Here is a 71,158-nt window from a genome sequence, read left to right as displayed (position 1 = left end):
CACATTAGATACCCACTGGATGCCCACACCGATAGACTCACACTCACATGTACACATACCAGGCACACACATACTCACACTCACACCCATGATACACACATCCACACACTCATATACACTCATATATTAGGCACACACTAGATGCACACTGGACACACACACACGCTGATACACACTCATACACAGAACACCACACTGGATGCACACAATCACACACATACACACTAGACACAGTAGAGGCACTCTCACACACTAGACACGTATTTATACATACACATGTTCACACATGGTACACACGTTCACACACACTAGACACACGTACTAGATACGCACTGGACGCACACACTCACGCACTCACACATGCGCACACACTCACGCTCCTCTCCACCAAGGCTGTGAGCTGAGGCTGAGGTTACCATCAGGTAAAGGCTGTTGATGAAAGTGAGAGACGCTGGGGGGGGCTCTGAGGGAGGGCTGGCCAGCCGGGGGGTCCTGGGCTCTCCACCCTTGGGGTCCTGGAATCCGCTGCTCAGGGCTCGGGGGCCCGGGGAAGCCTCCGCAAAGCGTCCATTCCCCCTCGCCCAGGATTTCCGACTTCACGTTCCCAGCGAGAGCCTTTCCAGCCCCGGGCGGGGCCGCCTCCGGAGCCTGCTGGCCGCTGACTGCGCAGGGGACTCCTGACGAATGCACCTCACCGCGCACTTGCTGAGGCTTCCTTCCCCTTTCCGTGGGCTGCCCCTGTCCCTCCGCTGCCCCTTCCCCACAGGGTTGAAAGCAGATGCTTTCAGGAAGCAGCCCCCTCCTTGAATTTGGTGAAAATCCAACCCAAGCAGAGCTGGGCTGCGTGCACAGGGAGAGGAGGGTCCTCTGGGGGTCCCGGGCAGAGGCCAGATGCCATGAATGTGCCACGATGATGCAAGAGGTTGTTGATGTGGGAGGAGTGGGGTGGGGGGGGGTGGGGGTATATGGGGAGCTCTTATAGTTTTTGAATGTAACATTTTTTTAAAAATAGAGAAAAAGAAAAGACAATAAAGAAATGGATCTGTCCTAGGTTCCTAAGTTAGCCTGAAATGTATACTTGTCTTCACTCCTATGTTACCTGTTGTCAATATTGCTTTCTTAATTCCACCACTAATTGCAACCACGAGCGAGACCGCTGCACTGACTCATGCGGTCCGTCCCCAGGCTGGACCCTCTGGCTGCCCAGAAGGAGCTCCTGAGTCATTTGCAGAGATTTCTGCATGTCCCCCCACCCCAGCTGCCTGCTGCTAGGGAGTCAGGCTCTGCAGACATGCGCTAACTGAAGATGCACTTGTCTATAAGCTTAAATGTGCATTTGCCCCTCTGAGGAAGTAGGGCAGGTGCACGGGAATTGAGGGAGCCACATTGTTCAGAAAGACGTCAGCCCTGTGCCAGGGGCAGGAGGGACGCGCTAGGGGCACCGACTCTCGCAGCTCGACTAAGCAGGAGGACAAGCCGCACGCACCTGGACCGAGCATCAGCCGTGCAGACTTGATCTGACCTTGGCTTTGGACCCTTCCACATGGATAAAGGCACACGCCCTTTGGCCTGCGTGCCTGCCGGAAACAGGATTCCACTCCAAGAGTTCAGGGGAAGAGTTGATTGAAGGGCCATCTTTCCAAGGGGTGGGGAGGGTGACGGGGCACAGCCAGGGAGGATGCGGAACCCAGGGGTGCAGGAGCAGGAAGCTGCGGAGATGCCGGATCATGCAGAGGGGCCACAGGGCAGGGGCTCTGTCCCCGGGCAGGGGACAAGGGGACTGTGCCACGTGGGCCCCTGTGTGCAGCCCCGCACCACAGAGCAAGCCGAGGAGGGGGCAGGGTGGGCAATGGGGACTGCAGAGTCAAGTTAGGTGGGGGGTCCTTGGGCCCCAGGGGTGGAGCTGGGGAGGGCAGGGGCCGGAGCTCTAGCTGAAGGCCACCGGCTGGGTGTGCCTGGCCGAGGTTGGAGAACAGCGGCCCCGGGGAGTGCCATTCCCAGCGCGTCCTCGCAGCCAGGGCTGGACTGGAGAGAAAGCCAGAGCTGGACTGGAGAGAAAGCCAGAGCAAGCCTGCAGCATCGGGGCGGCCGCCCCGTGCCCCTCAAGGCTCCGACGGGGTCCCCAGGCCACGCTCCGCGCCCCTTGAGCCCCGCGCAGCCCTCCCTGCTCCTCTTCACTGGCACAGCCCACCCGGCTCCCCCTTGAGCCCCTCTAGGCTCGCTGGGCACTCTTCCTTAGAACCCTGTCCCCCACGAGCCTGCGCCCACCCTGCACCCCACGTTCCCCGGCAGTGAGACTCCACGGACGTGTCTAGTTTGGGGGGGACCCCCAGCAGCCGCCATCCCCGCGTCCTGCCCGTGCCCCCAGCGCCCCCCACTGACGGCTGAGCTGGTGCCCAGCGCTCCACTGAAAGCATCAGGGGAAGTGGACTTGGCCCAAAGGATAGAGCGTCCGCCTACCACATGGGAGGTCCAAGGTTCAAACCCTGGGCCTCCTTGACCCATGTGGAGCTGGCCCATGCGCAATGCTGATGCGCACAAGGAGTGCCCTGCCACGCAGGGGTGTCCCCCGCGTAGGGGAGCCCCATGTGCAAGGAGTGCGCCCCATAAGGAGAGCCGCCCAGTGCAAAAAGGGCGCAGCCTGCCCAGGAGTAGCCCCGCACACACAGAGAGCTGAAGCAGCAAGATGATGCAACAAAAAGAGACACAGATTCCCAGACACACAGCAAATGGACACAGAGAGCAGACAACTGGGGGGAGGGGGCGGGGAAGGGGAGAGAAATAAAAAATAAATCTTTAAAAAAAAAAAAGAAGACATCAGGCAGGACTCCTCGGTGTGCAGCGCGGCCCCCGGGGCCGGCCCTCCCTGCTGCCTCTTTCTGCTCGCTGCCCGCCCAGGCCCCCCGTGCAGCGCCCTGGGGCTCTCCTCCCTCCCTCCCAGGAAGACCCCCCTGTACTCCCAACCAGCCTCGTGCCTGCGCCCTGTGAGGCTCCTTGACCAGCTCCCCCTCACCTGCAGGCTGCTCCTTGGGGCTCTGGGAGGCTCCGTCTCCTGCCCCTGCAGGGCCACGGAGATGCCCCCAGCCTGGGCTCTGGCCCAAAGCAGTGCTCAGCGCCCCGGAGCCGCTCCTGCCCACCCACTCCGCCCCATGAGGACCCCACGAGAGGGCTGGGGGGGAGTCTCCCCAAAGCACCCGGCCTGGCCCCTACCTGCCTCTGGGGACACGGGCGCTCCGGGAGGAGGGGGCTCTGTCGCGGTGTGCCGCTGCGCGACCACGCTGATCTCTGGTTCTTGGCTCCTTTCCCAACGGTCAAAGTCGACGTTTTGGAGAATCGAGTCCTAGATCCACAAGGGCTGCTGCCTTGGGAATGGCTCCTTGGCCACACGGAAAACCGAGTCAGGATTTACGCACCTCTCACTGTCTGGGAAGGCTCTTTATAGAAATGTCCCCGGGGCCTGAGCTGGCACCCGCAGGTTCTTTCCCAGGGCTGGCAGTCCTGCTGCCCTCGCCCGCAGCATGCAGGTCCTGATCTGCGGCCCCAGGTGAGGCGCCAGGTGAGGCATCAGGCGAGGCCCCAGGTGAGACCCCAGGTGAGGCACCAGGTGAGACCCCAGTGAGGCACCAGGCAAGGCATCAGGTGAGACCCCAGGTGAGGCACCAGGTGAGGCCCGAGGTGAGGCGCCAGGTGAGGCATCAGGTGAGGCGCCAGGTGAGGTGCCAGGTGAGGCATCAGGTGAGGCCCCAGGTGAGGCATCAGGTGAGGCGCCAGGTGAGGCGCCAGGGGCTGCAGGGGTGTGAGGAGGGGGGCCTGGGTGGTGGGCTCGGGGCCCCCCCTCCTGAGCAGGAGGAAGCTTGGGCACCCATTCCTGCCGCCGCGCCTTCTACACCCCAGAAAGAGCAGGATCCTGGGTTCCTGGCTGTGGCCCACTTCCAGGGCTGGGGAGTCTAACCGACTCCCTTCTCCCCCACCCTGACACGGGGAGCCCCAGGGGGGGGGCAGGAGCTGCATCTTGTGCTACTTCCTGCCTATTCTGTGGGCGCATCACCCCAGTCCATCCTCCCACCAACCTAGGAGAAGGGCGCCTGCCGCCCCTGCTTTATCTCCCCTTTTTTTGTTTTAAGATTTTTTATTTATTTCTCTCCCCTTCCCACCCCCCCCACCCCCCCGCCAGTTGTCTGCTCTCTGTGTCCATTCGCTGTATGTTCTTCTGTGTCTGCTTCTATCCTCGTCAGCGGCACCGGGAATCTGTATTTCTTTTTGTTGCGTCATCTTATGTCAGCTCTCCGTGTGTGCGGTGCCATTCTTGGGCAGGCTGTGCTTTCTTTCGCACTGGGTGGCTCTCCTTACGGGGTGCACTTCTTGCGCGTGGGGCTCCCCTACACAGGGGACACCCCTGCGTGGCAGGGCACTCCTTGCACGCATCAGCACTGCGCATGGGCCAGCTCCACATGGGTCAAGGAGGCCTGGGGTTTGAACCTGGACCACCTACATGATAGGCGGATGCTCTATCCGTTGAGCCAAATCCACTTTCCCTCTCTTCCCTTTTTCACAGAGGTGAGTGGCCCACCAAAGCCACACCACTCCTAAGTGACCAAGGGGCAACGGGGCCTGGCAGCCTGGGTCCAGGGCCCCTGTCCTAACCACGGGCCACCAGGTGGGGAAGGACGGTCAGCACGGCCGAGCGGGCAGTGGGTGGGGATCTGAAGAGGCAGGGTGAGGTGGGGGCTGCCCCCAGAAGCAACTCAGATGGTGGGTGAGGGCTGCAGCAGGCAAAGCAGCTGAGCGGCTGGACTTCCCATGCCGTGGCCATCGGTCCCTGGAGGGGGGCCGCCCGGGAGGGACGTGGCCATGAGCTCTGGGCTCTGAAGCCCAGGCCAGCTCTGGGCCAGCATGCCTTTTGCCAGAGGCACCGCAGGGTCCACCCCCTCTGCCCTTCTGCCCAGGGACCCTGGGGGCCTGGGAGGGGCTCTCTCAGGAGCCCTGGAGCATGGCTGGCCAGCTCCTGAGAAGGAAGGGCACAGGCCGGGCCCACTGCCCCTGAGGCCGCCCTGCAGCGAGCGGCTCTGCCCGTGCCTCCACCAGGCCCTTTCCTTACCTGGCACACCTGTCCCCAGGGAAGCAGGACCACGGGGCAGGACTCGAGGTGGGCTGTGGGCAGGGGGATGTTGAGGGTTGGGGGTGAATCTGGCTGGGCAGCGGGCTTGAGGATGTGGTCTTGGTGGAGGGCGAGGGCATGTGGGCAACAGGTGGCCAGGGCAACGACACCTCCAGGAGGTGCTGGCGCAGGTGGACAGGAGGGACTGGAGCTGAGTGGACACGGGGTTTGGGGAGCATCTGTGGTGACGCGGGGCAGACACCTGGCCTCGTCCTGGGCTCCTGGGTCCCTCCCCAGCCCTCCCCACCCCAACCACCCGCAGTGTTTACCGTGGGCTCCCCAGCGTCCACCCACCCCCTCCTGCACACCCACAGCCATTGTCGCTCTCTGCCCTCGCGGGTGGCCAGCGTGCCACCCCGGCACTGGATGAGCGGGGCCCCCGAGGCCTCATGTCTGCCTTAAAGGCACTGCCACGGCTCCGCAGGGCTCGGGGAACAGCCCAGTCCCCGCCCAGCCGGCCTTGAGCAGCGCCTGCGAGTCCCGGGCCCTCACCCTGCCCTCGGCCCCTCCGCCTGTCCTGCGGTCCCTTGCCCACCTGTCTTGGCCTCTGCTCTGTTTTCTGCCTCGGGTGGTCCCCCCAGGGCGGCCCAGATCAGCGTTCCAGGGGGTCCCCTGACTCTGCTGTCTTAGCTGCCCCGACCCCGGACTCTCAGGCTCCTGGCGGTGCAGCCAATGGGCAGTTCCGTTGAGTCCCAGCAGGGCAAGGGTTTTGTTGAATTTCGTTCACCCCTGGGCCTAGCTCCCAAGGGGGGTCCCATCTGCCCACGGCCTTCGGGTTGGGGAGTACCCGCCCCCCTTCTCTGGGCTCCCACTTTGTCTCTCAGCAGTCGGTCACCCTCACCCATGGGGGCCACCTGCTGCCCGCACCCGGGGCTGGATGACACAGGACAGCTCCACGCATGGCTGTTCCTTATGCCCGGGTGGCCTGGCACAGCAGCCGGCTGACCTGCGCTGGCCCGGCTCGCCTGGCAGGCACGGAGGACTTAGTCTCCCACCTCTGGGACACGACACGTAGACTCAGGCCACGCACAGTGGAGACGGGTCGTCCCACCGTCCTAGGCCTGGAGTCTGAAAGCCAGGTGAGCATAGGCTGGGGCCCGGGCTCAGGGGGGCCCGTGGCCTGCCTCTCCGGCCCCTGGTGGCCACTGGCAGCCCCGGGCTCGGTCCTTTGCACCCAGGGGCAGTCCCAACTCTCCCCTCCCCCCACCTCCAGTTTTCTGGTCTGGAATCACCTCCAGGACCAGTGCCCTAAGGTCAAAATCCCAGAATCAGGACAGCCTAGGGCCCCACTTCACTTGCTCCCCCATTATTCCAGGGAGAGAACCTGGTCTGAGGTTAGCGTGATGATCGCACATGTGACTGGGGGCTCCGGGTTCTGGGCTGGAGAAGCCTTGGGGAAAACCTCTCTGGCGCGGCCCAGAACCGCCCACCTTTCCCACCTGCAGGGCCGGGACGTGCCTTACAGGGTTGACCGTGGCAGGGACAGATGGCGTCGAGCTAGGCGCAGAGGCGGCAAATGGGAGCGGCCCCAAGAAAAAGGAACATCGAGGCTGCTTGTGTGTGGGAGGAAAAGGCCATGCATGTGGTGAGGGGCGGTGGTTCGTTCCTGCAGGGGCTTGAGCCCTCCACCTGGGACAGGGGAGGAGTAGCTGAGAGTGAGCACGACAGGGACAACGGAGCAGAGCTCGATTGCCCGGCTCTGGCTGGGCTGCCTCAGTGTGATGTCCAGTTCCGCTCAGGCTGTCACGTCCTGTTGACCCCAGAGAGGAGGGTCTGGGCAGGGTCTTGAGCCCTTGAGAAAAGGGTCTTCGCAGATGTGATTTTCAGTAGGCTCTTTTTAAAAAATAATTAATTAATTAATTTTTAAATTTTAATTTTTTCATTTGTTTTTTTTTTAAATGTTACATTACAAAAATCTGAGGTCTCCATATATATACCCCCCACCCCACCCCACCCCACTCCTCCCACATCAATGACCTCTTTCATCATTGTGGCACATTCATTGCATTTGGTGAATACATTTTGGAGCACTGCTGCACCACACTGATAGTGGTTTACATTTTAGTCTACACTCTCCCCCAGTCCACCCAGTGGGCCATGGCAGCACATACAATGTCCAGCATCTGTCCCTGCAGCACCACCCAGGACAACTCCAAGTCTTGAAAATGCCCCCATGTCATAAGGCTCTTGAGATGCTTATCCAGGTCAGCCCTAAATCCTAAGATAGATGGCCTTTGAAGAGAGAGGCAGAGGGAGATTCGACCCAGACGGAGCGGGCAGCAAAAGAGAAGGCCCCGTGGATGCGGAGACAGAGGGTGGAGAGAGGAGACAAGACACAGAGCACTGACAGCCACGGAAACTGGAGGAGCCCAGGAAGGCTCCTTCCCTGCAGACTTGATTTGGACTTCCGGCTTCCAGAGCTCTTAGATAATGAGTTGTTGTTCCGAGCCCCCAGTTTGTGGTAAACTGTTGTGGCAGCCCCCAGGGAGCAGGGCACTGGCCCTGGCGCCACAGCAGCCATGGCTGGACAGCTGGGTGAGGCAGGCCCCCGCTGCTACCGCAGCCTCCTCTGTGCTTGCAAATCAGGGTGGGGGAGGACCAGGGCAAAAGGGTGGGGCTTGTTTGGCTATCAGGGTTTTTTTCTTGCTCTGCAACGGATCACCACAAACACAGTAGGTCAAAACACCCGTTTGTCTCCGTGGGTCAGTGTCCAGGCATGGCTGGGTCCTTGCTCAGGGTCGCCCTGGCCGCAGCCTGGTGGCCGGTGGGACTGTGTCCCCGGCTGGAGCTGTGGAACGGTAGAGCTGCTTGCAGGTGGAGGCCTGAGGTCCCTGTTTCCTACTGGCTGTGGTAGGTTGAAATACGTACCTCAGAAAAACATGTTCTTCGTCTGGTGGTGGGAGCCCGTGGTAAACAGGGCGGCCTTCTGAAGATGACACCTCTAGTTAAGGTGCGGCTCATTGTGTGGGGGCGGGCTTTAATCTGCATTACAGAAGACCTTTAAAAGCAGAAGAAATTCAGAGAGAGAGAAAGAGAGAAAGCCACGGGAAGGGACCAGAAGCCTGAAGCCAGCGGAACCTGGAGGAGAAAGGAGAAGCGGCCACCACGGGCTTGGGGGTCAGGCCAGCTGCCCCGGCGCTTGGAAGGAGGGGGGCTGCGGCTCCCACCAGGCGGGGAGGTCAGGGTGTCCCCCCACAGGGGACGCTCGGACCTTGAAATCTGCTGCTGTTGGCCAGGCTGGGCGTTGCACGTGTTCGGGACCCAGGCCCCCCATCGTCCTTCCAGTCTCCCCCTTCTGGAAAGGAACCGTCGATCCATGCCTGTCCCTCCACTGTCCAGTGGAAGCAGGGACCTTGCTCTCTAGGTGTCACTGGCCACAGTCAGCGGCATCGTGCCCGGGAACAGGCCACACCTAGAACTGATTTTGATGAGACTTGTTTCTTAGCCTCGTTATTGGAATGCCTTAAGGATTTTGGGGAAATCAAGATGGAATGAATTGTATTTTGCATGTGGGAACATCAGGCCTTTTGGGGGTCCAGAGGGTGACTGTCATGTACTGAATTGAGGACCCCAGTAAAAGGCATGTGCTTACTTTTAAGCCTTTCCTGTGGGTGTGAAGCCCTTTCAAAAGACCTTTTGAGGACATTTTTTGTTAAGGGGTGGTCCAACTGAGTCAGGGCAGGTCTTAGTCTTATTACTGGAAGCCTCATGGTGGCGGCCAGAGGAGGAAGCCCAGGAGCGGCCAGGAGCTGGGAGTCGACGGAGCCTAGAGGAGAAAGGAGGAGGCGCTGCCCTGTGCATCGCCACGCGAGGGGAGAGCAAGGACCGGGGCTCTTGCAGCCAGCGCCGGGACACCGTGGCCTTCGGGAGAAGGCACTGCCTTGCTGCTGCCTTCACTTTGGACTTCTTCTGGCCTCAAAACCCTGAGGCGTTCCATTCCCCTTGTCTAGGCCAACCATTTCTCGGTATCTGTATTTGCGAGGAGACTAAGACTCTGGCGGTCAGCTCCGGGCGGGCCGTGCATTCCCCGCCAAGTGGCCCTCTCACAGGTCCTCTCGCCACGTGGCAGCTGACTTCTTCAAGGCCAAAAGGAGAGTCCCTCTCTTCAGGGAAGCCCTGGCCCTCTTCTACAGGGCTCGTCTGATTAGGCCAGGCCTGCCAGGACAATCACCCTTTTGGAAAAAATAATCCACTGATTAAGGGCCTCAGTCACATCTTCAAAACTCCTGTCACCTTTGCCACACGAGGGGACGTAATCCCAGGGGACACGGCACTGTCTTTTCTAGGTTCCGTTAGTCCACACCTACTCACGCAGGCAGACACAAGCTTTGTCCTTGGCTTGGGCTTCATCCCACGGGTCGGGGAGGAATGCTGAGCCACAGGCGAGCCGGGGGTTTGGCTGCCGTGAGGCTAGAAAACTCCTAGTGTGCCTTTCATCTTTGTACTTTAGAGGCAGGAGGAGCTGTCTCTTTAGGCCTCTCCCCAAGCGTCTACAGCCCAATCTAAGCCCTCAAAATGGCATAATCCCAGGGAAACTGTCAAGGAAAAAGGAGATGTTCTCACATAACAGCAACCGGGGCAGGTTTGAACCAACCACCCATCCACCCACCCACCCACCACCCATCTATGCACCCATCCACCCACCCATCCATCCACCCACCCATTCATCCATCCATTCCATCCCTCCCTTCCTTCCTTCCTCAGTTCTATCCACCCATCCACCCATCCACCCATCCACCACTCCTCTCTCCCTCCCTTCCTCCATCCCCTGCACCCACCTACTTTCTTTTTTTTTAAAGATTTATTTATTTATTTCCCCTTCCCCCTCTCCCCCGCCCCAGTTGTCTGTTCTCTGTGTATCTATTCTCTGCGTCTTCTTCTTTGTCCGCTTCGGCATGGGAATCTGTGTCTCTCTTTGTTGCGTCATCTTGCTGTGTCAGCTCTCCGTGTGTGCGGCGCCATTCCTGGGCAGGCTGCACTTTCTTTCGTGCTGGGCGGCTCTCCTTATGGGGCACACTTCTTGCGCATGGGGCTCCCCTACGCGGGGGACACCCCTGCGTGGCACGCCGCTCCTTGTGCGCATCAGCACTGCCCGTGGGCCAGCTCCACATGGGTCAAGGAGGCCCGGGGTTTGAACCGCGGACCTCCCATGTGGTAGACGGACGCCCTAACCACTGGGCCAAGTCCACTTCCCCCCACCTAATTTCTTACTGGCTTTTTCCATCCAAGCAAGACAGCCTTTTGTACTGCACCAGCTCTATGGCAGAAGACCCCAAAGTGGTGTGAATTCAAAAGGAAGGAGGAATCCCAAGTGACCAAATGAATGAACTAAACGGATTCCAGAGAAAGCTCTGTGGAAGTCCACACTTCTAGTCCATTTGCTCCTCATCCCCAAAACTCCACCCCAGAGTGACTTGGCCCCCAAAGAGATCCATTTATTCCTTGGCTGTTGTTAGTGCTTCCTGTGAGGGCTGGGAGCTTGAGAGCCGCATAGATTAGCTTCGGGCTAATACAGGATTGGCATTGTTTGTAAAGATGCTCTGAATGGAGTTCTGCAAGTGGTTCAGTGTGTTTTGTATGGCACTCCTGGGCATACTGACAATGGCCTTCGCTTATAGTTGTTACATCTAGATACTTACTAATGGCTCTAGTGGGTTCTAGTGAATAAAATCAGGTTTCAAATAGCTCTGTGTCCTCCATCTTTGGACTATATAATTATGTGCCCTAATACAGTTTAAGTGAATATATAGCCTATCCAACTGATAAAATAAGGTTTTCTTTATTTTTTTCTGGGGTACTTTTTAGTAGGTAAGAGAATAAATTTGCAATATATATATAATATATTCCAATATATAACTAATATATATATATATATATATATCAAAGAACTGGAATGGATAAAAGATGTAGTGCGCTAGTTGGTATAGAAGAATGTTTTCTAGCAGTATCTATCTATACATTTCATTTGTGTTCCAAGGTAGTGTCTATTTCTTAGATGTAGCGAAAGTGTGTGTACAGATATAGATCTATTTTATACATTTATGGCTGCATACCTGGAAGTGACAAGGCCCAATTCTGGTCCCAGCTTTACAACAAATTAGATGAGAACCCCTGTGATCTGCACTGAGCTTTCCAGGTTTTTAAATCATCCATCTGATAAATGGGGTCTCCAGGCCACCTTTATGCCATCTTTATGGCATCTCTATGACATCTATATGACAAGGTCATCCCTTGTCTTAAAGAATCTTTTCACTATTAGAAGTCTTTGAAATATGCTATGGAGAAATGAGTTTATATGGCTACGAGTCTCTAAAAAAGAGTCTGGAGGCTGTCAGAAGGATTGCCCTTATGCACAACTGAGCAAAATCTAAGAGACAGATAAAGTAGATACAACCCCAGGTATTGGTTCCTTTGAGGGCTAAAGAGACCCACGGGCTCTATGGTCATGGCAGATGGGGTTCACTGCCATGTCAGATGGCCCTTCTTTGGAGCTGGTGTTTCTGTGTGATGAAACTGACTCAGATGGAATCTCTTTTCATAAGACTTTCATGCTACTTTACTGGAATTGTAGTTGGTGTTGGGGTTTAAGATATATTTAGGGGATTTGAATCTCTGGACTGACAGTATGATAGCCAGGCCCTGAGCCTCAACAGACTTCAGCTCCTACAATCTGATTTATTGGACTCACCTCACTCAGCTAAGATGGAGTTGAAGAAGGACAACCACCACACCATGGAGCCTAGAGTGCCTACAACTGAAAGCAGGAGGATTGCATCCAGTATCCATGTGGAATCTGAGCCTCCTCTTGACATAGAGATGCCACGGACATAACCAATCCAAGGTCCACAGAGAAAAGGTGGCATTGGAGTGGAGTGGGAAAAGTGGACATGGTGGCTGATATGGGTATGGGGAATGGCAGGAAGAGATGAGATGTGGAGGCGCCTTTGGGACTTGGAGTTGCCCTGGATGGTGCTTCAGGGGCAATCACCGGGCATTGTAAATCCTCCCAGGGCCCACTGGATGGAATGTGGGGAGAGTATGGGCCATGATGTGGACCATTGACCATGAGGTGCAGCGATGCCCAGAGATGTACTTACCAAATGCAATGGATGTGTCATGATGATGGGAGTGAGTGTTGCTGGGGGCGGGGGGAGAGGTGGGGTGGGGGTGGTGGGGGTTCAATGGGACCTCATATTGTTTTTTTAATGTAATATTTTTACAAAATCAATAAAAAAAAAGATTTATTTTTATTTATTTCTCCCCACCTCCTCCTTGTTTGCATTTGCTGTGTCTGTTGTGTGCTGGTCTTCTTTTTAGGAAGCATGGGAACGGAACCCAGGACCTCCGATGTGGGAGGGAGGTGCCTAATTCTTTGAGCCACCTCTGCTCCCTGCTTTGTTGTGTCTCTCATTATATTTTCCTTATGTCTCTTCTGTGTCATCTTCTTGCATCAGCTCACTGTGCCTGCCCATCACGTCAGCTTGCTGTCTTGCTCGTCTTCTCTAGGAGGCACCGGGACCGAACCTGGGACCTCCTGCGTGGTAGGCGGGAGCTCAATCGCTTGAGCCACATCCGCTTCCCGAAATATGCTATTTTTAAAGTCCTCTATCTGACAGAAGTGAAAGTGTGTTTAAGCTCCGTGTCAAGAACTTCGTGTGGGGCAGGCTGAGCCAAATAAAATGGTGGAGTGATCTCCAAGGCCCTCAGCAGCTGCAAATGGTGGGAATAGAGCTGCTTTTGGTAAATGACAGCCTAGGGCTTGCTAAAATTTACCCTAGGATAGTAGCATGGGAAATAAAAAAAGCATGACTTCTTATTGCTTCCAATATTTGTTTCAGTTAATGAACCCAAAGGGTCTTGGAGATCACTTTCTGTTCCAGAAATTAAGATATTTAATGGAAAAGCAATGCCCTAAAATAGAGAAACTAGAGTATGTGGGAGGAAAATCCTGAAACAATGAGAATCAAGTGACATAAGCGAGGGCTGAGTGTGTGTGTGCATACCATACAATGCAAAATTGTCAGCATTAGCAAAAAAGGGCCTGAACTTTGGAAAATTGTAGCTAGAAATGTTGCAAGAAGATAGAGATTTACAAGGTGTTTTAGGATAGATTTAATGTTTTAGTGACATAGGAAAGCAACTGACGATGTTTAAGTAAAATCAAATTAGAAAAATCAAGTATGCTTTTAACCCCTGTTTCCTAGCTATAAACTCAGCATAGCGCTCCTTCTAAATTTACCTCTCAGCATTGCTAGGGAGATGAAATGAGACAATAATAGTTCCAAAGGACCTTTTAAGAACTTAAAAAACTTTGCGAATAGAGAAAAAGAATGAAAAAAGAGAACAGGTCCTTTATGGAAAAGTTGGAGCTGTTTAGAATTATTAGATGGGACTTACCCTTCAAAATTCTTTATTAGAAAATCTTTAATGACTTCAAAAAAAATCCTTTTAAAAAAATGTTTTAAGTTTTAAAAGAGAGTCATACTTTCAAAACATCCCTCTTTTCAGGCCCTGCTAGTTTTTTCCTGGCCAGTCCCTGCCTGGCCTTACGTTTGAAGGCTGGATAAAGTACTCGTGAGATATTTAAACTCTGCACTGGCAAACGATTTATGTATATGCTGCCTTCATATCTCTGCCGTTCCTCCGTGTTGTAATAAAAATAGCGTATTTCCAATATCATGTGGCGTTTGTTCTGGCGTGGAAATAGAACCCTTGAAGGTCAACACTTGGATGGCAAATGAGGAAGAGGTCAAGAGCAGGAATTTCACGTTGTTTTAACTGGCACAGAGATCACTACAAGAACTGCTAGCATCAGTGTCCAGGCCACCCAATTCTGTCAGGCTTTTTAGTTTTGCCGTAAAAAAGATGGACAGATTCAGAGACCAGTGAGGTCAACTCCCGGACACAGCTGAGGCTGGACCGGCCCGGCTCTGCACACACCCGTCTCCAGCACCCCAGGGGGACTGCAGAGCCAGTGCCCTTTGGCGGAAGAGCGGTGCTTTCACCCAGAGCAAAGGATGAAGTGCAGAGCCGGGACCTCGCACTACGAGCCTACTCAAGCTGGCAATCTGACTACCAAATCCATCTCATTGTTCTTTCAAAATAATTTATTGAGTGCTAGTTTCAAGCCCCACACTGGGCTGGGTGCATCCCATAAACTGCCTGTCTTCCTATAGCTGCCCTCAGTGGTAGATGTTAGCTTTTTAATTTTAGTTTAGGAAGCAAATGTCACACATGTAATAAGGAGCAGAGGGGGATTTGAGCCCAGGCCAACTGATTGCACAGCCTATGCCTGTACAATGCTGAAGTAGCCACATTTTCAGATTTTAAAAGAAAATGAGGGCTTGATCTGGAATATTGACAAGAGCCAAGAAAGTCTCCTGATAAACAATTTAAAATCAAAGCTTAACAACAACTTACATGCTACATTGTAAAGTCAGCTGAAATACCTTTTAAATAAATGGTGCTTAGGGTATGTGAAGATTGTCACTTTCCAGAAAACTCTGTTTTCCAAAGAAAAATCTCTGTAATTCAGTAGTTGCTGAGGTTGGAGTTTTGTGCTATGCACACAATTTCAATTATATTAAGAAACTTTATTGGGACTCTTTGGCAAACAAGTTTAGGAATATTGAGAATGCAAATGGCAGCTGAAGGAGAAACCTTCTAAATCACGCTACACTTAATTTGATTTGGATCAGTTACATTTCATTGATTTTTATAGAGAACAGCCGTGACATGCTTCAAACTTTCCATTTGGCAAACCACAAATAAGTTAAAGCACAGAAGATCAGAGGGCACCACACAACAAAAAGCCCTTCGCAATGGGCCAACGACGTTAATGCGTGTGGAGAAACCCAGCAACGACTGAACCTGGACGATGCAGGGATGTGACACATGTTCTGTGCAAAGACGTTTATCAGTTTAAAGTTTTGCTTTCCAGAATCATCATTTTCCCCATTCAGGCAGTGCCTCTAGATTATCTGACTCAGTCATTCACCCTCTTCGGATAGTATATTCTTTCCCATTTGTTTTATGGCATGTGCATTTTTTTCTCCCCTTTGGGCTCACAGAATAGGGTAGCTTTGAGAAGAGTATACACCGAAATCTGCACGTGAGTTGTGGTGATAGTCCGAGTGCTTACAGAAAACCCATGATAAGACACTTAGCATCCTACCGTCATAATGATGACTGTGTTTATAAAATAAAATCACATTGGGAGAGGGGAGTGGTGTAGCGCAGTGGTTTGAGCGGCTGCTTCCCCTTTATGAGGTCATGGTTCAATCTCTGGTACCTCTGTAAAAAAAGTCACATTTGGAGAGGTGAGCAGGGAAGAAACCCAGCACCTCAGGTTACAGCATGTTTCTATTTTAGCTCACTTCGTGTCATTGCCAGTGATTGCCCAATGTCTAGAGATGCAAAGTGACTGCGAGTCAACAAAGTAGAACAGTCACGTAGTTCTACAACATCCAGTTGGAGAAATGGGGACGTACCTCCTTGTTTTGCCTCTGCAAGAGAGACGGGTTAATAGGTGATAGGAAGCAGGTCAGGTATTGATTCCCTCACTGTAGACTGCTTCACCCACCCAAGAAGGGACATTGGTGCCCGGCCCTGCTCAGCCCCCCTTGCTCTTTGTCCAACTCTGGTACAATCTTGGAACAAGATCTTGCTTCCGCTTGGAGCTCTACTCTATTCCAATACTCTGCTTTGATTATTTCTGTTTGGCCAGTACACTTGGCCCTGGGTTTCTTTGGAACCAAGCTAAATTTGCTTATTGCCTTCCTGAATGTCAACAGTGTTTGCTTTGCCTTTCCATGTGGGTCAGACAGGCCCCAGAGTTGAATGATACTCAGCACTATGTGAACTGGAGGCTGTCAAAATTAGAAAGAGAAGATAAGAGACAGCATAAAGCTAAGGAATGGAACCTCATATTATTTTATTGTCCTTGGCAAAAAGAAAGGGCTGTGATGACATGGGCTGGGCTCCAAGCCCCTTTCTACAGCTTCCCAAGCAGTTGGGAGTGGAACTGCTACATCCTTTGCACCAAATCACTTTTGACATGTAAAGAATTAACTCTGGATGACTCATGGCCAGCTTGGAAGCTCTGTGGCGATCCTGACTCAAGTTCGGGTAAAAAGTGTGTGCTTGGATGTGGCCAGTGGTCTCACAGAAAGCATCCTGGGGACCAGGAAGCGCCAGCCAGATGGCAGGCTGGGATTCATTCCTTCAGTTCACTTCACACAACGTACTCAGCCTCTCGGGGGCCTTGGGTTCCTCCGCTCATGTGTGTGTCAAGTTTAGGCTTAGTGGCCTCCCAATTCCGTGGCTGTATCCTCACTACAGTTGGACAGCGCGCTCTGTCCCTCTAGAAAGCAAGGCCTCATAACAGTTTTGCGTAGTTGGGAGGATGTAGAAAAAGCGCTGCGTCTGAAGGAGCATTGCCATGCGTCGAGGGGCCTTCAATGCCACCTTAGGCACTGGGGTCGGATGCACCCTGCCTCCTGAGATCAGCTCTGTAGAGAGGGTCCCTGCAGCTGAGAAGTGGCGAGGAGCCATCCAGTTCTCTCCAGGGCCAGCGAGGACCCAGGCCGCACCCTCTCGGGTCCTCAGCCCCTCTCTAAACATTTCTGCCCCTGCCCTTCTTCCTCCCTTTGCCCAGTGCTAGCTTAAAGGTGACGGACACAATGAAACCTGCCCTGCTTAGGGGTCAGGAGACAGCTGGACTTGCACAGTGGCTCTAATCGAAGCAATGCAACGAGGCACTTAATTTTCTTCTGTCTGGTCTTACTTGCTGGTTCCTCAGTGTTATTCTCGTCTTGTGAGTTCTTCCAGTGAAAGAACTACGCTTTAAATGTCTGCATTCCAGAGAGCACAGAGGAGAACGCACAGTGGAGGAGGGATGGTCAGTAAATAGGGTTGATCTTTTGACGTATATCAGGGGATTGGGGACAGAAAGCAAGTCTATCATTACAAGGTAATTGTATTTTAACAATTGTAGTAGTTCATTCTCGACCATTATTGAAAGTGTGTTTTAATTGAAGCCTTTTGTTGTAATTTAAATTTCCTGATGCTGTAAAACACGAAGTGCATTCAACAACTCAAGCACTCCTCCCCACCCCGTCATTTTGGTCCATTCTCACATTGATCCAGGTAGTTTATACCTGAGGAAACTGCAGCTCACGTAGCTGAAGTGACCTGCCTGAGTCACATAGACAGACGGTCTTTGGTCTTTCAATCTTGTGTGTTTTCCCTCATCCACAGATTTTTTTTCTCAAAATATAATTTTTCATGGTGGTGTCAACTTGGAAGCTGAACAACTTTAGACCCGGGCCCCAGTTTTTCTGAGTTAATGGATTTTACAGATTGTGTGTCCTGGGAAGCAGATTTGGCCCAATGGATAGGGCGTCCGACTACCACATGGGAGGTCCACGGTTCAAACCCCAGGCCTCCTTGACCCGTGTGGAGCTGGCCCATGAGCAGTGCTGATGCGCGCAAGGAGTGCTGTGCCACGCAAGGGTGTCTCCCATGTAGGGGAGCCCCACGCGCAAGGAGTGCACTCCGTAAAGAGGGCCGCCCAGCGTGAAAGTGCAGCCTGCCCAGGAATGGCACTGCACACACGGAGAGCTGACACAACAAGATGATGCAACAAAAAGAAACACAGATTCCCGGTGCCACTGATAAGGATAGAAGCGGTCACAGAAGAACATACAGTGAATGGACACAGAGAGCAGACAGCTGGGGGAGGGGGTGAAGGGGAGAGAAATAAATGAAAAAATCTTAAAAAAAAAAAAAAGATTGTGTGCCCTCCTGAGAGAATGTGCATGTGTGTGGGTGTGACAGAGAGGTATTTGTGTTGCTGCCCAAGTAAAGCTTGCTAGACACCGGCATTCTGCCTTGCAGAAAGTTGGCTTGTCCAGCCACCTGCAGCTCTCATGGCCTGGAGATCAAAGGGCCAGGGGGCCCAGGAAAACCACAGGACGGGCAGGAACCTTGCACTGAGGGCGCACACAGAGGAGCCGGTGTTCTTGCTCTTCCTTTGGCTCTGAGGCCTCTGCTCTGGTTCATGTGGTGATGGCGGCGTGAGAGTCTGCTCCCGCTGTCCCAGTTTTCCCTCCTGCCTGCCTGAAGAGGGTTCGGGTTTCACAAGCGGGTTTCTCCTCGGCATGTGTGGAAACACGACCCATCCCCAGCCGTACTGGATCTGGAGAGAGCTTTTCTCACACAGAACCTACCTCAGAGGGGTGGCCTGAGGCTTGTGGCCAAGGTTTGGAGGGTCTGATGTGACAGCCGGGAGCTGACACACAGTGTCCTAAGGATGAGCCACCCCCGGGCCTCACCGCCTGACCGAGCACGGCCACGCTGGCCGACGTTGGCACGGAGAGCCAAAAGAGGAGCTCCCGTGTCGGGCTGAGTGTCGAAGCAGGAGTCGGAGTTTTGGCTCATCCTGCATTGCTTGAAGATGAAGCGTTCAGTTTAAGAAAAATAATGATATCTATTTTCAAGAAGAATAGATGTTAGATTTGATAATGCCCAATTTCTAACAGACCTGATGGAAGTGCCATGCAAAGAAGTCGCACTCAGGGTATAGAGAGATGTTGAAATGAAGCCGGATGTCCTTCCCCATCCCACCTCCACCTTGCTGCTGGCAATGACCTTGCCCACCCTTGGGTTCTAGTAAGCCTCTGGCTGCCCTGAAACACCTGCTGACGAGCCTTCCAGTCACCACTGAACAACACTGGCGTGCTTTGGAGTTATGTGTGTGCGGTTCCTAAAAGGACGTTGCTTTTTAGGTCAGAGGAGGAGAAAGTCTGGGAAGAAGGAAACTCAAGCACTTTTCCTAGGAAGACTTCTCTCTCCTAGCTCTCTCCACCATCTGGACAAACAGCTCCAGGGTCCAGAGACCCTCAGCTGAGTGTCGGGTTTCCAGGACGGAGCCTTCCACCGCAGACTGGATGAATGAGCAGTGTATGTTCACGGTCTTCGGCTTTCGTGACTATTATTGCTCCGTGGGAACAGTGAGCAGGGGTCAGCTACTCTCAACACCTTGTCACTTTGGCCCAACAGAGCCATGTAAGAAAATGTTCACAAATAAAAGCACCAGTTAAGAGTAGATTTGGTCAATTACTAAAAGTGCTGGGAGGAGCTGGCTCCCTGGACTTTAGTACAAACCTGTCTCCAGACTACCCAGAAGTGCCTGAAGAGTTTTATATATTCAGCCAAGAAGATTTCTTTTCCTTCCTAGCGGTTAAATATGACTGGCAAGATGCAAGCTTGACTGGATCAACCTTTTGAAGGCTTCCAGTTAGCTTCCAATTTTAATACACTGTGTGTTTACAAAGACTACGGGGTTCAAAGACTCATTTCCTGTACTTTGCCGAAGAACGTAGCCCCTGGTGTGCGCGCATTGTCTGTTTGATGTATTTGAAATATTTTTAAAAATTAAATAGGTTAAATATTTTAAATGAAGACTAGCTCACATTGACTGGATTCTTGAGGCAGTGAGTCAGGTATGCATGATTTTATTTAAAATGTGTCCAATAAGATTTTCCATTTGGAATGAACATTTTTACCTCTTTCCGCATATCATTATAAACAGCATTTTCTCATTCGGTGGAGTTTCTTAGGAAGTCCTAAGGAACTTAACAGAAGAGATAAAAGGAAATGGCGGAGAATTAAATAACAGGACATATATATCACAGCGGGATGCTCACACGTCCCAGCCTTGGGGCCACACAAGTGACTACTGGGTGAAGAAATAAATCCGCTCATGCAAATCGTCGTACGATCACTTGGTGTCCTTTGGAAGTTCTGGCATTCACTGTCACTAGCACAGATAAGAAAATGGGTCAGATGACGCCAGTGAATGGTGAATTGTCTTCTGCTTTTGGAGGCTGCTTGGCCAGCTGAGAGAAGACAGGAACACAAATGCACTATCCCAGGAGAATTTCGTAGCATTGGAAGAGACCGCTCCCACCTGCCCACCACTGCTCCACGTCCCAGGGAAGACGCCCCTGGCGTCCGTACTGGCCGGTGCATGGTGGCTGCAGCTTCCCCCATCTCTCACCCAATGGAGCTGGCTCATCTGTGGGCAACAGCACATCACAAAATCAGCAGAGGGAGCACGTTTCACCCAAAACGGGCAGCGGTGTTTTAAAATCACTGGAACCTGGCGATCGTAAATTTCTGTTTTCATGAGCCAGAGGTCATAGCACAAATGAGGTTGAAATGTCATCAGAGCAGACCACGGGGCCACAGAAAGACATGTCTTCATTATGTTGACCTGCCGGGAAGACAGACAGATACAGAGCACAGCTAACAGGTACCAGGGACGCACGTGTCCCTAGTAAATACGAACGGCGCCATTCACGTGGAAATCGATCGAGCAGGGCATCGAGTTTCCTGCCTGCTCATGGGAGCTGCTGTCATGGAAAGAAGCTAAGGACAACGTGGCCAGAGCGGGCGGGGGGGGGGGGGTGGGCTGGGAAATATCACCCTCTCAACATTTGTTCTAAAGTGACTTGAAGTTGATCATTCATTTATAATCGAAACATAATCCTGAACAGCGACTGCTCCTTCTTTCTCTCGGCAAATACATTTGTTCATAAATAACTTAAAACGCCCCCTTGACATTCGTGATACAGTCTTGGCTGGAGTAAAAAAGGGCGTGGGGTGTGCAGCACTGGGGAGGAGATGGGGGGAGTCTGTGTGTGTGGAGAGGCGGCTCAAGCGTCTAGTCGCGGCGTTGCCAGCATCAGCCATCGGATACCGGCGGGGTGACCCAACCGTACTTTTCATGCGTCTTCACCAAACTCTTAAAGGTCGCCTCGGCTTCCTTGCGACTGAAGGACTTTTTTGACTTGCCGGCTTTTCTGCAGATCCGTCCCTGCAGGAGATAAAAAGAAAAACCAAGTCAGCGCTTCGGGGGCAATTCTGTTTTGCCCCCATCTTTGTCAACAGCCCCCCAGGCCATGGGGATTTAGGATGCCGGAATTGGTGTTGGCTGAGCAGACATGGAACATTCAGGTTCTAAGGGACCAGCCAGGTACAAGCAGAGGCGCTCAGGGGCTGGCGAGACTTAGGGGAGGGAGAAGACAAGCGGTCTTCAGGAACTCCGCGTTGGCTTCATCTGAATTGGCTCATTCCGTGAAGCTGGGAGGCAACCTCTGCCCCTTCCCAAGACAGCACCGGGAAAGCCAGCTTTTTCCATGTGCATTGATTCAGACCGAACTGTTCTCCCTGAGGCAAAATATTGTTCTAACTTTCTTTCTCCTCCCTTGAAAGAATACCTTTAATTATATCTCATAACTCCTCTTTTTTTTTAAAATGTTACATTAAAAAAATGAGCAGTCCCCATATTCCCCCCTATTTGATAACAGTAAGAATTTTTCTCTCTCTAGATGTGGATATCTATATAGTCACACACATAAAACCTCTAGCTTCTGAAATTCAAGTTCAGGAGCGGTTAAAATGTCCTTTCCATTCATGTCACTTCTGCACTATTTCAGAGAAGGCAGCATGGTTTTCTGCAAAGAAGGAAGGCGGTCCCCGACTCCCTGCTTCATGGCATGCTCCCGGGGGGTGGACGGATGGGCCAGGGGGAGAGGCCACCTCTCCTCTCGACCACAGGATGGAGGACAAGAGGGTTTGCGTCATCTTAAGGTGGGCTTCAGAAGCTCTAGACCAGTTGGCAAGAAGCCAACTGGTGGCTGCTGCTGGACTTTGCCTCAGGACAGCGACTCACTCTCAGAGAGCCCTGAGGAAGGTGCTGTACCAGGCACCAAGGAGAACAAGCCGATTCCGGGTGACGCGGGGGCCCGCAGTAGACAGCATTGCTGCTTCTGTTATTTTAGCCTCATTTGGTCTTCACTGAAGCTCTCGATGGCAGATCAACCCAAACACCCCCTTCGCCTCTTGGACAGGCTCCCCCCAAGATTGGCTGGTTTTCCCACATGTCATGCACGGGCTTTGCAGATCGGCCAGAACCCCTGGCCAATCTCATCAAGCTGTGAGTGTACGTAGGCTATTACCAACTACCTCCTGTTCATGACCTTCACCGAGCACGGCTCACTCTGGATAGGGCCTCTGCAGCCCCATGTTTTAATATTTTTGCTGGAGCACAGCTGCAGGCCTGTGTGCACTAAGAGGACCTGAATGGGAACCAGGCTGCCCCACTGGCCGGCCTCACCATGTCCTGCTTGTGTGTCTGTTCTCCTGGACTGTCACTGAGTGCAGCGGTCACCCCCATTGGTGTGGTCATTGACAGACAAGTTCTGCCCCGTCTCAGCTCTCTGTTAACTCCCAGGTGACTCCTGGGGAAAGAGAGTTGCACCCACCTCTTTGGACAAACGATGTCCCATCACCAGAGATTGGGGATGGATGGCCTTTTATCTGTTTGGACTCAGAGCTTAGAGTTCCTTGGCAACGTTTGTGTTTTCACTAGTGGACGCTAAGACCAATCTCTGGTTGAGGAGTCAGAAATCCAGGATTTCGTTCTCTTTCCCCAATCATCTCTCTGGCTTTGCTTTTCCATCTACCAAACAAGAGCAGCCCCACCTTTCCTAATTTACTGCTTGGTTCACACCCAAAGGACTCTTAAAAGAGTGAAGGAAGACTGGAAGAGAAGACAGGAAGTGGTACTGTACTGACTGCTAGAAACTTCCCTACCCAGGATATAATTCCAATTTTTAATTTTCTTACTTCGTAATTAGCTTATGCCGTCGAGTTGCACTTGGTAAAAAGAGGCCACTAACAGCTGATGTATTTATAATCTTCATCTTCACGGGCGGCGTTCAAAGTCCAAAGTTATTTCATTAAACAGCTGCAAGTGTTGGCATCAATGTCTCCACCAAGGGGGAGCAAATATCCAGGGCGACGTTTTATGTATAAAATGCAGATTTAACCATCCCTGTTATTCTTTTTCCTATAGTACTGAAAATTTATGGTATGATCTGAGAATTCTGAACCCAGACAAACAGAGGCTCTCAATAATCCTGGAATAGTCTGTCCCTTTTGGCATAAACATATACTCTGCCTCTTCACTGTGAAAGTCCCAATTGTTGCAAACAACAACACACAGAGCCCCGGAAGAACAGACCACTCTCTGTGGCCTTTTCTTCCCGGGAAGAATCATGGACAGAAAGCCCCAGTGCTCCAGCTTTAGTCAATTCAGCAACTGGGGGCCAGAGTCTGTTATCAGCCGGACGGAGGCCTCACTGTGCTCACCACACTCTGCTGTCAGTGAGGAGCTCTGCTCTCTCCTGTGCGCAGCACCCAGCTCCCCAGGGACCAGGGACCTTCCCGGGCGAGGCCTGCGCCTCCTGGAGAGCCCGCTGGAGGTCACCAAGGCAAGGGCTGGGCTTGAAGTCCACCACTGCTCTTTGCTGGCTTGGCCGGGGTGCCCAGGCCGTTCGCACGGAAATGCCCTTGGGGTGTCCTCTACATCGAGTTGGGGAGGATGGCTCCACCACTGCCCAGGCCGCACGTGTGGGGCACTCCCGTTCTTTCTCCCAGGATACAGTCTGGGAGCTGGACTACCAGGGATTCTGCAGGCCAAGCTCCTCTGACCCCCTGTATCTTCTATAAAACAGCGAGTGGCCACTTCTCAGCATCATTACGAACGTCAGATAAGACACCGGATTTGAAAATCTGGCCTTTTCTGTTTCCATCTAGCTAATCCTCAAAGTGTCTAGGGTGAGATATTAAGAGATCGCATTGGATTTAATGCTAGAAGACCTGGTTGTGACAACCTAACCCGCTGGGATAGCACTGTGCTGTCATTAAGAGTTTGTGACAACGTCTTTGTTAAGCCAACACTCTCTCTCCTGAGTCACAAGTTGTAAATGTTTAGTCATGAGCAAACATGGGGTTTTACCATAACAACCTTAAAAATCTCACCATAATCACGACACGGCGCTCGCGGGAACACTGCTGTCCAGGGCTGCGTTGGCCGCACAAAACCATTAGCAAGTGCTTTGGTGCAACTTTTAAAGTTTCCCGATGGCTCTTGGGGGCCACACGCGATGGGTCCATGTGAACACATTTCGGCACATAACAGTGGCCCCCACTCCCGTCTTCAGTTCAGATCCCCGACCTTACCTGGTGCTCGTCACCCCAAGACAGACCTCGACCTTGAGCCTGGCTCTGGCCCACCCGCGCCTGCCTCGGCTGCCTTGGACTTCCCACTCGCTCGTTCATTCATTCACTCCTCCAGGCACGAGGCCCAGCGTGGGTTTAAAGGGGCACAGAAGGAGAGCAGCAGGGGCTCTTCCCGTGGCACGGCTGACACTTTGGGAAGGACGCTACCGTGTGGGGTGGGGCTGCCGTGTGCAGTGTAGGGCGGTTAGCAGCACCCCTGGCCTCTCCCCACTGAACTGTGACAACTACATCGTCTCCCCGGGGGTAACATCACCCCACTTGAGAAGCACGGATGGGGAGACGTGGCGTGGCTCAGGGCGAGCAGAGCCAACCCGCTCTGGACTCACGCAGCCGGCGTCTGCTGCCAGCCTTGTCCTCGCCGTCCACGGCACCTGCAGAGGCCCCTGAGGCAGAGGGAATTCTGGGTCTTGTGGAACCTGCAGCTCAGAGGGCAGACTGGGTGCTCCCTCGGGAAAGGGAGAAAGGAAGGAGGTGGGGCGAAGAACAGGCGAGCTGGCTGTCAGCGGTGGAGACAGGCCTCTGTGTTCAGTGATACGTGCGCCGAGCTTGGGAATCGGGGCGAGCAGGCGTCTACCAGGCTCTGGTGCCCCAAAGGTGGAGGCTTCCAACAGCCTGCTGTGCTCAGGGAACCACGAGGAGACGCCTGGCGGGCTGGGGCATGGAGTTGTACAAGGCGGCGTGTGCGCTGGCGAGCAGGCTGGGGAGAGGGATTGCAGAATTCAACAGACCTGGGTTCAAATCCCTGCTCCACCACTTCCTGGCTGTGTGGCCTGGGCGAGGTACTTAACCTTTCTGAATCTCAATTTCCTCATCTGTAAAATTATATTAGCATTATGTGACACCGGAGTTTTATAAGGATGTAATATGCTAAACCAGATACGATGCTTGGCATGGTGCCAGGCCCACGGCCGACACCGTAAATGGGGCTCCTTCCTTTTTGAACTGCTGTGGAGGGGCTTCTCCTTTGGCAAAACATAGTCTCACTCCGCCTGTTTTTGAAAAGCACACACAAGTGCTGTCCTTTCACAGGCATAGGATGACTTGATTTATTAGGTCACAAAAATGTGTTTGAGGCAAATCCGAGATGTTGCATTTGTATGACTAATTTAGCAGGCTTCTTAACTATGCCTCTTACAACAGTTATAACAGGTGGACAGTAACTGCGCATTTCTCACTTGATTAGATTTTTCTCTTTTGCTTGCAAATACACTTTGGTGTTTCGGGCATCATTTGCCTATGAATTGCAGGCTTATACTTCCTGAAGGAGAGCTAACCCTCCACACTCCTCCTGGAAAGCGTGGAGCTTCCTGAAATCATGCGCAGGGCTGCTACTTGATTCCAAAGTCTTTGAAAGCGTGATTGTTAGTCTAAAACCCCTCACATGTACTAGGTCCTCCGCCTTGGGTTTCAAGCACGGGTTGTGTTCGTGTTAGACTTCCTACACGAGGCCGCTATCTGCAGGCACGTTGCAAGCCCGCGAGGCTCTCTGCTTGAGGAAAACGAACGCTCACAGGTGCCTCAGAAAGAAGGTCCACATCCGAGGACTCCACCTTTCTTTTAAGGTTTAGCTTTCAAAGCAAACCCCAGAAAGATCAATCTGGAAGTTTCTCAAGGATGGACAAGACCACCACAATAAGATTCTGTTCCAAAGAAACGCATTCCCAAGTCAAAACCTTGGCGCCTGAGCCACTGACAAGCGAGGGACTTCAGCTGGAGCTGGTGGAGCTGACCCTCCAACAGAAGAGCGGGGCAGTGGCGCGCTCTGGTCGCCTCCTGACGCGGCTGTCGTGGGCTGAGCACGTGTGTGCACGAGTGCGTGTGCGCAGCGTGTGGCGGCGGAGGCTGTTAAAGCCTCTGCGGTGGGCACGGGGGTCCCCGCACGGGGACCACCAATCGCCCTGGAGGGCAGCCTCTTGGCAGAGCCAGGGAAGAAGCCCAAAGCGTGTGGTGCAGCGGGGAGGACGGTCCACACTGCCAGGGACCCCTCCCAGCACCACCCAGGGCAGGGAAGGGGCTGCCGAGGGGGGTGGGCGAGCAGAAAGAGGGAGGGGGACCATGGAGCCCGAAAAGGCAGGTTAGCGCCGTGGCAGGAATGCAGAACCAGACGGCGAGCTGGAAGCCGACAGCGGGCTCTTGTTGACATGACGCGCAGAGTGTCACCACCCAAACCTCCGTCCACCTGTACGACGGTGACGGCAACTGACCCAGCTGCAACTGGGCCTGCGGCTCAGCTGCCACAGGGCGGCCACGGCCACGCACACCACCTCTCTGAGCACACAGGCCGCTTCAGGGACACCTGCTGACCCGGGCGCGACAGGCCGCTGAGCTTCAACTCAAAGGCCACGGGGCGGGATTTGGGCCTCCGGGAAGGCTGCCACGCGATGGCCCGAGGGCGCCAGGAGGGGGCGCGAGACCAAGGCGACGTGGCCTTGCGGCCGTGCCTCGTGTGGGAAGGTTTTCCTCGTAAGGGCTGGAGGGAAACGTGGGCTCGGAGGGAGACCACCACGTGGCCACGATGTGCAAGCGAGCCCAACGCTCAGCCCTCCCCGCGGGCGCCGAGCACCCACGTGTCCATGTTTCCAGTTGGGTTTTCTTCAGGAGCCAACCCCCAACGTGACTTTGGTCTGTTTTTGTTATTTAGCTATCCTGTAACCAAGTTTCTTTTGCCCCAGAAACTTTTAACTTACTTTCCTAACTCTTGTTGCTAAAAACTCTTGTCAGGTGATTTTTGGAAAGCGTCGACTCAAAAAATCCACCTCAGAAACGATAAACCACGTCAATCTTTCTCTGAGGCACTCATTGAGGTTGTATGCCTGAGAGACCCCCACCTCGTGCCCAAGCCAAATACCCAAAGAAATGCTATTAGAAAAGCAAGTCGGGGGAAGTGGACTTGGCCCAGTGGTTAGGGCGTCCGTCTACCACATGGGAGGTCCACGGTTCAAACCCTGGGCCTCCTTGACCCGTGTGGAGCTGGCCCACATGCAGTGCTGATGTGCGCAAGGAGTGCCGTGCCACACAGGGGTGTCCCCTGCGTAGGGGAGCCCCACGCACAAGGAGTGTGCCCTGTAAGGAGAGCCGCCCAGCACGAAAGAAAGTGCAGCCTGCCCAGGAATGGTGCTGCCCGCACGGAGAGCTGACACAACAAGATGACGCAACAAAAGAAACACAGATTCCTGTGCCGCTGACAAGAATGTGAGTGGACACAGAAGAACACACAGCGAATGGACACAGAGAGCAGACAACTGCGGGGGGGGGAAGCGGGGAAGGGGAGAGAAAAAAAATTTAAAAAAAGAAAAGCAAGTCAGGGACACAGATGTCTGGAACGTTCCATGAGCGTGAGGACTCTGGCTGGTGGGCCGGGGGATGAGGTATGAGGGCCCCGTGGCCAGGTGGACCAGCGAGGGCTGCCCCTTGGGGTGGCTGCGGGTGGGAAAGGCTGTGATTCAAGGACCTGGGCTGGGGTTTCCTCTTGAGTCCATTTCTAAACAGTAATAATAAAAAATGTTTCTGCTGAAGAAGAGCCTTGACCAGCCACTGGAGCTTCTCCGTCTAACGGGAATGCCTGCTGTCCACAGGGAGCATCACCCCCACCGCGGGACGCAACGCTGCCCGCCGCACGTCCTCTCCAGCCTCACCTGAGCTCTGCCCCTTCCTGAAGACGAGCCGGGGCGCGTCCAAGGGGAGGACACCGGGGGAAACCGGCTACACACACGCTCGGTGCTTTGCATACTGACGAGACTTGCAATGCTATGCAAAACGCTGGCCCTGCCACCCACTGCTCGGCAAAGAGGCACCGGTGCTGGGTGCGGGGAAGGGCGCAGCAATGGATGACTCAGTTTCCCCGCTGGGAGCATGAGACCAGGTGCAGACGTCTAATATCTCCCTGGCAGGAGAGTTCTTGGATGACTTGGCACCATGACACTTGGGGCTGGATAATTCTCGGTTGTGGGGGGCTCGCTGTGTGCAGCACAGATACAGGGCACTATATATCCTGCCATGGCCCACTGACTGGACTGGGGGAGAGTGTGAACTACAATGTAAACTCTAATCCATGTGGTGCGGCAGTGCTCCAAAATGTATTCACCAAATGCAATGAATGTGCCATGATGATGAAAGAGGTTGGTGATGTGGTAGGAGTGGGAGGCGGTGGGGAATGGGGTATATGGGAACCTCATATTTTTAATGTAACATTTTGTGTCATCTATGTATCTTTAAAAAAGAAACCATCCAGCTGCCCACATGTGGGGTTCTGGAAAGGTCCATGTGAACACATCTGCCCGTTATGATGGATAGCTTTGCCAGATGGTCCAGCGGTCCATTCTCACTTAAGTAAACTCTGAAATCTCTTGGGTTTGGCTCCATTTAGAAGAACAGGGACGTGTTAGCTTTGTGAGCCTCAGCAAGCCCGCCTTCTTTTGAATGGCAGTGACCCTGGTTGAAGACAGCTCTGCATCTGCTCTAACTCAGTGAGCGACTCGCAAGAAACGTGGGTGTCTTCCAGTCCAAGCAGACCCCTTCCATCAGAATCCAGGTCCCTGTCCCACTCTCTTTCCTAGGCGAATGATCCTCCCGAGGGTCCCGCATCTTCCTTCTTCTTGGAACACATCTGGACAAGGAAGGGAGTCCAGGCTCCTTTGTTTCCTTGCCCACCCGCTCTGTGGTTTCATTCTCCCAGCAACCCTCTTGTTCCCAGGAGGCCAATACGAGGCCACCGCCCTTTGCACATCTGCCCACGATGCCATCAGCCACCGGCCTCGATTTAGGGATGGAGTGCCCAGGATGCGCTGCCTTCCCGCTGCGGCACAGGTCAAGGAAGGAAGGTGGACCCAAGGGGGCGGGCTTGGAGGAGAGGCTGGACCTTCCTGCTTCCAGGGAGGGCATGGTCCGAGCAGACTGTTGCTGGGGTGACTAGAGATGCTGGGAATTCACCACGCTCCACATTCCACACCCTCTCCCCCTCTCAGACAGAAAGCCTCCATGCCAGCGAGGACCACTCACCGGCGAAAACGCAGCTCCGAAGGCGTGGGGACCGCCTGCCTCTGCCCACCTGCCCTGCCCTACATCTGCAGCATTTTAAAAAAACGTTTATTTATTTATTTATTTCTCTCGCCTCTCGCCCCCCTGGTTGTCTGTTCTCTGTGTCTATTTGCTGCATGTACTTCTTTTGTCCGCTTCTGTTGTCAGCAGCACGGGAATCTGTGTTTCTTTTGTTGCGTCATCTTGTTGTGTCAGCTCTCTGTGTGTGTGGCGCCATTCCTGGGCAGGCTGCACTTTCTTTTGCACTGGGTGGCTCTCCTTACAGGGCGCACTCCTTGTGCGTGGGGCTCCCCTACGCGGGGGACACCCCTGCATAGCAGGGCACTCCTTGCGTGCATCAGCACTGCGCATGGGCCAGCTCCACACGGGTCAAGGAGGCCCGGGGCTTGAACCGTGGACCTCCCATGTGGTAGGCGGACGCCCTAACCACTGGGCCAAGTCCGCGTCCCCATCTGCTGCATTTTGATCTCCCGTCTTTGGTTCTTCGGAAGGCGTCATTACATACCCACTGCTTGGTGTTGCTGGGAAAACGGCTCTGTCTTAAAACAGTTAATGCTTAGGCGATGCTGTTGAAGGGGAAGTCTAAAGAAAGGGAGGAGACCAGGAGTGTCACTGGAAAACGTGACAGGCATCAGGCCTGGGAAATGACCTGTCACAGGAGAGGGCGGCCGCGCTCCTCTCCCTGCCCCTGCTCGCACGAGTTTGTGTGAGTAGGACAAAGTCATCCCAAACTCGATGCTGTGGAAAAATGACAGGGAGAGGCAATGTGAGCTTTTCCGAGGAGACACAGTGATGGTACCCATTACGCCTTCAGGAAGCATGTCTGTCTTTCCTAGTTAGACAGTTCCTAAGCTAGGTTATAGGTAACGAGAGAACAAGTCCACATCACGTAACGCAGGTAGCACGGGATGCTGAGAACGGAAAAGAAGTTTGGCCACATTAGACACATAAGGCTCATGAGGCTTTGGAATCATGGGAATTCTTGGAGGTACAATGTCTGGAAAAAATTAAAATGTGAAAACATTAAGATTTGGAGACACATGCTACAAAATGCATCTCACTTTTGTGAACAATCCGTGTTTGCTGTGAAAACCCAGCAATAACAAAAACCCTGCGTGGATTATTTCCTTCCTGATTTTTAAAGCATGTCCATAAAGGCAGGAAATGTCATTTCTGCCCACTAGAGACCTCCACATACATGCCAAATTGCCTTTTGCCTTGCTCTAGTAGGAGGATCTCTGGGGACAAGCAAGGCCTGTCTTAGCTCGGTGTCTCTCCTGTGGCAATGAATAAAGATGGCTCTCACATGTGATGGGTGGGCGAGGATGAAGCCCCTAAGGCAGCTCTGAAGCCTCAGTGTGTTTCCAGAGGACCACGCAGATGCGGTCAACAGTCCACTGGGTCTTTGGCTCCCATATGCCAAGGATGGAGACTCTAAATTCACGTCCTCGGTCTCCACCTCACTCCCAGGGGCCAGCTTTGTGTTTCCACATTCTGCTAGACACTTCCCCGAGCACAGCGGCTCCTGCCTCAGGGTGGGTATCTCAAAGATCAAACCCATCAACCTTCTGCCCACAGAGCTTCTCTTTTCTCCTCCCTATTTCAAACAAAGCACACTAACTCACTAGTCAACCATTTCTTGCAAGTTAGGAATTTCACCCAGAGCCCTTCTCTCTAGCCCATAAGCCGGCGGACAGGTCTGCTCTCTTGAGCTTTGGAGGTGCGGGTGGTGGTCAGCAGGGACCCCAGTTGCAAATGACAGGTGGGGAAGAAGTGGGGTTCCAGGCATCATCCCTATGGGAAATCTTCACAGGGCAGACCTCCAGTGAGGGGCTGGGTTCCAGGTGAGAGCCAAAACAGCAGTGAAGGCTGCTCTCTCTATGCCGTTCACAGTGGATTCCCACCATCAAGCCACAGTGGCTCTTCTCACCCAGCGGACATGCAGACATCCTGCGCTGTGTGTGGGAAGTCTTAGCTAACTTTCCTTTCAAGTTCTTGGCTTGGGACACGTAGTAGGTGCCAGCCATGAGCCCTTTCATTCGCTACCTTGCCCCATCTCAGCCTTGTCCAACACTGGCCATCTATAACCCTTTTGTGGGAATGGAAAGGATGAGGTTCAAGGGGCCAGTCCTGCCCCTGCAAATGGCCAGTCACTATCAGTCACAAATGACAGCCAGTGAAGATGATCGCAGCCTACTTTTATCTAAACAGCTTTTGCCTGCTGAGGACATATATAAAAATATCCAGGGGGTGTGCTAACACATTATGACCGAAGGTTACACTGAGTAGTTAAAGGACCAAATGGTACCGCCATGAACATGTTATGCATTCACAGCGCATTTTTGCCTTGCCCTGAGATTGCATGAATACTTGTTGTAAGTTGAAGAGCCAGTCAAGGCAACATGGGGAAGGCTCTTGACTTTTGCCTTCCTGGACCGTCCTCTGTAGTGAGTCAGGCCAGGGCTGCCCTGTGCACAGCTGCAGAAGCCCACGCCAACTCAGCAACTCTGCAGTGTGGAAGCCCACGTGACTCAGCATCTCAAAATGGTACATGTGTCCCCTTGTGGGTAAACGGGACCTTTATGCTCTTAAAAACTTTGAATAACCAGAGGAGTGTCTCATCCTGTACCTGAACCTGGCTTGTGTATTTGCCCCAGGACTTTGGACAGCTTTGTGCAGCAGCTGCCATACAGGCTGCAGATGCAGAAGGAAGCATCCCCTCTGCACAAAAATCACCACTCCCTCACCTCTGCTAGCAGAAGGAAGAGGAGCAGGGAAGCAGCTAACCTGGAGATTTCAGGACACCTCCCTGCCCGACTTTGGAGGACCCAAGCGTCTGCAGTTATTTCAGCGGGCGTGGCAACCTCATCCCAACAAGAGAGACCTGAATGCACTTTAAAAATTCGTTGACGGCATAAGCACATCTGCTGGCGGTCTCATGGGGGCGCGAGCACCCACTGAGCGGGGGCGGCCTTGGGGAGCGTGCATCTGGGCCCTCGCCAGCTACCCACCTCTCTCTAGCTGGTGAACCTCCAGCGAGAAGCCAGCCACTGGGAGCTTCCTTCCCTGACTCTGGTCCACCCCCTGCTCAGTTCCCCGGGGCTCCGATAGCAAAACACTGCACACTGGGTGGCTTAAGAAAACAACGGGAACTTGTGGCGGCACGGGGCAGGAGGGCAGGGGCTGAAATCAAGGGGCAGGCAGGGCATGCCCCCTCCAAGGCCATCCAGCAGTGCTGGCAATACCAGGCGATGGTGAAAGGTGACCCGCATTCCAGGGCTACACCACATCGGCACACCTTCCCAAACTTGCTGGCGATACCCCAGTGATGACAGTTCTGGTGTAAATCAAGCCCCACTTATACTTTTTCTGTTTGCACAAAACCTCAGGCCAAAGATGCTACATAAAACAGCAGAATCAGCAGTTGAGAAAGCTAGGGGAGGGGGTGGTCACTGTGGAAATGCGGGGTTTATTACCATAAAATACTCTTAAGATTGTTATCAAGAAAGGAAGTGGATTCTAAATTCACATTTCTAGTCTCTGGCTAAAAAGCTTAGAAAACGGAGTTACTGGCTTTGACTGCCCTTAATAAAAATGACAAAAGGATTTTCTATAAGCAACTGGGCTGGCGATGATTACTTTGATTCCACTACTTTCCGAGATAGCCTGACTTTAATTTGTTTGTATAAGGGTGTTGCCATTCAACCTTTGCTCTTCGTTTGAGGGAGAGTGCTAAGTAGATCAAAGGACTGGCTCAGGGATTTTTGCAAGTCTCACCATCCATACTTTAGAATAAACTTTGGTTTAAAGCTTGGTAATCATGGCCACATAGTCCAGCCACTGCCCTGAGGGACCTGCAGGTACAAAGGCATCCAGTCCGCACAAGGGAGGGACCTCCCTATTCTCCTGATGGTGAGGCAACTGGGGCTCGGAGTTCCAATTGCCCAAGGTCACACAGTGGCCAGGTGGCGCTGGGATCTGAGTCCTTGGACATAGCCACCCACTCCAGTGGAGAGGGCAGTGGAACTAGAAACCCAGGCGCAACCCAGGGCTCACTCTACAGGGTGGGGGCTTCCAAAGCAGGCTGGCACCGTCAAGCATTCTGAGGCTCATATTTAAATGCTAAATAGATTTTTTAAAGCAATATATCCCACAGTTCCAATCCTGTCTGAATAAAAGGTGACGTTATTTATATCATGTTATGCCCCTTCTCAAGCCCGGTGCTGCTCCCCACCACAAATGCCAACCAGGGTATATATTCTGTTATTTGCTGAGAGTGTATTTCTGATTTCTTGGATTGTGCTATTGATCCCCATCATCTCTGTTATCTTTTTGGGTATGATCACAATTTCTTCTGTATGCTCTCCAAGTGTTTTCTTAATATGCTTAATCTCTTCCTTCACTTCATTGAATTGGTCCATGATACACGTTTCGAGAGCTTTAATTACTTGTTCAATGTTCCACTTCTCTTCCTGGTTTTTAGTTTGTTCATTGGATTGGGCCATATTTTCCTGATTATTGGTATGGTCTGTAGTTTTCTGTTGCTGTCTGGTCTTCATTTTATCTTGTTGGATTGATTCTGTTGATTATCTTCTTTGTCTAGTCTTTTGGGGTTTAATTAGTTGTTTTTGTGTGCGTGTTACATCTTCTCTTTGTCACTTTGTTCTTCTTGTTCTATTTCCTTATTGTTGGCTATATTCCCTTGAAGGAATATATTAGGTCCAGAGAAAGCAAAAGGGGTAAGAAAAGAAAAATATAATAGTAGTAGCTTACATGAGTTCAATATCCAACCAGGGTATATTCAGACTCCCTTAACCATTTCCCTCAATTTTTATAAGCACCAAGTAAGGCTTCTCGGAGAAAACCTTATTCACTTAGCTTTCCCCTTTGTAGCAGGGAATTGAGATTTGGAGCCAGAGAAAGCGTTTCCCTTCCTCCAGTCCTCTCCTGGGATGACCTTGATTTCTGGGTGCTTCCACTCAGATGAGGAGGGAGATGTGCCTGTGGAAACTGCCCCTGGCCTGCGGGCGGGAGGGGTGGACTCTGAGTCAGCCTTGGAACAGCAGCTGCCGGGAGGACACAGCCTGTGCGAGCACCCTACCGCGCAAAGGGCTCTTAGCAAAGTGGAAGCTGAATTGCCAGGTTTACTTACGGAAAATGCTATGAAAAGGGAAAATACTTAAAAACTGTATCATAATGTGTGCAAAGCTCTCTGTGGGTTCTACAGCATTTTCCCAGGACCTTCCTTCTCATTGGGGGAGGGGGGGGGTCGACACACACACACACACACACACAGAGGAACCTATGTCTTCCCTGATAAAGGGTGGACACTGAAGCTGGGGAGTTAGGGACACGATCACCCAGCTAGGAAATGCTGGGGTCAGGACTTGGGATATCATCAGATTCCTAAACACTCCCTCCACATTATCTAAGGTACTAGGCACCAGCACCCCACATTCTACCAAACCCCATAGAATTTAGGAAATTCAGGAGTAGAACCAACATGGCATGCTAATTTATGAATTATTATCTATGCAATCTTGATATCAATACAGCAACTTGGGAGGTTCAATTATTTTAGTTATCTTTATTAAGGTCAAGTTGGGTAACTATTTGGGCAACGTAATTGTGAACCAATAATGATTAACATGGCTGAGAAAATGGATTTAGTCCCAGGAGACCAAATGGTGCCTCTATAAAGACACAGCTTGAAGGCAAAATGAATTCTAAAGGTATGCTTGCACACTGATGCAAATAAACAGCAGGCTTCCTTGATCAATGACTATTTAAATTATGAACTTGACATTAAGCCTAATAAACACGATTTCAACTTGAGCGCAAATACATTCTTAAGATTTCCGCAATTTAATAAAGATTAAATGAAGGCACAAAGCAATTTGCACAAACAAGACTTCTCCTGATCAAACACTATACACTGAAAAGTTCTAAGAATTCTTGGTTTTAAACTTTTGGGGAGGAATTAGAATGCCCAACTGGCTGCCAAGTCCTAGACTACAAGAAAGTTATACCCCGATTTTGGGTGCTTGCTTTTTTTTCTGCAGATCTACTCTTTCCAGCAAGTTCAAATCAGCTATGGCCATTGATTTTGTTCCAAAAACCACCTGTTTTCACGTCTGTGAACACAGGCACAAACACGAGGTTCCCATGACGTGCTGTATGGCAGCTTCAGTCTGTCACATGTCACTCGTTATCCTGAGTACCAAGTCCAGACTCCAAGCAGGCCCAGCACCTACCGGGTGCCAAGCATGTCTACTGAGAAGTGAATCACGAACCATGTAGAATTATAGTCACCGATCTGAAGAACCCTTTATATCCAGCTGGAAGTCAAGAGGAAAGCCATGCATGGCCTTGTGTAACGTGTTTCCCCCACAGTATTTTACACATTATCCCATTTTCATCTTCCTCCACGAGGTCGGCATATTCATTGTCATTTTACAAATGATCAAGTGGAGAATGAGGGGGCAAATTACTTGTCCAAGGTAGAGGTAGTAAATGGCAGTCTTTCTTAACAAGCCCATTCCTGGAATCAGAACTGGAACCCTGTGATGAAAAATTTTGGGCAATGAAGCATTCTGCATCTCTTGCTTGAATATTCATAAGAAACATTAGCATACTGTTGGCTCTAACAAGTCTTCAGCAATTCTGCCTTACCCAAGACTCCTCCACCTTATGTGACCACAAAATGCTCCACTTCCACCACACCACTCCCAGCCTGCGCTAGTCATCATAACTCCCTGTAGAAGCAGTGTGCCATGCTGGGTGGGGAGTCCACGTGAAGCCACAGACACTGAGGATGCCAAATCCAGGGCTGTACTCTCCCATTAGCTACCATGCGCATGGCTCAACACCATTTTAGCTCTAGTCATAAAACAAACCTCAACCAGCACTCATATTCTGACCATAATTTTCCAATAAGTATCTTCAACAAAGGTAAATATTTTCAGAAAACTGGAGTGGCAAAGGAAAAACTTTCATTTCCATGGAAAGCACCCTATGCCATGTGTTAGGTTTTCAGTGAATAATTTTGTGGAGGGTCTATGCTGGAGGTGCTAAAGTAAATGTCAAAGGGAGCTTAAGAGTAAATCATCAAAATAGTGCAGCCTTTATGGAGGACAGTTTGGCGGTTCCTCAGGAAGCTAAATATAGAACTGCCATATGATCTGGCAATCCTGCTACTAGGAACACATACAGAAGAACTGAAAGCAAGGACGCGACTGATGTTCATAGAGGCATTATTCACAATTGCTAAATGATGGAAACAACTCAAGTGCCCATCAACCAATTAATGGAAAAACAAAATGTAGTATTATGGAATAATATTCAACTATAAGAAGAAATGAAGTCAGGATGCTTATAACCACATGGATGAACTTTGAAGACATTCTGTTGAGTGAAATAAGTCAGACACCAAAAGGATAAATATTGTATGGTCTTGCTAATATGAACTAAATACGATGAGTAAACTCACAGATTTATACTATAGAACATAAATTACTAGCAGATAGAACATGGGTTGAGAAGGAGAGCTGATGCTGAGTGTATGTAGAATGTTTAATAAGGTGGATTATAATGCATGGAAATGGATAGAGTGGATGGTAACCCATTATAGTGAGTATAATCAACACTGCTGATTTATAAACATGAATGTGGCTGAAAAAGGTAGTCTAGGGAGGTTAATGTCAATTGAAAGAGAGCCAGAGGATAATCGAGAGACTGTATAATATAGTGATTACAGTAGTAGATGATGACTGTAGTTAATAGCACAAATACAATAACATGCCTCTTTTACAAGGTATTAAGAATATGTGGTACCTGGGAAAAATACGACCAATGTAATGTATAGACTATAGCTAACAGCAGTAGTATAATATTTTTACAGCAATGGCAGAGAAGATACTCTATCAGAGCTGAGGGCCAGTAATGGGGAGGGTAGAAGAGGGTATGGGATTTCTTCTTCTGGAGGAAGGAAAACATTCTGAGTTGGTCTGAGCTGACGACAGCACACCTCTATACAAAACTGAGAGCCACAGAGTGTATGCTTCAGCTGGATTGTACAAGGCATGGGGCTGTACAACCCAGTGAACCCCATGGTGAACGATGGACTGTGGTTACAGTACAACTACGAGAGCCTTCTCTCATGAACTACAACAAATATACAATACCAATACAAGGTGTTAATAATAGGGTGGTTTGTAGGAGAAAGACACCAGATATAAGCTATAGACTATAGATGGCAGTAATATTGTGACAATGTTTTTTTTCATCATTTGTAATGAATGTGTCGGGGGTGGGATGATGCATGAGAATCCTGCATGGTATGCATGATTATTCTTTAAAAAGTTGAAATTACATAAAAAAAGAGTAAATCATCAAAATTGCTCTTTCTTTAAGTAACAGAAAAGTTAATCCCCGGTATGTTTTGCAGTGACACTTAAAGTGACCTAAGAATAATTTTACAAATCAATTTTCATGGTTTTGTTACTGTGATATTTACATTGGCTTCTGTTAAGATTCAAATATAAAAAATCAAGCTTATTCAATCTTTGTATTTGAAGCAGCAAAAATAATTGTTTGGCTATGACTTTGTTTGCTTCTTCTCATGGTATCGAGAGTTTTTCTGAGCTGCTGGGATGTGATATTCTGTTCACCTTGTGTGATGGTTAAGTTCACGTGCCAACTTGGGGTTGTGGTGTCCAGTTGTTTGGCCTGACTGTTACTGTGAGGGTATTTAATGGATTTAAGTCATCAGCTGATTGCATCTACCACTGATTACATCTACAATCAACAAAGGAGATGCCTTTAGCAATAAGAGACTTCCCATCTAATCAGCTGAAGACCTCAAAGGGAGACATGACGATTCAGCCATCAGAAGAGAGAATTTCCAACTCTACTTCAATAGTCAGCCAGTTTTTCCTGGGGAATTCATCTAAAGCGTTGTCGGAGTCCCCAGCTTGTGGCCTGCCCTTCGGAACCTGGACTTGGCAGTCCCCATGGCTGTGTGAGCCAATTCTTAAAATACATCTCCAAATATTTACATATATTATATATGTATTACATATATTATATATGTCAGTTCTATTTTCCCAGAGAACTCGAATACACTTTCCTACGAGTTTCATTATTTATAGATGATAATCGTGCCAGTGCAGAAATCTTAAAAGCGCAGCTCTTTTTGAGGAACTTGATGCGGTAGGGACTGGGATTACCCAACAAGCGGCCACAGGCCCCCTGACATCTCCCGCCTCCCTTGCCACCAGATTGGGCCCTGTGCCAGCTCTGACCAGTGGACTGTACGTGGAAGTGAAGCACGTCTGACCTGGGTGGAGCCAGTTAAGAGCTGCTGGGCTTCCCCTTGTGTCCCTCATCGCTGTGAACTTGGAGCCCACGTGTTCAGATGGAGAAGCCACACGATGGAGGGGGCACACCACAGCTCAGACGACTTTGAGTTAGAAACACACTTTTGTTGTCTTAAGCCACTGAGATCTCAGCATCTGCTCTGTCATGGAAACCAAGTTCCTTACCACGGGGAAAATTCATGACGCTGAAAAATATTCACAGGACATTCAAGTTCTGCAAATTGCCAAGACAGTTTTGAGAGGGAAGAGCAAAGAGGGGTCTTTGCCCCACCAGTTTTTAGACACACTAGAAGGCCATGTTCCGAAAGTTGGTGTAATATTTGCACAAGGACAAGCAAACAGATGACTGGAACAGAAGAGAGAGCGCCACGTTTACATGGGGACTTGTTACAGGATAAAAATAGCCAGGTGGTCCAGTAGATGGGGTTGAAGAACCTGTTCACAATTTAGAGAAAAATGAAGCTGGATCTCTCTAGCAGGTGCAAGGGAAGACTCCAGGTGGGCTAAACCTAAGTGCAAAAGCTGAAGGCATAAGGTAACAGAAGAAACTCCAGGAGCCTACCTTGTGCTGTAAGGGCGAGGAAATGGGTCTTCACATCTAGGTTTTACGGTAAAAAGACGGATGGATTTAACAACTTCATTTTTAAAAATAAAAGACTAGAGAGAGAGACAGAAGGAGATTTTTAAAAATAAAAGACTAGAGAGAGAGACAGAAGGAGATTTTTAAAAATAAAAGACTAGAGAGACAAAATATTGAGAGAAGGTATTTGCAGTATCTAAAATTCACAAGGAATACTTACCTGAAAAAAAAAAGGAATTACTGAAAATTGATGAGAAAAGTCAGAAAGTCCAAAGTAAAGTAGGGAAAGGGCAGGAACAAGTTCAGAGAAGAGAACGTATGAGTGGCCGGCAGGTGTGTGGACTGATGCCCACATTTACTGGTGGTCAGAGAACTACACGTCGAAATAGCAGTCAGAGACCACTTACTGCCAGTCAGAGGGGCAGACCTGGTAGGAAGAACGCCGCGGGTTTAGGAGGTGCTGGCTGGGCAGGGAGGCCGTTCTGGAAAGCTTCTGGCAATACCTGCAGGAAGTCCCTGTGCTCCAGCCCCAGGAGCCGCGCGCCCCGCCTGCGCAGGAGCCCGGAGGCGGCCGCCGTGTGTGCACGCCCGTCTGTGCACGCCCGTGTGCGCAGAGAAGGGCCTGTTTGAGCAGGTGAACTGCCACGTTCTTGCGACAACAGGGAGTCGGAGGAACGCCCTAGGGGGGTGGACTCGTAAAATGGATCGAGTCACACCGTGGAACGACAGGCAAGTGGGAGTTGAGCAAACCAGATGGACAAACGGCCCTAACGCAGCTTCAGAACCAGGCGTACAGAGCTGTGCCCTCCACACGAAGGAAAAACGCAGAAATGCCCGAAATAACACCACCTACCGCACAAGACACAGCTCATTTAAAAATATCTTTTGAAAACAGTGGGTTCCTTCCCATGGGAAAGAAGGGCCTGGACTGGGGACTAAGGCTAACGTCACTCTTTCTGCACCTGAGACAAGAAAAAGTCACGATCAAAATGAGGCTTAATATCATTTAGGACAACTCCAGTCCCAAAAATGCCCCCACATTACATCTCTTCTTCCCTCTCCCTGCCCTCAGCAGCTACTGTGGCCAGTTTCTCCAAGTCAATGATACAATTTCTTCTATTACTAGTCACAATAGTTCTATAGTAGAATACCAGTAAGTCCACTCTAATCCATATTTTATTCCTCCATCCTGTGGACCCTGGGATGGTGATGTCCTCTCCACCTCTATATCAAGAGGGGGCTTAGACTCCACTTGGATGATGGATGCAACTCCTCTGCTTGCAGCTGTAGGCACTCTTGATTCCCTGGTGTGGTGGTTGACCTTCACCTCCCTGTTAGCTGACCTGCCTAAGTCCAACGAACCAAAGAGTAGGAGTTGCAACTCTGCTGAGGCTCAGGGCCCAGCTGGCACATGGACAGTCCAGAGATTCAAGTCCCCTGAGTATACACCAACCCTAGCATCAACCACAGGTGCTGGACTTTATATATCCTGCCATAACCCACTGAGTATACTGGGGGAGAGAGTGAACTACAGGGTAAACTATTATCCACGTGGTGCAGCAGTGCTCCACAATGTGTTCGCTGAGCGCGATGAGTGTGCCAACAATGATGGGGGAGGTTGTTGGTGTGGGAGGTGTGGGGTGGAGGGGTGGGCGTATAGGGGAACCTCTTATGTTTTTTATAATGTAACCTTTTCTGTGATGTATGTATCTTCAAAAAATACAATTTACAAAAATGACATGGGGAGTGGGTTATAAGGGAACCTCATGTTTTTTTTTAATGTAACATTCTATGTGATCTATTACTCTTTAATTTAAAAAGGTGTTTAAAAAAATGAGGCTTAAATTCACGATCCAGATACATACATATGTATTCATGACAGAGTACATACACACGGAAATTCAATCATATTCCGACATAGCTTCAGTCACAGGTTAGAAAATGGCATGCAAGCCAAGGCCCCATTCAAAACATCAACGGTATCTTCGGGACCCTGTGGTGGGCAGCCTCTGAGGTGGCCCGCCACCATCTCTGCTCCCTGGCATCACACCCCGAGGCAACCCCTTCCCTTCAGTGCGGGTGGGAACTGGGATTTGCTTCCAACAAATGGGACGTGGTGGAAGTGGTGGGAGATGGCTTCCAAGATGACGCTACCGAAAGACCGTGGCCTCCGGGCTGGGTGCCCTCGTGCTCTCGCTTGCATGCTCTGATGAAGCCAGCTGCCCCAGGAGGGACCTGTGTGGCAAGGAGCTGAGGGTGGCCGAATGCCTCCAGCCTGCGCGTGTGCTTGGAAGCGGGTCCTCCCCACACCCGAGCTTCGTTCGAGACGGCAGCTTGGCCCACAGTTTGAAGCAACGCCACGAGCAACCCGGGGCTGGGAGCACCCAGCTTAGCGGCACTCAGGGTCCTGAACCACAGAAACTGTGCAATACCTAGATGTCCGCTGTTGGGAGCCCACTAAGGTTTGGGGTCATTTGTTATGCAGCAGTAGGTAACTAATACCGCCCCCAGCAGTCAACTTGACAATAAAGTTTATCATCTGTGATATACAGAAAGTTCATAAAAATTGTAAGACAACCATAAAATTACAAATGAGCAAGGGGAAAAATAATTCAAGGGGCAAAACAAAAAAAGTACATAGAAAGAGGCTAAGCCTCAATAAAATAAAAATACACATAAGTTAAAAAAATAACAGGGAAGCGGATATGGCCCAGTGGTTAGGGCGTCCGTCTACCACATGGGAGGTCAGTGGTTCAAACCCCGGGCCTCCTTGACCCGTGTGGAGCTGGCCCATGTGCAGTGCTGATGTGCACAAGGAGTGCCGTGCCACGCAGGGGTGTCCCTGCGTGCGCCCCGTAAGGAAAGCCGCCCAGCGCGAAAGAAAGTGCAGCCTGCCCAGGAATGGCACCGCACACACGGAGAGCTGACACAGCAAGGTGACGCAGCAAAAAGAAACACAGATTCCCGTGCTGCTGACAACAACAGAAGCGGACAAAGAAGAACACACAGCAAACAGACACAGAAAGCAGACAGCTGGGGCAGCGGGGAAGGGGAGAGGAAAAAAAAATAACAGAGGATTTGCCTCCGGCGTTAGGACGCATTGACACCTCCAGGTTTGGAGAGGCCGGGGGAAGCTCGGGTCTCATGTTGCAGTGGGAGCATAAACTGGCACAACCTCTGTGAAGGGCAAGTGGGCAAGTAGCGTCCGTACACAGGCTGCGCCCGCCCTTGATCTCATGGCCCACCCGCCTCTCGACATTTACCCGCAAGCTGACGCGGCACACGTGGGCCAGCCTGAGGATGGGACGCGTGGCCCCAGGCTTGCTTCTAAGAGGAAGGACCAGCAGCAGCCTGAGGTCTGCCGACGGCAACAGGCTCATAAGCCACCGTGCCGCCACCCCGCCGAGCGGCTTAAAGACGAGCCTGGATTGGTAGGAGCCAACCAGAAAGATGCCCTGCTGGTGAGAAAAACATTAGATGTCAGCTCATCCTGGAGAGCAGGAGGCATGACAAAAACATTGCCAGCGTGCTTGTGTACGTGTGTGCGGAGAGAGCAAAGAGGCGTCTCTAGAGAAGAGACCTCAGTTCTCTTCCTGGGACGTTCTGGTACTGCCTGAAGTTGTTCGGTGACATAACCACGCACTCTTTTCTATAATGAGAAAAACTTGGGACTTTTAAGTTAGGCAGAATAACCCAGTTGACACCATGGTCGTGGACTTTTACTGGCCCCTCGTGAAATCCTACAACACTGATGTGGGTGGCAAACCTTGAAAAGGTAATGATAATCTTTGTCCAGGTGGGGCCTCTTCTCGCAGCGGGCTGCTCTGCTCCCCTGTGGGGGGCCCCTGCCCCACCCTGGGCCACGGCTGCACTGGGGTGGGCGAGGGGAGCCCCGTCCCCGGCCCAGCAGCTGAGTCCGAGCCGGCCTCCTGCAGTCCTCGGGCTACGCTAGTCCACGGGAGCCCGGCACCAACTAAGGCAGGTGGGCCAGTGCCCACCTGGAGGTCACAGTCGTAGCACCCCGTCCTCTCTGCCAAGGGCCCTCAGTGCCGGCACATGGCAGAACTGCAAGGTTGCAGCTCACACGTGGCTCGGCCACAGGGCCTGCACCAGCGCAGGGCCCTGTGCCTCTAGCATCAGGCGGCTCTATGCTCACTTTCACAACAGAGGGGCATGCGCTTCCAATAATTTTTGTCAAAGCGCACTGAATTAGAGCAATCTACTTCGCCAATAAATCGCTATTATCAGGAGGGCAGATAAAAGTCACCAGCCACGGAGAAAATCCACGCATATTAGTTTTCATTTAATTGGCACTGGGGAGCTCTACACATTTAGTGGAAGAAAAAGAAATCCATAAATCATTTTACCTGTGAACTTGTAAAAGTCAGAGATGTCAACCTGAAATAAAAATGTACACTTCGGAAGTGTCAGCTGCTTGAATAAAATCATTTAAATAAATACTTTAACATGCATTTTTATTTTCCAAAAAAACTGGGATTATATATATAAAGGACCCAGTCTTATAACAGTTTGACATAGAGACTCCCTCTGCTCATCAAACACCTGGGGTGGGTCTGTTTTCCGAGCTGTTCATATGGAGGCACAGAAACAACTGAACTGTGGAGGAGGAGATGTCTCAGAGCTCAGACGCACCCATCCGCACGTGGGGGCAGGTCATCCAAGCTTCTCCCTCTCACAGAGTTGAACGTCTTAGGGGGGCCTGTTAGAGGGTGGATTGGTGTTAAACGCGAAAGGTCTAGAGATGCTGAGAGGCGCGGGTGGGTAAACGGCTGGACTCAGGCAGGAATCCTAGCAGCACCTGCCTAACCTGCTTCCAGGCCTTGTGGGGGGACTGGCAGAGGTACATGGGGATACTTTACTGAATTCCTCCACGTTTGAATAAAAAAGGAATGTGCGAAAATGGTTGAACAAAATTATTCTCCCGGATAAACCCGTGACGGACCTGTCGTCTCCCGCAAACCCTTGTCGAATGCGCCTTTCAGAGTTGATCAATAAATGACCAATAAGCCACTGTTTTCTGTTGCACCTATAAATCCACCCTGACCATGGCGCCGAGGGCTTTCTGACCGCATGCCACGTCTAAGTTTGGAAAGGTCATCGTCGACGATGAAAATAACTTTATAAAAATTCATCAGATCGGGTGCATCTGCGCAATAGCAAGCTGGAGGAAAACCGCATTCGGCACCCCGTTTCCAACGCCAGCGGGTCGCCGGTGTGGCCGTCCGGCTCGGCCGACTCTCGGTGTTTGAGGTGACCGCTGTCACCCCCCAAGCCCTCTCCGCTCCGGGCCGCTGGCAGCCCTGCACCCCGCTGGCTGCCCCGCCTGCCCGCGCTGCGCCGTGCTCGTGGGTGCCTTTGCCCAGCCCGTGTCCAGCCCCACAGGCCTCGCCGGGGGATTAAAAGTCAGGCACGGGGCGCAGGGCAAAGTAGCAGAGGAAGGAAGCCGCCGGCCCCGAGAAGAAACAGGAGCCGCGGCTGGCCCCGCGAGGAAAGGGTCTGTTGAGGCAGTAAGCGCTGGAGAGAAAGACCACGGCTGCCCTCTGCCAGGAGGAGGGCACCCGGGAGGCTGTGGGGACTGTGTAAGGTGAAAGGTGACGTGGGACAAAACTAACAAGCCTCACAGGAATGAAGAGGTGAATGGGAGCAGTGCCCAAGAGGGGGATAGCGTCCCGGATGACTAACTTTTATAAAAGCAAGGAGAGACGCTGGCAGCAAAGAGGGAAGGAATCCTAAAGGTGAAAAGCATGGAAAACAAAAGGCAAGTAGAAGGATGTGGGAGAGGTAGAAAAGGAACATTGCTGGGAAAGCTAAGCGCAACAGAAACCTTCCTGAGGAGGAGTGTGTGGGAATTCCAGCGCCTAAGGCAGGACACCTGAGAGGGGCTAAGAGGCCAGGGGAAGGCGAGGGCCTGGGTGGGCCACACCCCGGCTAGAGAGAAGACCCAGCGAGGAAGATCAGGAGGAAGAAGCCAAATGGCTCCAACTTTCTTTCCAAGCAGTGTTGTGAAGGGAAGGTACAATAATAAAGACGGCAGCTGAAAGAATGTGGAAAGAGGAAGGGGGAGGGAGAGGGAGGGAAGGGGAGGGAGGGGGGAGGGAGAGGGGAGGAAAGGAGAAAAGAGGAGAGAAAAGAATGAATTTACAAGGGAACACAGGAATCTCAAATCGGGGCAAGACCACACACACACATAAATGAAAAGATGTTTACAAAGAAGTTCTTTCATTAACACCCTTCACACTAAATTTCTTAACACAATAACTCCAAATAATGTGCTGATTGAAAACAGGAGCACCTCGAGTCGTCCTTCACTTGCTATTTCTTGGACTCTGTGACACAAACGCCGGTCCAATGTCCTGCCTGGTTTATTTTCTGGCAAATAATAAAGCAACGTTTCAAGAGCGATGCTTCGTTAGACAACGCTCCAAAAGGTTCATCAATCGTAACAAATGTCCCACAGTAACGAGGGATGCTGTTAACGTGGGGAAGTGTTATTTTTTTATGTAACATTTATGTAATCAAAGGCTTCTTTAAAAATTAAAACAAATTATAAAAAAAGATTGAAAATAAAAACCCCTAAAACCCATCCTCACATACTAAAACACCAGGCCCAACAAATTCAGTGTCTCAAGAAAGACAGAACCTTCAAACCCATGGAGGACGTGGTGCTCGGAGCGAACGTGTGCTGGTGGTCGGTGCCAACCAGCAGCCGCCGTGGACGGCGTGTGGCTTTGCTGCTAAAATGCCCACTTCCCCGACACCGCGATTCCAGGGCACTCGACAGCCCTAACCTCTCGAGACTCAGAATCTTGGGGTGCCTGAAGGGTGCCGACTCTGTTTCTCCCTTAACGTTGTTGGGTGTCTCCCAGGGACCCAGCCTGGGCTGCCCCCAGCCCAGCAGCTGCTCCTCGGCTGGGGCGTCCGTCCCGCCCAGGTGGGGAGACACACGGCGCCCAGGAGGACACACCTGAGTCCTGGCCGGGCTGGCCGCAGGGCACCCGGGGTCAGCGATGGGAGGGGACGGGGCAGGAGGGGCCAGCCTGCCGCTGGGGGCGGGGAGTGGCGGGGGCTCGCCTGCAGCGAGTGGGGAGGTGGGCTCCTGTCCCATTTTGTGGAAAAGGAAATGGGGAGGGGATGGACAGGGCCAGGCCTGCTAAGACTGCGTGCGCAGGGCCACCTGGCCTCCCTGAAGTGGGGGGAGAGAAGGGCAGGCTGGGGAGGGGCAGGAGGGAGGCTGCTGGACCGTGCCCCACAGCAGAGGGAGGCAGGATGTGCTGGCAAGGGTGGGGTGGGGCATGGGGCAGACGAGACAGAGCAAATGAACAGGGAAAAGGGAAGAGTGTGTTAGGTGAGTGCTCTACGGGGGGAGGAAAAGGCTTGACAGTTGGGAAATGAGGTGCACCACGTTCCAGGTCCGCTCAAGCTACACACAGGTTTAACTGGGAGTCCTGAGTACAGTTTTGTGCGCCACAGTAGGTGACAGGAATCCAGGCTGCCGGGCTCCCTTCTCCCGCGGCGTTCCCAGGCGGGAAGTGAGCTGGGCGCTGGCAGTAGGCGCCACCTTCTCCCGGGCTGGGGACACTGAGCGGCTCCCTCGCGGGCTCCGGGGTGCCACGGCGAGCTTAGACCCTGTGATGGGGAGATGCAGGCTGGGAGAAGGGTCCTCTGCTCCTCGCCTATTTTTTGTTACCAGCTTACACGAGTCCCTGGTATCTAGACAGTGTCCTTGTCGCCTGCCCCTTCCTGTGCTCTGAGGGTCACCATGACTCTCCACCAAGGCAGAGGCTGGCGACGCCACAGGTGCCATGTCTGCATCCCTGCCCACTGCTCTGGGGGCACCGCAGCCCCGGGCCGGGCGCTTGTGGGGCCCTGGGCACGCCTGCCACCAGCTGCCACCCCCAGAGCAGGGCAGCTGCTCGGACAGTCCAGAGCGGTGTCTGGCCTGGGTCATCATTGGGGCCCTGGAAAGCCCGCAGGGACCCTCGGGCTGGTCATAATCAGCGTTGCCCCCGCCCCATGCCTGCCAGACCACCGGCTGTCAGGGGTCCCTGCTCCGGGACCAGCGCCCGCTCCGAGCGGCCTGCAGGAGTCACCGCCTCCCCGCAGCGGGCACAGCCCCCCGACCTGAGAAGGGACCCGAGGCGGCCAGTCCTGAAAGCTGCTTCTGAAGCCCAGAACCTCAGCAGGAGCGAGACCACTGGCGCTCCAGAGCTCTGCCGGACCTGGCAGGAGGCAGCAGCCCGCTCCCACTTCTTTTCTGTTTATGAGAGGGCATCTCACCATCTTGGCTACCGTGGTCTAATGCAGGGTTTTAAGTCTATTGCCGCCTCCTCCTTCCTAGCTCGGAATTAAGAACAATGAAGAGAATTTACTTTGAGTGGCAAGGAAATGCCAAACGTTATATCCAGGCAATCTTGATTTACAAGTCAACATGCTCACTAGGCTATTTGTTTTCCAGCTCTGCGTAATTATATCTGTGAAGAGAAGTAAAACAAGATTGAGTTATTGCGCCTAAGAGATTTAAAATGGAGTCCAGAGGCTATTCTGGAGTTTACTCTTTTTTTTTTTAAGTTTTTATTTATTTATTTCTCTCCCCTTCCCCCCCACCCTGGGTGTCTGTTCTCTGTGTCTATTTGCTGCGTCTTCTTTGTCTGCTTCTGTTGTTGTCAGTGGCACTGGGAATCTGTTTCTTTTTGTTGCGTCATCTTGTCGTGTCAGCTCTCCGTGTGGGCGGCGCCATTCCTGGGCAGGCTGCACTTTCTTTTGCGCTGGGCGGCTCTTCTTACTTACAGGGTGCACTCCTTGCACGTGGGGCTCCCCTACGTGGGGACACCCCTGCGTGGCAGGGCACTCCTTGCGTGCATCAGCACTGTGCGTGGGCCAGCTCCACACGGGCCAAGGAGGCCCGGGGTTTGAACCGCGGACCTCCCATGTGGTAGGCGGATGCCCTATCCACTGGGCCAAGTCCGCCGCCCAAATTGCAGTTCTAACACCCCCAGGGAAGGGCTTTGTTATCTTGCAGCTCAGTTTGTTATTTCTCAGGTGACATATGATGCTAAATATGTGGATTTTTTTTTTTTAAAGGAAATATTCTGACAGAAAAATTCATATAAAAGCCCGGACAGACACTGGGCCCCTGGCGTCTTGGGATGGAGGCTCGGCTGCTGGTCCCCGTGCAGCGTGGAGGGGTGGCGGCCACACCACAAGCTAACCCCTTCTGCAGTCTACACCACCGCAGGGAAGGGGGGGGCACGGACCCGAGCTTTCCCTGCCCAAAGGCTTTCACGAGGGAACTCTGTTCCAGTCGCTTTCTTTTCCTTGCCATCATGCCATTCCCCAAACTTGTATTATTCTTCAGCTCTCTTGGGAACCACTATATTATGAGTTTAAAATATGATATATTTATGAGGTTCACAGGTAAGCATTTTCAAAGAGTTTGCCCACCCAACACCAGAGTAAAACCTTCCAGAATATTCTGAACTATTTTCTAAAACACTACCAATCTATAAAAAATAATGTGACTGGCTGACTTGAAACCATCGCAGTTAATAGTGGAATTAATGAGATGGGTAAGAGATGAAAATTAAGATTGGGCACAGAGTACCAATCTTTACCATCATCATGCAGAGAAAAATAACATACAAAGAAAAAGAAAATATTAAGTAGCAATTAAATGGATGATTTAGAGATACAGACTTCTGGAAGACAAGATGATTATTTAAAGTTTTGCCTTTCTATTACTGAAACGACACTGAAGTATATTAAGTGTTTAAGACACATTGCTATCCCTGTATTATCCTCAACACCCTCCAAATTACTAAAGGGCAGCCTCGGTTTCCCTTGGCTTAACGGAGCACTTCCCTGAGGCAGAGGTCTAACTTGCCTCTATGGGGAAGGTGCCGCAGGAATTTTTGGCCCAGGCTCATTCAGCAGGATACACAGGCAGAGAGAGGTGGTCTCTGACTCACTCACGCCCTTTTCAGCTCATTCCGGCAAGCCCTTCAAGGTGAACTGTTTTCTAATTAGTGGCCTCTCGACACTGGTTCCTTGACAATCCTACTTGGAGATGCATCAAACCAAACGACGTAGAAGGAAGACGATGCCCTTTGGGAATTCTCGCTAAGCAGAAAAGCCAACAATTAGGGCGCCAGTTCCTACTTGAGAGGCAATAGTCTGTTTCAGTGTGTACCCTTGAGGTGTTCTAAAAATAGGGTCCTTGGCTTGCTCCCGTGTCTGCCAGCCTGTGTCAAGCCTCCTGTGGAATCCCTCCTTGCCTTGAACTTCCAGAAACTTGCCTGTGGATGTGCTTTGGAAGCTGCAAAGCCAAGTGCCAGCACAGCCGTGGGGTTGGGGTCCTGTCTTGCTCTCACCAGCGCGCCCTAATTCCAGGCCCCACCACCTCTGACAGGCCTCCCATCCTTTCTTTGTGTGTGTGTGAAATATTTACATTGATATTGAACTATGTATGAACACAGAATGAGTTCTGCTTGTTGGAGACTTGCCGAAGCAGAACCGCAGACTGCCCCTGGGGAGTCCCAGTCCCCAGTCCATCCTTGACGTGGGACCCCTGCCTGAGACTGCCTGCAGGTTCTATCCCTTACCTACCTCCTCCCACATTTGGGGGTTGGGTCCTGGGCTGCCTGGTTGGGGGCTGGACCAGTTCTAAGGGCCTGAGTCCTGCAGACACACACTCTCGCCAAGCCATGGATAGACGGCTTGGGACCATCTATCCTTTTTTCAACAGTCCGGAAAGGGCTAAGCAACGGTCACCTGCTCCTGTCCGGTTTTCTACCCCCATCGGGGGCAATAAAGTTGTTTTAGTTTGCTAAAGCTGCTGCGAGCAAAATACCCGAAATGAGTGGGTTTTTACTACCATTTGAGGCTGTGAAAATGTCCAGACCAAGGCATCAGCAGAGATGATTTCCCACCGAAGTCGGCCGCTGGCGATCCTGGGCCCTGCTGTGTGGCAAGGCAAAACGGAGGCTGGTCTCTGCCGAGGTCCTGCCTTACCCCGCGCGCGGCTCGCCTTCTCACTGAGCACAGCTGGGGGCGGTCAGGCACTCTATCTCCCCTCGCCTCAATTCAGGCTGCTCTGCTGATTCTTTCTGCAGCTGTAGGTGATCCTGGAGTCCTCTCCCAAATGGCAGGGTAAAAATGGCAGCCGCTCTTTCTTTCTGAATTTCCATTAATATAAGATTCTACTAAAGGGATTGAGACCTACCCTGGGTCCTGCAATCTAACCTAAGACCCTTAACCTAGGTGATCTAATCAAAGGTGATCTAATCAAAAGGTCCCTTAAATGAATCCAACCAAAAGATCCCATATACAAAAGGCTTCCATGCGTGGAATGGGTTAGCTGAAGAACAAATTTTCTCAGGTCCACAAAAGACCCAAACCAGGAGGAAAGTCAAGGGCTGCCTACAGACGCTGCAGGGTCAGCTGGGTTTGCCCTTTCCTGAAGGCTGGGGACTCGGGGCACATTGTGTTATTTGACCAGGTAGCCTGGTGGACCTAGGAAACTTCAGAGACCTTTAAATGATATATGGTTGGAGCAACCTGGAATCGGGGACCTTTAAGGTTCTTAGAAAAGGGCGCACTAAAAAGGTTTCAACCAAAAGATTTGGTATTAGCTAAATAATTAACAGGAGGAAAAAGAGACACAAATAAATGTGAAAAAAAAAAGTAGTCTGAGCCATGCTGGTTAGAATTGTTTCTGTCTGCAGAGTATGATGCTGCAAAACATTACAAATCCAGAGCTATAATTATGGCAACTCCACCCTGGCTCAGAGAGTGATTTTGATACTGCACAGGTTCAATTTCTATGTAAAGTATAATACTTCTTCTTAAAATGACATTGAAGCAGGCTGAGAATCACTAAGCCACAGATGAGTACTCCGTGCCTTGAGTGACTGCAGATGCCAGAATTTCAATATTGCTGAACTGTGGGAAGATCGAGAGTACACCAAAAAGCATAAAAACCCTGGAGTTGCTACTAACTGAACAGCATTCCCTCTTCTTTTGAGAATGCTGATTCCATGGCCAGAGTCTTGAGAATTGGAAAGAACTCTGGAGATATCTAGTCAACCTCCCACCAAACGTAGGCAGTCTCTCCTTAGATTCTAGACCAATGCTCAGGGCCCCAGATGCCTGAAGAGAATGTGGGGTGTGGCACTGGAATTCCACTGGTGATGAGCCTCCCAACCGTCAGGATATCATATTAAATATCACAGACACTGATGAGAAGAGCCAACTATTCCTACAGGTTGAACATTTCAGTTAGGGTTCTCTTGAATTTCACTAACGAAAGAGCCTTTCTGAAAGGTATTAGAAAAGCAAAGTATACCCGACTGCAGTGAAATTCTCTTTCAATTGTACTGAAACAACTTTGTTCATTCTGTCTGACATGTGGTCACTGTTGGAGCAGTCCACAGTATTTTACAAAATTTTATATCTCTTTTATTAACCCGTTTTTCATCTCAAAACCAAATGGTGGCCAAAAAGCCTCCATCTGGACGTTGTGTTCTGCAAAGAAGAGTGGATTCGAACAAAATTTCATACTCAAGGACATTTAGTACATATATACGGGTATAATGTGTTAAATAACAGTATTCTATATCATTTTCTAACTAAGCATCAGGAAAGGAAATTAGGTTAATTTGAAGATACTGCTAACAAAATGGGATTCCTAAGAGACAAGAGTTGAGAAAGTAAAAGAGAACAGCGGTCAAATCTGTGGTGGGACAGGCCCACGACCATGGTCATCATCAGAAATCACTTGACTGTGCAAGATGAACTGAGGATGGAAAGCAATGAAAGGTAATGATGAACATCCACAATGAGAGGCAGTGGTTTCAAGAGGGTCAAAAGGAGGCTTTTCTGTGATTTTGGGGGACTATTTGCAAAATTACCGTCAAGCATGGAAAAACCGGAGTCAACTGCACGTCAACGCTGCTGTGAAATACTAAGCGATGGAGGAGATGGCTTTGTGCGCCGAATGTTAGCTGCAAACCCACTTCCGGGCTTGTGGCCATCCTTGTCTTGGGTATTGATTTCAATAAATACTATTTCTTTAAAAGATGGGGCATCTCCTGGTCACTTCCTATAAGCAATTGTGCCGATCATCTCCTCGGAGCATCATGGCTCTCCTGTGAGGTGGGAATTATGCTCACCTTTAGGTGAGGCTCCTGAGGCTTGGGGGCGAGGGGGGGGTGAGCTGCTCAGCCGTGACCCGGGCTCAGGAGGCGGCCTCGGGAGAACTGAGACAGCCTGCTGGTCCCTAAACCACGTTCTCATGGTGCTGGTTCGGGCTGCGCCAGAAGCTTTAGCCGCTTTCCCAAGGCAGCCTTGACATTTAGCGCCATGCGCTACCTGGAGTTCTGATCCCGGCATCCGCGCGCCTCCAAGGGCATATCAACGTGGATGGGAAAGATGTCTTTATTTCCATAACTTCTAACTGACATTTAGCCCTTCCTTTGACTATGATTGGAAGTAACAAACTAGAGCAGTGTTGGCAGTGCCTTGGCCTTGCGGCAGTAGAAACCTTAAGTATTTAAAAGATCATTCTGAGGAGGGGTCCAGGGCATCACTGGATACCACGGCCGGACTCAAGGGGACGTGTCAGGGCCAGAAGTGGTAGGAAGACGTCCCAGAGTCTCTAGTCCCACTGCGACCGGCTCATGAGACTGACCAACAAGACACCGTCATCTTAGTTGGAAAGGCAGATGCCAGGATCCCCCTTCAATACAATTATCAAGAACATAATCACCCTAATTCAATTCGGTGGACTTCAGACTCACGTTTTATTAGATCTGCTTTACTTCGGTATTATAATAATGGAGTTGACGCTTTCCGTACTCTTAACGACAGACCTCTTCAGTCACAAGCTTTCCAAGACAGTGATGTTCCACGACATAAAAGTGGCCCAAGGAAACCAAGCTGACGGCCCAGGAAAAGGTGGGTCCCCTGGATGGAAATGCTCTTGGAGGACCCTCTATTCCCACCTCCCACCCTCAGCCTGAGGGACGGCTCCAGGGCTGGGGAGGTGGGGGACCAGGAGGGCTGGGGGAGACAGTTCCCAGGACGCACGTGGAACGACCACGTGGAGCTTCAGAGCTTCCTGAAGCCCAATCCTCTTGGACAAAGACTTCACGAGTACCCTGGGATTGTGACGACTTCTGAAAAGTTACATTTTAAAGGCTTGTGTCTAAGGATATTCCACCTAGTAATGAGTGACTTAAGCTTGTAACAAATTGACTCCCAGCTAGGATTCCTTCATAATCCTTCTACTTTTCCCTGCCTGAAAAGGAGAGCTGTGTAGCGTATGTCATTCACCGCGAGGGACCCCAGCACAGTCATCTGGGCAGCAATTCCTATTTACTTTGCTCAGTTATAGCCAATTATTGATGTACCTTTCAGGAGAAGCAATATGGACATCTAGCCCGACACGTACTTTTTAAAAGAGAAAGAAAAAAAAAATTGCTTAATAACTATGCGCACAAAAGGTCAAATTTACAAAATATTAATAGCTACTTTTTACTATAACCAACACATGATAAATTCTTTACTCCCCATTCTGATTATCTGTAAATGTGTCAATGTCAAGATGGAAAACTGGAAAGCATTCTTACAATATTTTCCTGGAAATTTTTCCTTCCGTTCCCACGTGAAACTGAATATAATTTCACTTTAAGGGTAATCTGATCTATCATAATATTAATTTTGCCCATAAGATAGTATTTCCTTGTATTCCCCATCAAAGAACTCTTAATAAAACATCTTGGGATGCTTGCCAAATATTGTGACGGAGCATTAGTATTCATTTTTACCCAAGTTTATTTTTAAAGCAGTAATTTCTTCAGTCGGAGTGATTTTACCAATGCAACGACTCGGTTTGAAAAGCTTTTCTTTCTCGAGAGTTATTTTCAGGATCTTTAAAATGCTGTTCCCTTTTGTGTATGGAAGACGTAAAGCGGCAATAATTGTGCTTCTCCTGTGGTTTGAAAGAATTAAAGCCACCTTTCCCTTCGTGCAATGGGAACAACGCACGGTGGACTGAAGCAGTGCGTGGGTCCAGCTGCGCTGACATTCAGCCCCACTGGCAGACTGCACGGTCGCACTTCTGTTCCCCCGAGGATCAACTCTGAGCGTTGTAGCAAAAAAACCAAGTCCAGCCTGGGGGCCCTAAGCGCTGGGAAACACCCAAGCTGCAGCGGTCCTGGGGCGTGCCCGCAATCCCCCCAACCAGGCCGGTCCCCAGGCCCGGGGGCCCTGGCAGGCAACGCCCCCGCAGCGAGCTGTGGTTTCCTCCTCTGCAAAATGGAAACAAGGAGCAGCAGCCACCTCCAGGCAGTTGCAAGGATGTGTTCAGACAACGGACACAAAGCATTCTGCCCAGCAGCTGGCACTCAGGAAGCACCTGGCCCGCGCTCGCCATCAGCACATTGTGTGGCGAGAGGGGGCACAGCGGGTGGGAGAGGTGTCGCTGGGATAAGCAAAGAGCGTGGCGCCCTGGCTTCGGCACCTCAGGTGCCAGGCACTGTGCGAGGAGCGCGGGACACAGAGTTGCAAAGATGTTAAGTGCCGCCTCCCTGGATATGCATGGAAACGGGAGTTTTCCTGGAAGTGCAGAGGGGCTCCCGGGAAGAAGGGGGTGACTTTCTGGGGCGAGCGGCTGGAGGGGCTGCTTGCCCCGAGGCGGGGTTCTGGACCATGCCCTGAGCTCGCCGGGTGAGCAGGGGCACGCGGGCTTTCCCAGAGGCAGTAAGGCAGGACGGGCCATGCAGCAGGCACGGGGCTGGGAGCCGCGGGCGGGTGGAGGGGTGCCTGGGGTGGGTGGGACAGAGGGCCGGGCAGTACTTCCTCATCCACGCAGGAGCTCGGGAGAGGAGAGGAAAGGATGGGTTCGAAATCCATGGAAGGTCAAGGTGGCGGCAGGGGTGTGCTGACTCTTGTGCTGACCTGCGTTTCCAGGGCTCCTGGTGTCCAAGGCCCGCTGGCTGGGGCGGGGGCACCTCTGGGTGTCCCCGGCCACCACACCCTGCCCTCATCGGCTTCCTTCCCCAGCCTTTCCGATCGGGTGTCCTTGTCCCTCCTGCTCGGTGGATTAGCAGCGAGGACAGGACACAGAATGGGGGCAGGGGGTCAACACAGTGCCTGCCCAGCAGAGACTTGAGCAATGAATGAATGAATGAATGAATGGGTGGATGGATGATGTGTCCAAGGCAAGAATATAACAGCCCTCAAACCCCAGGCTTGCTGGGTAGGAAAAGCAGGAGTAACTGGACCTATTTCACCATTAGAACAACTTCTTGGTCTGGTCAGGAAATGTCTAATCTTTCCACTTATTAGCCAAGAAAAAATGTCCAGAAAAAACAGCCCAGTATGCAAGGTTGAAGTCAAGACCTACTGATCCTTAAGTTGAGGGTTTGTCCGGGGATAAGGCTCTCCTGGCCAGGCCCCCACGTGCATGGCCCAAGAACAGATAGGCACTTATGGAAATTGGAAACAAAATATAACGAAGGTGATGGGGGCGTCATGGTGGGTTTCAGAGCCAAAGATGAATGGGTTTTGCATTATTAGATAGCAAGTGCTCCGTGGTAGGGACATATTTGCATGAAGGACTTAGTTCGTACAGGGTGCGGTGTAGGCGCTCGATACACATGCGATAAGAAGTCATGAATTATCCGCTGTTCTGGAGAGTCCACACACCCGAGCCCCCCCACCTCTGTCTAACCCGGAGTGGATGAATTTTCTTTTTTTTTTTATTTTTTTTTTATTTTTTATTTTTTTTGGATGAATTTTCTTGACCCTGTTTTCTTCCAGGGCTTAGACTCCCTTTGGTCCAGGCCAGCTGTTAGGGGAGGGAGATCTTGTTCTGTGGTGGACACCTGCTACATAAACAGGGCTTCCAGACTTCCCGGGAGAGCTTGCCTAGGACAGTGAACGCAACCAAGGTAGGCCAGGCAGGGGGTTCAAATTCTACCCAAAGGTCAGTGCTGCTGAGGGGAGAGGCTAGATCTCCCCATGGGTGGACTGGGAAAAAGAGGGCCAAGTATTACTAAAGGGAGAAGGTTTTCAACTCCAACTGCCCATTAGAAACACGGAGGAGTGTTTCCAACAAGCTTCTGCGAGAGCCCACTCCTGGACCAGTGAAATGGGCGTCTCCAAGGCCAGGGCTGGGCATCAGGACAATTTAGAAGCTTCCCGGGGAGTGTGATTGACAGGCAGGGGTGAGAACTGCCTGCAGAGAGGGAAGGAGTTACACTTGGGGTCAGCCACCCTCCCTCCACATCTCCATCCCCCCCACCTTAGCAACATATTCACACTGGCAAAAACTATGATTCTGGGAGATCTGACACGTGGTGTGAAGACCCACGGCCAGCGGCTGCTCTTTTTGCTTTTTCCTTTCTGAAAATGTGAAAGCCATTCTGGCCACACTGAGGCCGGCTCTGCTCTTCCTGGGGAGGCTCAGGGAGCCCTGGGGCTCGGGTGTCAGGCTTTGTCCATGCTGGCACCTGCCACGAGAAAACAAAACAAACAAACCAAACAACCACCATGCTGTCCCCGAAGAAGGAAAACAAACCTCTCGTGTCACTTAATATCAAGCAGAAAAATAAAAGCAGTGAATCCACATCCTTTCCTCACACGTTCAGCTTCTCCTCAAAAGCTGACAATTCCGGAAACAGGAGTCGCGACTCTTATTAACTGTCGGGTTCACGGCGGGACAAAAGTCCTCTCTCCAGGGAGCAGGAGCTGTGGGAGCACGCGCTACGCTCCTTGGGACTATTTTTAGGAGGCAGACTCCTCTCTACATTCTCCCGCCTGCCTACTTGATAGAAGAACAAGCAGCTCTTTTTTCTCCAAACAGTCCAGCACGTCGGTCCCCAGGCCCAGGGCAGCCGAGGGTTATTACGTCTGCCCCCACACGCAGAGGACAAATGACAACGTGACTCACAGGAGTGCCACCAAAAATTCGGCTCTCCTTGGATGAATCAGATGGCGTATCCCACCCGTCAGCTTTCAAGATCTACCCTGTTTTCCAAAGTGCCTTCATTTCTCTATTCAAAGTTACACGCGAGATTTGCAGCCCCTCTGTGCGCGCACATTGACCCGAACTGGCTTCATTTAAGTTACCTTCCAAGCCAGCAACACCTCTAGAGAAACAAGTTTAAATTGGCCAACAAAGTCCTTGTTTGAGCTTTAACATTTTGGGGCCGATTACAATAGGTTCAAAGCCCACAGATTTTAGGGACCCAAAGGACTTTTCACCTTTACGCTTTTTCTCAGGAGAGCTGGCGGTTTTTGCTGTCGTAAGTAAAATGCCGTTTCTGGAGCTAGACCGGGTACTTTGGAAACAGTTCTGAAGACGGGCTTCATTCATACCTTTGCGTGTGTGTGAGTCTCGCTTTCTGGGTATGTGAGCCATCAAGCTGATCTCAGTAAAGCATGATATCACCAAAGGAAACCGAGGTACCCACGTCCTTCACTTCCCTATCACCGTCAGAGAAGGGCAACATCTGCCGGTTTGTATTTAAAAATCCAAGAAATTAGCACTGCCAGGCAAACCTAAGTGCCCCGGAATCGCCAATATTTATTTCAAACACTCCGATTTGAGCATGCTATGATGCTGCCACTCTCGGAATCTTCTGCTGGTCTGTTCTCTGCGGACCCCAGTGATCAGCATGCAGGGCATGATGACAAATGACCACCAGGGAAGAGCAAGGCACCCAGAGAGCCGGGCTGGACTGTCCCAGTCCTGACAGCTTTCACCGATGGGGGCGTTTCTGGACTCGTGCCCCCAGTTAGCTATGACTAAAATGTAAGGTGCTACTAACTTAGCCTGACGGCCCCGAGCTGCTGCTTCTCACCTGCACGGCCACCGTCTGAAGAGTAGAAGCAAGGGTGCCTAACCACCCGAGTGCTTGGCTGGGCATGAAGCAAACCGCACACGCTAGCTGGTGTGGCTGCTATTATCATCATCCTCAGGGCGGGGGAAGAGAGGAAGGGTGAGGAGCTGCCTTCAAGCACCATCTGGTCCGCCCGCCCCGGAGCTGGCTTCCTAATGAGCTGGTCTCTCCGCAGGATGCTGACCCGGAGCACCCCGCAAACAGCATGTTGGGATCTCTGTGCCCACATAAGTGCAGGCACAGGGCGCCCGTCAACTAGTCCATCATCTCGAGCGCCCAGCCTGGAGTAAAAGGCGGGCGCACCTGCCCAGGCCGGGGCTGGTGTATCTAGTGTATGCCGTAGGTTCTTTCTAATCCCGTAAAAGTGTAAAGAGCCCTCTTCCAGGTGCAGGCACTGTGGCTACCTTACAATTTACCTTAGTTTCAAAAGCAACGCCTTACCGTTTCTGAATATCAAACACCTAATATACGAGCTATGGATCGTATTCTTTTACTTCAGGGAAGGAAAAAGGATGCCAAAAAAACTGGCTAAATGTATATATCCAACATTTTCCAGTTCATTTTAAAAGTATGAGTTTTTCACCCAATTTCAGACAACCAAAAGGATTACTAAATGTCTCTAGTTAAAGGAGGTAAAAAAAGGCAAACAGACTAGGTATGCATGTCACTACTTCAACAGAGTATGTATCATGTAAGTAATTTTTATATTAATTAACTTAATTTGTATATTAAAATGTATTAATATATATTACCTGATTTACTTAATTAATTTACCTTAACCCAAAAAGTAGCATGTAGGAAATTTTGATAAAATGGACTTATATGATCAACCAGGTAAATGGTCTCTTAGATGTCTGTATTTATCATCTCATGTATGAGTAGAAACTTTAGATTTTATACACAAAAATGTTTAAGCAGCTCTATTCATAAAATTACAAATGGAATCTTAAGTTGATTCTACGATTTCCCTAGAGATATAAAAATGAATACAATTTAGCACATCCTCAGTTGAGAAAGTTAAGATGAACAGTTATCAAAGAAGACAAGCCTTTTCCAGCTCTACAGTTTAAGAAAAGTGAATCCTAAAACCAGAAACCCAAACAAATAGAGGAATGTAACTGGAAGGTGAGGATTCTTTTTCTAAAATATAACTACTGTTTTGGTAGCAGTACCTATTCTCTTTGAATACCTAATCAGGTATTTTGATTGCTTTCTTAAAGCATATTATCTTTAATTATGGGAATAATTTGTTAACTAGGAGTATGTGGTGAACAACCTGAGAGTAGTGAATTCACAAAAGTCCTCAAAAGCCCAATAATGCTTAGGGTATGTGAAATGCTACCAGGATCCTTTCATATCTTAAATCCTAAAACATGCATTAAAATTTATTTCTTCAATTCTTACAATGCATTTAGAATGTTTTCTGTGTACCACACATCACTCTTTTTTTGGAAAGCTATATGTTGAAATCAGCATGGAAAACAGATTTTGGCACAAAACTCTGCAGCCTTTTCATTACCATTTGCATATTTTTATACAATAGAATTTAGAAGATAAAATAACAAAACATGCAAGGTTTTGTTAACTGAGTTTAGCGAGAGTTAATGAAATTAATAAAAATGTAGATAATTATTTTCAATAACGAAGTCTCTTTAAACTTGAAAACTGTATGTAAGCCTCTTAATATACTCACAAAGACCTGTCTATTTTAATAGAAATGTATGGGCACCGATTAAACTATTACTAATAGCATTCATGAGAAAATGGAAAACCTTGAAATTACTAGGAAATAGCTCTCTTAAAAAAAACTTCATTTCTCATCAAAATATTTTGCCACATCTTTGAAAATGCAGGCTGGGATCCCAGTGACCACTAGATCTATTCTCAGTCTAACATGTTACGCTTTCGTGATTTGACAATTCAAAATTCCATTCCTCTTCCCCATCCTCAAAGCCATCTTCCTTGTAAAGAAGGAAAGAAGCTAATAGACTGTTCCAGAGAGTTCCGGCGAGCAATGACTTAAGAAACAGATAGCCCCGGCACTTGTGTGGAATATTCTTCCCCATTATTTCTAGAAATCCTGTTTGTCTGAAAAATAAACTGAGCCTCCTCCTTCCCCCAGGGGCTTGATTTGAATCACATGCCCTTGACATCAGAGTCAGCGTTTCACTGTAGAGGAATGAACTGCTGACGTTCTTGCTCGGTCCAAGACGTGTGCCTGGAGATGTTGATCCATCCTGTTCCTAACTAGAAACAGGGGAGCCTGAAACCCTGCAGAAGACACTGGCAGGAGATTCCCAAGGCTCCCAGCCTCCCAGCCTCCGTAAGGAGGACAGCTCCTGGGTCAGGAACTGAGCGCCCTCCTCCTCGGATGAGGCGTCGATCTGTTTGGAATCCCAGGGGCTCCACCTCTAGTGAAATTGGCAGATGGAGTCTTATTTGATTAAAGTGAAAGAGCCCCCAGTGGAAAGGACCAGGCAGACGGGGAGAGCCGGCGCTGCTCCTGAGAGGCAGGGCCAGGGAGAGCGCATCGAGGTCATTCATTCAGGGTCAAAAGACCCCGATTCTTCCTAAATCCAAAGATGCCCATATTAAAATACAATTCTATTCAATAGAATGGAATGTGGACTCGGGAAAAGTCAACAAATTAGAAGCTGGCCAAGAGCAGACTGGGGGAAGTAAAATCCTCAGGGCCCTGCCTGGACAGGTGGGAACAGATCTCAGAAGGTTTATTCACACACACACACACACACACACACACACACACACACACACACACACACACATTGTCCTCTGGGGCCCCTGGGCAATAGCCAGAGGGCTCAGGTATCAGGGTGGCCCCTCAGCTCAGTATTGAGGTAACATCCTCAGCCCTGATAAAGGATGTAACTCCAGGAGGTCAGGAGGAGACAGAAAGAAGAAACAAGCTATCAAAGAGTCCAAGACCTTGACCCTGGAGGTGAGGGTTCTGGAGAGGCAGGTACCAGCAGGGAGGGAGGCCCAGTAAGGGAGAAGAGCATCCTGGCCTTTTCACTTAGGGAAGTGCTCAAAGCACACCTCTGCCTCGATGGAGATGCTTCTCAAGAGCAAAACGTTCACCTTTGCTCTAGATTCTAGAAGGAAAGGGCCAGGGAGGGGCTCCACCAGCAGGCATCAGACTGAACCTCTGCAGGGTCGGGGAAGAAACCCGAGGGGTGTGTGCAAAGGGGTGAGAGGCGGGCTTGGGCACGGCGACCCCGGGTGCTCGCGAAGTCCCCACCTTTGGGGAGATGGTGGGACAGCGGGCAGAGAAGCTGACAGAGGAGCGGGAGGAGGCGGCGGGGAAGGGGAGAAGAAGAGGAAAGGGAGGAGAGGGGAGACAGAAGAAGGGAGAGAAGGAGTGCAGGGCCGAGGGAGCACGTGGAGGGTAGGGGAAGCTGGGAGAGGCGGGACAGGGAGAGAGGGGGCAAGGGAGGAAGGAAGAGAGGAGAGGGTGAGGGGGTCGTAGTGGAGATGGAGAGGACAGGGGGGTAAGCGAGAGCCACTGGGGAAGAGAGCGAGAGAATCACAGGGCGCGCGGGAGTGCGCCAGCCCGGGAGCCCAGCAGCGCCCCGAGTACCCTCGCCGGAGGGACCCAGTGCCGGAGAGACGCTGAGCGCGAGCCCCCGGGGTCGGCGCGCCCAGAAAGAGCCCCGGGCCCGCCGTGGGGGGGGGCACCCCTGGCGTCCCCAGCCCCGGCGGCGCGCGCTCGGCGGGGTCTCGGGGGCCGCGCCCGCGCCCCGGCCCGCGGGCCTTACCTGGCCCTTGACCAGGCTGGCGGCGAACTGGCGCATGACGGCCTCCACGGTGTAGGCGCTGGACCAGCCGCGCGGCGTGAGCAGCTCCATGCAGATGGCGCCGCCGTCCAGCACGTAGCCGTTCTCCAGGCGCGGGCTGAGCACCCGCATGAAGGGCGGCGAGAAGGGGAAGTTGTCGGGGAAGGTGAGGTTGAGCAGGATGAACTCGGTGTTGGTCTCCTTCATGTCCTGCCACAGCACCGAGTCCTTGTCCACCTGGTGCAGCTTCACGTTCCAGTCGAAGAGGCTCTCGTCCACCAGCTCCACCGAGATGAAGCGGTCGCTGAGGCGCGCGATGTCCTGCAGCTCCTTCATGAGCCGCCGGCTGCGCACCTGCGTGCAGTGCTGCTGCCGCGCCGCGGGCCCCAGGCTGCCGCCCGCCCCCGCCTCCCGGGCCGCCGGCCCCGCCCGGGCGCCCGCCGCCCGCTCCCGGGGGCCCCCTGCGCCCGCCGCCGGCTGCGGCGCCGTCGGCTCGGCCGCGCGCCGGCCCCGGCCGGGCCCCGGGCTCGCGTCGCCCCCGGGGGGCGGCGGCGGCTGCTTGTGGCCGCCGCTCTTCGGGCCGCCCTTGCCGCGCAGCGACGCGCTCTGCGGGCCGCCGCCGCCGCCGGCGCGGTGGTTGTGCGGGTGCTTCGGGTCCTCCGTGTCCCGGTTGTGCAGGCGGATCAGCCCGATCTTGCGGAGCAGCGTGGCCATCTTAGGCCCCGGCGGCGGCGCGGGCTCCCCTCGGCGGCCGCCCCCCGAGCGCGCGGGCCGGCGGGGCCACTCGGCGGGGCCACTCGGCGGGGCGCGGCGCGGCGCGGGCCACCCCCGGCCGGGGCGCCGCGGGCATAGGACGCGGCCCGCTCGGGGAGGGCACGCGGCGCGTCCCTGGGCGCAGCCCCCCCGGAGTCCCGGGCGCCGCCGGTCCTTTGTGCGGGGCCGCCGGGCTGGCCCGGAGGCCGAGTGCCGCGCCGGGGCGCGCCGAGTGGCCCGCAGCGCCCCGGGGGCGGAGAGGTGGCCGCGGGCTCGCGCCGGGCGCGCCCGCCGGTCCGTGCCGCGTTGGCGGCTACCGCGGGGCCCCGGCCGCTGCCGCTCGCGTCGCCGCCGCCGCTGCGGCTGCCCGTGTTGCAGAGGCGGCTGCTCCGTCTGAGCCGAGCGCGGCGCGGCGGGGGCGGCACTGCCGGCTGGGGCGGGGGGGCGCGGGGCGGAGCCGCGGGCTTCCTGCGCCGTGCGGCCCCCGCCCGCCTCCCGCGGCCACGCGCGCTCGGCCGCTGGGGGGAGACCGCGGCGCGGCGGCGGCTGGCGGCCGGGGCGCTGGGGCGGCGGGAGAGCCGCGCGCCGGGTGGGCGGCCCGCAGCCCCCCGCCCCGCTTAACCTCCTGGGAACCATCCTGGGGGCAGAGGCGCCAGGGAATGGTGGGGAGCCACCTGCCTCCGGACTGCCTCGCATTTGGGGGGGGCCGGGTCTCCGCACAACCGTCCCAAGCCGGGGGTCCAGGGGCGAGCGGGGACGACACTTGGGCCTGAGGATGCGCAGAACCGTATCGCCGCCAGGCCCTGGAGAGGGGCCCTGGCGCTTCAGGTTTCAGGAAAGGAGAACCCGCGCGCAAATTCCTAATCCCTCCACACAGGCCCGGCTCCTGTCCCGCTGGCCACGTCGAAGGTCTCTGGGCTCTGAAAAGGGGTCCCGAACGGGAGGGGAGCCCAGGGCACTGGCTTGTGAGCCGTTCCCCGAAAGGCTGCGGGGAAACGCGTCCCGCACCAGGGCCGGCCGGTGCTCAGGGCGCGGGGCAGCCCCTCTTCCTCTGCGGCCCCCGGGGCCCGTACCGCCGCCCGTGGAAGGGGAGGGGGTCTCCTTCGACCGAGGGGCTTTCCTTGCCCCTCTCCCTTTCTTCCTTTAACCCGGTGAAACTCTTATTTTTAGCTGGTGAAATTCAAGCAAGTGGCAAGGTCAGATCCCCAGAAGACTGGAGCATCGGGGACGGCGCACGGAAGCCTTCGGGTTTGCTGAAGCGCGGGCGGCCAGGCGCGCACGGGCTGCCAAGGTGAAAGGCGCCGCCGATCGCCGACGCGCAGAAGGAATTACGCCCGCACGAAATTGCCCCTAAGCCTCCGGGGTTAGGACTCTCTGCTTTGTCGCTGACCGTGGCTACCTTGGGGTTGGGGAGACCCTAAATTCATCAGCAGAGCACGTTCCTTCCTGAGTGCCATTAGGGTGGCTTAAAAAAACAGTCTTTTGCTTTTACCATTTTCACTTTTTCTAAATCATTAAAAGGAAAAGCTCACCGTGAAAAACACCTGTTCATGCCACTGTGGCTTCAGCGCAGGCCGACCCTGCCGGGGGCTGGCTTTTCAAGGTTGTGGAGCGGGAGGGGGCGCTGTCCCATAATCCTTAGCAGCTTGTGGCCAAGAAGCAGGCGGGGCCTGCCCTCCGCGGCCCCTGCCCTGGAGACTGCACCCCAGCCCTGTTGCTTCTGGGTTCAAGGAGTAGAAGGCAGTTCCTGGGCCAGGCCAGACCAGCCCTGGGGTGCAACGGCTGAGGGTCTCTTTGTCCTGGTCTCCTTGAGAGTGTGTTTTTGTTCCTTAAGGTTTGTTGAGAAGGAAGAGGACAATGTCTGTCTGTGAAATGATTAAGTTCCTTTACGTAAGGGAAGAGGGAGGTGTAAAAGGCCAAATCTCAGCAGCGGACTTGGCCCAGTGGTTAGGGCATGGGAGGTCTGTGGTTCAAACCCCGGTCCTCCTTGACCCGTGTGCAGCTGGCCAACGCACAGTGCTGATGCGCACAAGGAGTGCCCCACCACACAGGGGTGTCCCCCGGGTGGGGGAGCCCCACGTGCAAGGAGTGCTCCCCATAAGGAGAGCCACCCAGCGCGAAAGAAAGAGCAGCCTGCCCAGGAATGGTGCCACACACACGGAGAGCTGACACAACAAGATGACGCAACAAAAAGAAACACAGATTCCCATGCCGCTGACAACAACAGAAGCGGTTGAAGCTGACACTGATGGAGAAGAGGCAGGCATTTCACGTTGTGTCATTTAACAGGAGCCCCCCACTGCTTTTATCATATCCATTCTACCAGTGAGGAAATTGAGTCTCCAGGAGAGTCAGCAGCTGGTCCAGCTCAGTCATGCTCCGGAGGCATGGCCACCACTCTCATCCCATGTCTGCCTCCATTCCCCCATGTTCCTGGTTGACCAGCTGTCCCTGGTGTCCAGGTCTCAGATGGGGGTCCCCAGAGGGCAAGAAAGCCTCCACAGGGTATGACTTCCTTGCCAACAGACCTAACTGACCTCAGAAAAATGTTCTCAGCTGTGGCCGGTGAGGACAGTGGCCAGCACTGCTGGCAGCCATGATGCCATCAGGTGTGGTTTGGGAATGGTCTAGCTAACACCCCCGGTTGCTCTCAAAGGCCTTTTGTATTTGGGTGGGATTATTATTAGGGTGGGCATATAATTTACCCATCCAATGCAGATAATTTCCGAGAGCGAGATAAGCAGGATTAATATTTGATGCTGAGACCAGAGGCCAAACCAGGCCTGGCACCTGGAGGTGGTGCAAACCTTACTTACAATCTCGCCCTTCCTGTCCTCGCCCATCTCTGATGAGCTCTTTCTGAGGCTACAGTCAAATGATAGTTAAAAATCTGAACCACGAAAAGAGGCGTTAAGTAAATTATTCCTAAGCCACTTGAGGGCATATCTTGCAGCAATAACATATAGTTGTGAAGATGATAGAGCAAAATGGAAATATTTATGATCTACATCAAAATTTTAAGAATGAAGGACGAGTGCAAAATTATATCCACATGTGGCTACAACTACTTAAAGATGTGCATCGGGAAAAAGACGGAAGGGGACGCATTTAAATGCTAAAACAGCTGGCAGCACCGTCCAGACATGCAGATGAACTGGGCTTCAGAGGACACCAGCTCCCAGTCTTTGAGGCTGTCGTTTGAGGTCCCAGGTTTCAGGAAGCAGAGATAAACAACCCCCCAGGTGCTCTTTCCGAATTCCTCACCCACAGAAATGGTGCGGTTTATAAAAATTTTTTTAAAAGACTTGCTTTAATGGAAGAAAAGGTATCATTGATGTGGAGACCATGGTCACAGGAGTTGCTGAGGGCAGGGAGAGGGAGGAAGAGGTGTGATAGGGGGCATTTTCGGAACTTGGAGTTGTCCTGAATGGTATGGCAGGGACAGGTGCAGGACATTGTATATTCTGCCATAACCCGCTGGATGGATGGGGGTGAGAATGTGAACTACAATGTAAACTATGGTCCATGCACTGTGGCAGTGGTCCAGGGTGTATTCACCAAATGTCATGAATCTGCCTCACTGATGAAAAGGGGATGTTGATGTGGGAGGAGCAGGGGCGGGGGTGAGGGGTGGGAAGTGGGGTATATGGTAACCTCTTACGTTTTTTAATGTAACGTTTTGTGTTGATCTATTTATCTTTAAAAAAAAAGAAAAGACAATAATAAAAGTTAAAAAAAAAAAAGGCTTGCTTTAAGCCATTATGTTTTTGGGCAACAGTAGATAACCAGTACAGCACCTTCTGATTTCCACCACCCTGAAACCAGAAGCCTGCTTTCCCAGATTCCCTACCTAGCCTCTGCCTGTCTGATGCACAAGGTGGAACCTTAGCTGCAAGGCGGAAGCCCATGAGGGCTCATTCTTGCAAAGGGTAGACAGCCGTCCAGCTTTCAGGAACTTCCACATTGACGACTCCAGCTATGACGCTTGTGCCACAGCCGGACAGGGAGTTCTCCCCTGGGGTGGTGGTTCTGTGGCATGGTTTGTATCCAGGCTTGTACCCTCCAAATAAAATTCCTGGGGAGAATCCAGAGGAGATTCTTTGAGTGACACCTCTCCACTACTTTCCTGGTTGTAATAGCTGGGATGAACTCTGTGATTTGTAACCTAGAACCCCAACTGTACAACCTCCATCCAATTTTAACCATGCTAGTATGGAACAGTGCCTGGTATGAAGCAAAGGCTCAGACCTTTAAAAAGGTTCATCATCACTTTCAACCCATTAATCCTAGCTCACAGGGTCCTCACACTGCCTTCTAGTTTCTCAAAGCCTTCACTTCAGCCAACCACCCCAGCTTGCCATTTTCCATCAAGTCCCAATGTAGGTTGGCAAGTGGGTTTTAATTCCTCGCCAACTTGGGTCAATCAGTAGTAGCTCTCAGCAGTACTGTGTTGAGAAGGCTTAGCCAGAGAATCTGATATAAGTTAAGGGTGGGGCAGTGGCATTCCAAAATGCCAAGCTGCCTTTGACTTTCCTTCAAGAGCTCTAAAAACAATTTGGTTAAACGAATTCGTATGAAATTTAAAATAACCGAGGCTCCCTGAGGGTATTTGTATTTTAAACTATGTCATCTTGTAGTAGAGTACAGATTATGTTTTAACCAAAAGCAATTCAGAGGCTCAAGTAAGAAGATGCTTGTTTCTCTCCGATGTAACAGGACAGGACAGTTAGATGGACTCTGCTCGATCAGGTCACTTGGGGATGCAGGCTGGTGGGGTAGTCCTGCCATCCGTAGCACATGGCTCCATCATGCCTCTAGCATCTAGCTTTTCCTGTCTCTGCAAACATCTGTCATCAAGTGACTCAGAAGTTACTTACACAACATTTGCTCATGTCCATTGTCTTATTTACATGGCCACACCTAGCTCCAGTGGGGCCTCAGAACTGTAGTCTAGCTGAATAGCATGTGCCCAGCTTAAACTCCCTCAAAAGAAACAGGGAGGGACGTGGACTTGGCTTAAACTCCCTCAAAAGAAACAGGGAGGGACGTGGACTTGGCTCAACAGATAGAGTGTCTGCTTACCACATGGGAGGTCCACAGTTCAAACCCAGGGCCTCCTGACCTGTGTGATGAGCTGGCCCATGCGCAGTGCTGATGTGCACAAGGAGTGCCGTGCCACGCAGGGTTGTCCCCCACGTAGGGGAGCCCCTCATGCAAGGAGTGCGCCCTGTGAGGAGAGCTGCCTAGTGTGAGAGAAAGTGTAGCCTGCCCAGGAATGGTGCCGCACACACGGAGAGCTGACACAGCAAGATGACACAACAAAAAGAGACAGGTTCCTGGTGCTGCTGGCAAGAATACAAGTGGACACAGAAGAACACACAGTGAATGGACACAGAGCAGACAACTGGGGTGGGGAGGGGGGAGATGGGAGAGAAATAAATCTTAAAAAAAATAAAATGATTAGAATGATGTTTATTAAAAAAAAAAAGCAACAGGGAGATACAAACTGGGGAGCAGTTGAATACTGCTTTCCTAAGTAGATTTTTTTTTTTTTTAAAGATTTATTTTTATTTATTTAATTCCCCTCCCCTCCCCCGGTTGTCTGTTTTCTGTGTCTTTTTGCTGCGTCTTGTTTCTTTGTCCGCTTCTGTTGTCATCAGCGGCACGGGAAGTGTGGGCGGCACCATTCCTCAACAGGCTGCTCCCTCCTTCGCGCTGGGCGGCTCTCCTTATGGGTGCACTCCTTGCGCGTGGGGCTCCCCTACGCGGGGGACACCCCTGTGTGGCACTGCACTCCTTGCGCGCATCAGCACTGCGCATGGGCCAGCTCCACACGGGTCAAGGAGGCCCGGGGCTTGAACCTCGGACCTCCCATGTGGTAGACGGACGCCCTAACCACTGGGCCAAAGTCCGTTTCCCCCTAAGTAGATTTTTAATAGCTCAATGTCAGAGAGCAAAACTGTAAAGTGGAGGATTTCATATCAGATCTCTGTATATGAGCTTTTTATTAGGTTTTCCTCTTGCCTGTCTGCGTACCCCTCTACTCTGTCTTCCAGCTTGGAGTACAGGTTCTGCTTGTACAAATGAATATCTTCTCTTCTTTTGGAGTATAAGCTATCTCCTCTTGAATTAGACATGGTCTTTGTGCCCTTGGGGTGTGCTGGGATCTGATTCTGATGGTGGGTTTGATGGCACTGAGGAGTGGGGAGTAAGACTCGAGAAGAGTAGTTATCCCCTTGCAAGGCAACTTCCTTGGGCAAGAAAAGTACGGTAAATTCAGACAAAGGAAGGCTACTATTTCCAGTCATTTGAGAAGAAACTACTTCTGCTGACCAGGGAGGCTCAGGTGGCTGGCGGTTGCGGGTTCTCATAAATTTCTTAGTCAACTGAAATGTCCTCACTTCACTTCTCACTAAGAGGTTTGACGGGGCTGTGAATTCAATGTATGTTAAAATTCTGCAGCCCAAAGAAACAAATTTTGGGACTGACTTTCAGCTGTACCAGCCCTGCAGCTAGAAGTCTTATTATCATCTTTTAGGGCCACCACAGAAGGTTTCTGGTCTGACTATAACTGAACAGAGAGTTTAAATCTCTGAGCAAGTGTAGTAGTTTGAGACATGCATGTAAGAGGTCCCTATAAAGCAGTTTATCTGAGGTTGTTAACGTCATTCTGTGTGTACCGTATTGTGACACTGTGATAAGGTCACTTCATTTGCAGGGCCTTGTTGAATAGGTATATCATTAGTTTAGGCGCCACAATGGGTCCTTTATAAATGGAATGAATATGAGACAGAGAAAGAGAAACCAGAACCACCCACACTGAGCCAAAGCAAAAGCAACGAAACCCACAAGAGGAGGGAGAGCACCAGCGGACCCTGCCATGTGCCTTGCCATATGAGAGAGGAGTCCCAAGTCGCAGCAGCTGTTCTTCAGGGAGAAAGGATATTGAGGATGCCTTCATTTGGATGTTTTTCTCAGCCTTGAAACTTTAAGATTGTAAACTAATAAATCCATTGTAAAAGCCAACCCATTCGGTATTGTTGCATCAGCAGCAGCAGTCCAGAATAGCTAGTCATTCCATTTCTGCAAGCTCTCCATTGTCATTATTCCTAACCGAGTGGTCAATCTGCAGCGCCCTCCCTCTCCCACACTTTCATATCCATAGGCCTTCATCTCAGGCACCAACGTCATTATTGTGATGGAACTGCACTGCTGCTTGCCCTCACAACCACTCACACTCACTTAGGTCACCACTCAATCCTATGAGAGCATGCATCCCAGCTCACATTTAAGCTGGTTAGATAATGGTCCCAATATTTGAACCCACGCCTGCTACTGAGCTTGGCATTAGGGTCCAATCAGGAAAACAGAAACATGCTGGGTATTTTCACAGAAGAGATTTGATCCAGATAATGGTTACAAAAGTGCTGAAGTGTTGGAGGACCAAAAGGAGAAATAAGGGGCTTGAAGTGGTAAAAAGAAAGAGGGGCACTTCTTGGTTTCCTAGGCCTGGCACAACAAAGCACCACAACCTGGGTGGCTTAAGACAACAGGAATCGATTGCCTTACAGTTCTGGAGGCTAGAGGTCCAAAATCAAGGTGTCAGCAAGCCATGCTCCATCTGAAACCTATAGGGGAGAAGCCTTCCTTGCTTATTCCAGCTTCTGGCAGTTGCTGGCAATATCTGGCATTCCTTGGCTTGCTACTTCAATCACATACTTCAATTTCTGCGTATACCTTCAAATGGCCTTCTCCCTGGTGTCTGTCTTGTTTGTCCCTCTTTAAGGACTCAAGTCATATTGGTTTTAGAGCCCACCCTAATCCAGTATGACCTCATCTTTACTAATTCCACATGCAATGACCCTATTTTCCAATAAGATCACATTTGGAAGAAAGCACTGGGGATTGGGACTTCAGCATATCTTTTGTGGGGACACAATTCAAACCATAACAGGGTGTTGCTCTAAGGTTCTAGCAGCTAACACTCCTGGGCTGGAATGTATGAGCTGACAGCTGCCTGAAGGTGTCATTCCTGGAAGGGTGAGAGAAGCAGGTGCTGCCATCCCTGGACTGCCCACGTCCACAGCGGCTTCACCACTGCTGCCACCTCGGCAACCCTGAAAGTCAAGTGGCCAAATCCAACCATGATTGGTCTCTGAATCACCTGGAAAACAACTACCATGACTACCTCTGAAGTGTTCTCCCAGGCTATGCCGAGCCCTTGGAGCGGAGAAGGGACTGGAGAATATAGGTTTCTCTGGCAGTTAAGGGAATGCTTGAATGATGAAATGAGCCATGCTTTCCTCTTCTAAAAAGAAACCATTTGGTCCTAAAGAGATTTCCAGAGATAATAATCTCATTTTCCCCTGTCCTTTTCATCTTTG

The 71,158-nt window shown here is 51.6% G+C and overlaps 1 protein-coding gene across 1 annotated transcript; it reads right to left on the bottom strand.

Moving 5' to 3' along the window:
• Nucleotides 1-19,658: 19,658 nt before the first annotated feature.
• On the bottom strand, nt 19,659-62,799 carry UBE2QL1 (ubiquitin conjugating enzyme E2 QL1). The gene is made up of 2 exons (XM_004468927.3): nt 62,004-62,799; nt 19,659-21,038 (listed from the first exon to the last, which is right to left on the bottom strand). The coding sequence occupies exons 1-2, from the start codon at nt 62,733-62,735 to the stop codon at nt 20,907-20,909; spliced, it is 864 nt and encodes a 287-aa protein (XP_004468984.2). The 5' UTR covers nt 62,736-62,799; the 3' UTR covers nt 19,659-20,906.
• Nucleotides 62,800-71,158: the final 8,359 nt, after the last annotated feature.

This window comes from Dasypus novemcinctus, chromosome 2 (genome assembly GCF_030445035.2).
Source record: "Dasypus novemcinctus isolate mDasNov1 chromosome 2, mDasNov1.1.hap2, whole genome shotgun sequence".
Classification (NCBI taxonomy): Eukaryota; Metazoa; Chordata; class Mammalia; order Cingulata; family Dasypodidae; genus Dasypus; species Dasypus novemcinctus.
The sequence above is the reverse complement of the archived record's forward strand: the minus strand, read 5'-3'. Positions and strand labels throughout refer to the sequence as shown.

Excerpts from the sequence above, each read along its gene's own strand:
- UBE2QL1 (XM_004468927.3), bottom strand. The coding sequence starts at position 62,735 with ATGGCCACGCTGCTCCGCAAGATCGGGCTGATCCGCCTGCACAACCGG. Across the intron at positions 21,039-62,003 it reads CCAGCCTGGTCAAGGGCCAG|GGACGGATCTGCAGAAAAGC; the intron begins GTAAGGCCCGCG and ends TATCTCCTGCAG.